Here is a 72,089-nt window from a genome sequence, read left to right on the forward strand (position 1 = left end):
CCCTGATTCCATAGTAGTGAAGTTTGGGCAGGAGCTTTTCATGATGAACTTTGTCAAAGGCTTTTGAGAAATTTAGCATTCCCATGTGAGTAGTTACATCCCTTTCAAGACTAGAAGCTAGGTCATCAACAGTCTGCAAAAGCTGTGTTTCGATATATTTTTTCAACCGAAAAACATGCTGAGTTTCTACCAGGACATTATGAGCTTCAAAGTGCTTCATGACATGAGAATGAACAATAAGTTCGAGCAATTTGCAAATGATGCTGGTGAGAGATACCAGTATGTAGTTTTCTGGTTGACTTTTATCCCCTTTTTTGAATATGCCACAGAAGTTAGATTGTGTCCACAGGTCTGGTAAAGAGCTGGTGTCGATTGACTCTTTAAGGAGAGGTTTAATGCGTCTAATAAATGTTCACCATCTAACCTGGGTAACGTGTGTTGCTAGGTTTCTATGATAAAGTAAAGAATTACTGACTTCTTAGAAGTGTCAGCATTAGTTACAATCAACACACCAGTACAGTGAATACACAGTCATACCAATGAGATGGTTAAGTGCTTTCTGTTCCCGTTTAACTTGCTGCTGTTGCAGCAGTTTCCAGAAGATCAATCTTAACTTTGCGGGATGCCAGCACAAAAAAAATAATGTAGCCAAATCAAAGCAGAGAGTAATTTATCTGCATTGGACTGTCACTGTAGGGAGGTGCTTTTTGTTTCCCTTCAAGATATTGCAGACATTTCTGATTCAGGTCCTTCAAAAAAACTTCTCTCAATAAAGGCTCTTCTGCCTCCTCCTCAGCCCGATTTCCTTCCTGTCCTTCCATGTGCTGGAACTGTTCTAGGCACACACACCCTGATGCAGGACATAGATGGGAGAGATGCAGGGCAGACACCTGGCAGATAAAATTTAATGCAGAGAAATAGGAAGTGGTATACCTTGGAAGGAAGAATGAGGAGTGGCAACATAAACTAAATGGTGACATTTTCAAGGGTCTGTAGGAATGGAATCTGGGGTGGGATTGAGATAGCGGTGAGGGGGAGAGGGAGAGGGGGAGCGTATCACATCCACAAATCTTTGAAGGTAGCAGGACAAATAAATAAAGCTATCAATAAAGCATATGGAGCCTCTTGGTTTATTACTAAAGGCATAGAGTACACATACATAGAGATTATGGTAATTATTTCTAAATCACTGGTTAAGCCCAGGTAGAGTACTGATCTGTGTCCAGTTCTGGGTACCTCAATTTAGAAAGGATGTCAGGGCCTTGAAGTACCTGGGCAGGGTTCCCAATCCTGCCAGTATTAATGGCTTGTATCTCAAACACTGTCTCCAGCAACCCAAGAGAAACTTTCTCTGGAGGTGACCAACCTTGTGTTGCACATGATTTAATTCAGGCAGAGGGCAGGACAAGCATTTTTAAATTTAAAATCATTAAGTTTTAAGGGAGGCAAATGACGTAGTGGGATTATTGCTGGGCTAGTAATCCAAAGACCCAGGGTAATGCTCCTGGGTACCCGGGTTTGAATTGCACCATGGCAGATGGTAGAATTTGAGTTCAATAAAAATCTGGAATTAAAAGTATAACGATGACCATGTTGATTGTTGTAAAAACCCATCTGGTTCACTAATGTCCTTTAGGGAAGGAAATCTGTCGTCCTTACCTGACCTGGCCTACATGTGACTCCAGACCCACAGCAATGTGGCTGACTCTTACATGCCCTCTGAACAAGGGCAATTAGGGATGGGCAATTAAGTTGGAAGTGGAGGTTGTGCGTAGCTGGGAGTGGAGGGTGTGCATGGCTGGGAGTTATTTTTTATTGATTCATGGGATGTGGGCTTCGCTGGCTGGGCCAGCATTTATTGCCCATCCCTAGTTGCCCTTGAGAAGGTGGTGGTGAGCTGCCTTCTTGAATCGCTGCAGTCCATGTGGTGTAGGTACACCCACAGTGCTGTTAGGGAGGGAGTTCCAGGATTTTGACCCAGCAACAGTGAAGGAACGGTAATATATTTCCAAGTCAGGATGGTGAGTGACTTAGAGCGGAACTTGCAGGAGGTGGTGTTCCCATCTATCTGCTGTCCTTGTCCTTCTAGATGGTAACGGTTGTGGGTTTGGAAGGTGCTCTTGAAGAAGCCTTGGTGAATTCCTGCAGTGCATCTTGTAGATGGTGCACACTGTCGCTACTGTGCATCGGTGGTGAGGGGAATGAATGTTTGTGGATGTGGTGCCAGTTAAGCAGGCTGATTTGTCCTGGATGATGTCAAGCTTCTTCAGTGTCATGGGAGCTGCAGTCATCCAGGCAGGTGGGGAGTATCCCATCACACTCCTGACTTGTGCCTTGTAAATGATGGACAGGCTTTGGCGAGTCAGGAAGTGGGTTACTCGTCGCATTATTCCTAGCCTCTGATCTGCTCTTGTAGTCACAGCATTTATATGGCTAGTCCGGTTCAGTTTCTGGTCAATGGTAACCCCCACAATGTTGATAGTGGGGATTCAGTGATGGTAATGCCATTGAACATCAAGGGGCGATGGTTACATTCTCTCTTGTTGGAGGTGGCCATTGCCTGACACTTGTGTGGTGCAAATTTTACTTGCCACTTGTCAGCCCAAGCCTGGATATTGTCCAGGTCTTGCTGCATTTGGACATGGACTGCTTTAGTACCTGAGGAGTCGCGAATGATGCTGAACATCGTGTAATCATCAGTGAACATCCCCATTTCTGACCTTATGATGGAAGTGAGGTCATTGGTGAAGCAGCTGAAGATGGTTGGGCTGAGGACACTACCCTGAGGAACTCCTGCATTGATGTCCTGGAGCTGAGAGGACTGACCTCCAACAACCTCAACCATCTTCCTTTGTGCTAGGTATGACTTCAACAAGTGGAGAATTTTCCCCCTGATTTCCGTTTTGCTAGGGCTCCTTGATGCCACACTTGGTCAAATGCTGCCTTGATTATCTTTTGCACTGATGTGTGGGCTCCTCCATCATTGAGGATGGGGATATTTGTGGAGCCTCCTCCTCCAGTGAGTTGTTTAATTGTCCACAACCATTCAAGACTAGATGTGGCAGGACTGCAGAGCTTAGATCTGATCCATTGGTTGTTGAATCGCTTAGCCCTGTCTATCACTTGCTGCTTATGCTGTTTGGTACGTAAGTAGTCCTGTGTTATAGCTTCACCAGGTTGACACCTCATTTTTAGGCCAGCCCTCCTATATTCTGCACACTTGCCACCCTCAGTGCTTCCTCCAAGTGGCGGAAAACGTGCAGGAGTACTGATTCATTAGCTGAGGGAGGACGGTACGTGGTAATCAGCAGGAGGTTTCCTTGCCCATGTTTGAGACTTCATGGGGTCCAGAGTCTATGTTGAGGACTCCCAGGCAAATACCTCCCAACTGTATACCACTGTGCTGCCACCTCTGCTGGGCCTGTCCTGTCGATGGGACAGGACATACCCAGGGGTGGTGATGGTTGTGTCTGAGACACTATCTGTAAGGTATGATTCCATGAGGATGACTATATCAGGCTGTTGCTTGATGAGTCTGTGAGACAGCTCTCCCACTTTTGGCACTAGCCCCCAGATGTTAGTAAGGAGGACTTTGCAGTGTCGACAGGGCTGAGATTGCCATTTACGTTTTCAGTGCCTAGGTCAATGCCGGGTAGTCCATCCGGTTTTTTCCCTTTTTAGTGACTTTGTAGCGGTTTGTTACAACTGAGTGGCTTAGGCCATTTAAGAGTCAATCACATTGCTGTGGGTCTGGAGCCACATGTAGGCCAGACCAAGTAAGGGCGACAGATTTCCTTCTCTAAAGGGCATTAGATGGGTTTTTACAACAATCAACAATGGTTCTTTGGTCATTGTTAGACTCTTAATTCCATATTTTTATTGAATTCAAATTCCACCATCTGCCATGGCAGGATTTGAACCCTGGTCCCCAGACCATTACCCTGGATCTTTGGGTTACTAGCCCACTGATAATACTACTACGCCATCACTTCCCCTGGAGGGTGTGAGTGGTTGGGAGTGGAGGGTGTGAGTTACTGGGAGTGGAGGGTGTGCGTGACTGGGAGTGGAGGGTGTACGTGACTGGGATTGGAGGGTGTGTGTGATTGGGAGTGGAGGGTATGAGTGACTGGGATTGGAGGGTGTGCATGCCTGGAAGTGAAGGGTGTGCAAGACTGGGAGTGGAGGGTGCGGGTGGCTGAGAGTGGAGGGTGTGAGTGGCTGCTCCAAGTGGCTGAAAAAGGTGTTGGCCAAGGAAACAATTGCCATCAGAATTAGAAAGAAGCTTTCTGATCCGAGATGTAGCCAGATGAAATATTGGAGAAGTTTTTAACCAAACTCCCTGGATGGGAATCCCATGGGACTGGGCCGGTTTTGTATCCCGTCCAATACTAATCTCTACTGACTTCAAAGGAGAGTCAAATGGGACAGGATATAAAACTAGTGCTGCACCCTATCCCAACTATTTCCAAACTGATGGGCTAGGTTAAAATTGACCTTGTTCAGTATTAGATGAAAATTGGTTGTTTGAACTTGGATCACCACAGAAGTCAGTTGTAAATGATAAACAAAAACAAAATTACCTGGAAAAACTCAGCATCGGTGGAGAAGAAAAGAGTTGACGTTTCGAGTCCTCACGACCCTTCAACAGAACTGAGTATAGTTAGGAGAGGGGTGAAGGGGTTTAAGGTCAGAGGGGGGAGAGAGAAGTTGAGGGGGCGGGGTGGTTGTAGGGACAAGCAAGCAGAGATAGGAGCAGATAATCAAAAGATGTCACAGACAAAAGGATCAAAGAGGTGTTGAAGGTGGTGATATTATCTAAGAAAATTTGCTAATTAAGAATGGATGGCAGGACACTCAAGGTACAGCTCTAGTGGGGGTGGGGTGGAAAGACTGACAAGGTATTAGTTGTAGATTTAAAAATAATGGAAATAGGTGGGAAAAGAAAAATCTATATAAATTATTGAAAAAAACAAAAGGGAGGGGGAAGAAACGGGGTGGGGATGGAGGGAGGGAGTTTAAGATCTAAAGTTGTTGAATTCAATATTCAGCCCGGAAGGCTGTAAAGTGCCTAGTCGGAAGATGAGGTGCTGTTCCTCCAGTTTGCGTTGGGCTTCACTGGAACAATGCAGCAAGCCAAGGACAGACATGTGGGCAAGAGAACAGGGTGGAGTGTTAAAATGGCAAGCGACAGGGAGGTTTGGGTCTTTCTTGCGGACAGACCGCAGGTGTTCTGCAAAGCGGTCGCCCAGTTTGCGTTTGGTCTCTCCAATGTAGAGGAGACCGCATTGGGAGCAACGAATGCAGTAGACTAAGTTAGGGGAAATGCAAGTGAAATGCTGCTTTACTTGAAAGGAGTGTTTGGGCCCTTGGACGGTGAGGAGAGAGGAAGTGAAGGGGCAGGTGTTGCATCTTCTGCATGGGCATGGGGAGGTGCCATAGGTGGGGCTTGAGGAGTAGGGGGTGATGGAGGAATGGACCAGGGTGTCCCGGAGGGAACGATCCCTATGGAATGCCGCCAGGGGGGGTGAAGGGAAGATGTGTTTGGTGGTGGCATCATGCTGGAGTTGGCGGAAATGGCGGATGATGATCCTTTGAATGCGAAGGCTGGTGGGGTGATAAGTGAGGACAAGGGGGACCCTATCATGTTTCTGGGAGGGAGGAGAAGGCGTGAGGGCGGATGCGCGGGAGATGGGCTGGACATGGTTGAGGGCCCTGTCAACTACCGTGGTGGAAAACCTCGGTTAAGGAAGAAGGAGGACATGTCAGAGGAACTGTTTTTGAAGGTAGCGTCATCAGAACAGATGCGACGGAGGCGAAGGAACTGAGAGAATGGGATGGAGTCCTTACAGGAAGCGGGGTGTGAAGAGCTGTAGTCGAGGTAGTTGTGGGAGTCGGTAGGCTTGTAATGGATATTGGTGGACAGTCTATCATCAGAAATTGAGACAGAGAGGTCGAGGAAGGGAAGGGAAGTGTCAGAGATGGACCATGTGAAAATGATGGAGGGGTGGAGATTGGAAGCAAAATTAATAAATTTTTCCAGGTCCAGACGAGAGCATGAAGCCGCACCGAAGTAATCATCGATGTACCGGAGAAAGAGTTGTGGGAGGGGGCCGGAGTAGGACTGGAACAAGGAATGTTCCACATACCCCATAAAGAGACAGGCATAGCTGGCATGCGAACTGACAGAATTGTTTAAAGATACACCCTATTAAAATATTGCGTGAGATTTTGACTCATTCAAAATCCCCCCACTCACACAGAGTTAAAATTGGGTCCATTATCTAAAATGCCAGCCTCTGTGTCTTTGTGGCACTGTGTTTTAAGAATATATATATCATGAATGTTGCACTTTTGTGAATTACAATTCTTTGGAAAAACATTCCTCGGATGCACCACAGTACTGCTGGGAATGAATTTTCAGCTTTGACACTGCAGACTGAGAGTTCCCAATCTCGGGCAAGCCATTAAGGGAGCTATTGCACAAGGTACTGTAGTAACTGAAGATATAGCCTCTCCAGTTGTCTATCAGGGGTCATGCGATATTCTGGGAGGCTCCAACCAATGAGCCCTAAGTGTGACCAATATTGGGGGGAGGTGCTTCCTAATGAAAGTCCTGATCGAGCATGTAGCACCTGAAAAACTCTGTAATAAAGTTTATCTGTTTCTTGTTGAAACCTGTCTGCTCCGTTAAGCCATTACATTTGGCGATGAGGGTAAAATAGCTCTGATGCTGCTTTCTGTGAGTACATTGAAACTTAAGAAAAAGAAAAGACTACTCACCAGACATGCCGCACTTCTGCAGAATCGATCCTTATGATGCGACTATGGAAGACTGGAGTCAGTATATAGAGCGCCTCAGGTTTTATTTCATAGTGAACGAGATTACTACAGAGGAAAAGCAGAAAGCCATCCTTTTGAGTGTATGTGGCGGTAAGACACACAATCTCATTCGCAACTTGACAGACCCGAGCGCACCCAATTCTAAGTCCTGTAATGAATTAGTGGACCTCGTGAAAACACACTTCCAGCTGAAGCCACTCATAATAATGCAGCATTTTAAATTTAATTCCGGAGTTAGGGCCCCGGGAGAGTCCATCTCAACCCATGTAGCGAACCTTAAGCAGTTGACAGAACACTGCGACTTCGGGGACACATTAAATGATATGCTGCGGGATCAATTAGTTTGTGGAGTTAAGGATGATGCCATACAGTGTCGTTTACTCACTGAGGTCGCCATCAACTTTAAGCACGGCCCAGAAATCTCCCTCACCATGGAAAGTGCTTTGTAACACATACAGCATGGTGCCGTTCTTTGTGTGGGGCGGGAACCCACCGCCAAGCGTGGGGTGAAAATCAGAGACACAGCATCAAAGTGAGAGGTAACGTCCTCTGTTAGAAACATGAAAAGGCCTAGCAGAAACACTTCAGCAGCGACTCCAAGATTAATTTGTTATGGATGTGAAGGTGACCATGGACTGGACACCTGTAAATTCAAAGAGGCAGAATGCCATTACTGCTGTAAGAAAGGTTGCATAATAAGGCAATGCAGGGCAAAGTCGAAACAGTCCATAAAGTAGCAAACCAACATGATTGAATTAAAAATTACAGCAGAACCTGAAGCTGCCGACACCGACATTTATTCCCTGTATAACGTGACCACTGTAAAAACTGAACCTATCACTGTCACAATCCAAGTTAATGTGAAGCCCCTAATAATGGAGGTGGACACGGGTGCCTCAGCTACAGTGGTGGGAGAGCACATTTTCAAATACCTTAATGAAAGTAGACAACCAATAAACCTGGAGCAGAAAGCCGCTAAATTAAAGACATACATTGGAGAATCTATTCAGCTAAGGGCATTGCCACAGTGCTTGTGTCTTACAGGCAACAGACAGCCCAGCTGTCTGTGATAATAGTGCAAGGATAAGGACTCAGTCTTTAGGCCAAGGCTGGTTACAGAAGATCAGGCTTGACTGGTCTGAGATATTTCACCCGAAAGTAGGATGAGTTCCTGAACTGCTAAGGAAATACGACACGGTATTTTGGGATGAATTAAGGAAGTTAAAAGGTGAGCAGGCCAAGATACATGTGGATCTTCAAGCGACACCATGTTTCTTTAAGGCCAGACCTGTGCCTTATGCGCTGAAGGAGAAGGTGGATACAGAACTGTGCTGGTTATAAAAGCTGGGCATCATCCAACCTGTCCAATTCTCGGAATGGGCCGCACCCATAGTTCCAGTGGTGAAGCCTGACCAAACCATATGCATTTGTGGGCATCATAAATTGACTGTAAATAAGGCAGCAAAACTAGACAAGTGCCCCATTCCAAGGACAGACAACTTATATACAAAGCTGGGTGGAGGCAAGTCCTATACAAAATTGGATATGAGCCACGCCTACCAACAATTAGAACTGGATAGCACGTTGAGAGAATACGTGACTATTAACACATACAAGGGTCTTTATCAGTACACTCATCTACGCTTTAGAGTCTTGTCTGCATGCGCTATCTTCCAGAGAACAATGGAGAGTCTTTTGCAAGGACTCCCCTAGTGGTAGAATACCTAGATGAGGTTCTGATCACAGGGTCAATGAAAAATGAACACTTGGGCAACTTGAAGGAGGTGCTAAGAAGGTTCATGGAAGCAAGTGTGTGGTTAAAGAAGGAAAAATGCATATTTCAAGCACCAGAGGTTACTTACCTGGGTCATGGGGTGGATGTCAGGGTTTTGCATCTGGTAGAAGGGAAAGTTCGGGCAATAAAAGATGCACCCTTACCATCCAATGTAACCAAACTCAAATATGATCAACTACTATAGCTGCTTCTTGCCTAACTTATCAACTATATTGGCATGATGACACTTGTTAAAAAAGAATTCACAACAGGAAGAAGTCTTTGTGAAAGTAAAGAAACTGTTGTATTCTTTATGTTTATTGGTACACTATAACCCATCAAAAGAATTGATATTAACATGTGATATTTCTCCTTAAGGTGTGGGCGCTGTGTTATCACATAGAATGGAAAATGGCACAGAAAGGTCCATTGGCTGTGTCTTGAGAACCCTCTCCACAGCTGAGAAGGGTTACTCCCAGCTAGAAAAAGGTTTATCGGTGGTATCCGGAGTGAAGAAGTTCCACCAGTATCTGCATGGACCACATCTCACCATTTGTGTCAGACCATAAACCATTAATGGGTTTATTCAGTGAGGATAAGGCTATTCCACCATTAGCCTCAGCAAGAAAACAACACTGGGCTCTGATATTATCTGCGTCTGAGTATACTTTTATATACCGTCCTCACTTACACATTGCAAATGCAGACGCACTCAGTCATCTCCCATTACCAGGTAGCATTGTACATCCTCCCAGTTCCACAAGAAGTTGTGCTATTATTAAATTTCTTGGACTCTTCACTTATGTGTGCAAAGCAAATTAGAAATTGGATGAACAGAGATCTAATATTGTCAAAAGTCAGAGGCTTTATTTTGCGAGGATGGTCAAATTCGCCTGTATCGGCAGATTTGAGACCATTCCATGACAGAAACACAGAGTTAAGCTGTCAAGATGGAATTTTGTTGTGGGGATCAAGAGTTGTCGTCCCATCACAAGGTAGAGAACCACTCTTAACAGAGCTTCATAGTGCACATCCAGGCATATCGAAGATGAAGATGCTTGCGCGCAGCTATGTCTGGTGGCCAGGCATAGACAGTGACATTGAAAGCATGGTGAAGTACTGTCTCCACTGCCAGCAACAACTGAAATTGCTCATTTCAGCTCCACTGCATCCATGGGAGTGGCCTGGTCGACCATATTGATTATGTAAGACCATTCTTAGGTACTATGTTTTTGTTGATTGTAGATGTACATTCTAAACGGGTGGATGTATACAAAGTCAAATCGCCAACATCGAGCGCAACTATCGAGAAGCTGTGTCAATGTTTTAGCACACATGACCTACCTGAAGTCATCGTTTCTGATAACAGTACATCCTTTACCAGCACAGAGTTTCAGAATTCATGAACCTGAATGGAATCAGACATATTAAAACAGCCCCTTACCATCTATCATCGAATGGTTTAGCTGAGAGAGCTGTACAAAATTTCAAGTCTGGTTTGAAAAGATTATCAGAAGATGCTCTAGAATCTCAACTTTCCCGCTTTCTTCTCAGTTATCATACAAAGCTACATTCGACTACGGGTTCAACACCGTCTGAATTATTGATGAAATGCTGCCTACATACATGGTTAAGCCTGGTGTTTCCAAATTTAGAGGGGAAGGCAGAGTGGAATCAGAGTAATCAAAATTGAACCATGATATACACAGCAAAGCTCACACATTCAGTGTAGGTGACAAGGTAATTGTGCAAAATTTTGGAAGCGGACCTTGTTGGGTTCCTGGAACCATTGTATCAGAGACTGGTCCATTATCTTTCCTAGTACAAGTGGAAGATAGAATCGTTCGTAAGCAAGTAGGTCAATTACATGCTAGAGAGACATTCCAACAACCGACTATTCTGCCTGTGATAAACATCAGACCATCAATTTCTGAGGTGATGGGTCCACCTAGAATAGATGTGCCCGATGTCTCTGTAGAGTTGCCAAACCCAGAACTGCCATTTTATAATGATGTGTCTCATGCTGCAGATCCTGTCAATCTGGTTGAGGATTCTCAAATGGTAGAGCTATGCTGCTCTAGGCTTATGAGGAGAGCATCTCAGAGACTTGATCTTTAATAGCCTGAAGTTGCCTATATGTATATGTTGTTGGATATTCAAATGTTGCCCTGTAAGTAGAAATTGTAAAAAAGTAAAGGGGGGGAAATGTCGTAACTGTGGGTATAACCTCTCCTGCTGTCTATCAGGGGTCACGTGATGTTCTGGCAGGCTCCAACCAATGAGCCTTAAGTGCAGGCAATCCAGGGGGTGGGGCTTCCTGACGAGAGTCCTGATCGAGCATGTAGCACCTGAAAAAATTCTCTGTAATAAAGTTTATCTGTTTCTTGTTGAAACCTGTCTGCTCTGCTGAGTCATTATAGGTACGCTGGTTTCTCAGAGGAGAGTAACTGTTACTTTTAATAGCTGTGAACAAACTATCTCTGAATTGAGGAACAAAGCAAAGGATGGGGGAACTAAAATTAACTTTCAAAGAAGGACAAAGTTAAAAGAAAAAGCTCCAAGATCCTAGCTCTTCAAGAGCTATCACATTTAACAAAGCATTTGATCAGCTCTATTTAGACTTATCCATGTAGCCTTCTCTCCTGTTCCCAATTGGGTATTTCTTGACTGAGTTTCAAAAAAATGTTAATTTTCAGTAAGAAATAAGAAATAAGTACTGCTTCAGTAAGAAATCTTCCACCTGTGATACCTAAAGCTTGTTTAAGGCTTGTTTATTTTGTTTTTGTGATCTCCAATCTAGTGACAAGCAATGCAGTGATTGGTGGAGCAACTTCGCACTCGTAACATTCAGTTGTGTTCAACTTGAATTGGCCTGAAAAACAAATTCGTGTTACTTCTGCGTGGCCTAATTTAATTCTTTAAAGTGAAAATGTGTCGAAACAGAAAAGGATTGCAAAGTAAGGCAAGAAGTGGCAAATGAAAAGTCACACAAATCCTGCAGTGCTTGCTGGGTTCCAATTATGTAACCCTAACATGCAAAGCTCTGAATGGCAATACAAATTAGAAATATCTATCCAAATTCATTATTTTGTTGTCCTTTGAGTTGTACAGGCATATTTTATGTAAATAAATATAAACTGTAGTCTAGTTTTCCAGCCACCCACCTGACAAATATTTGCTGGAGCTGGGATGGGCTGGATGGGCAATTGAGTTGGGATCATGCTTTGCAGTGGCCCACCCATTGTTCCACCCCACTGGATTCTCACAGGAAATTACACAGAGGGCAGGATTTTCGGGTCGTTGGGCGGGCGTGGCGGGCGAGCCCAGGAAACAGCCCGCCACCCACGATCGGCCGCTGACTGCGATTCCTCGCTGGCTGGCCAATTAACGGCCAGTTAGCGTGAAAGGCGTGCAGAGAAGCTCAGTGCTGCCGGGGTGGGGGCAGGAGGAGGGCGAGCGCAAACGTCTGCGCATGCGCCGGGGAACGTGCACTGAAAGCTCCCTGAAGGCAGGGAGCTGCCTCAAGGAGCTGAAGAATATTAAAATCCAAAATAAAGATTTTCAAAATCGGAAAAAAAATGTCCCCACGTAGGACTCACTCACATGAACACAAACATAATAAAAAATATGTCAAAACATTTTTATTTTCTTTAAATTAATGTCAGAAACCTCATCCCACCCGTAGATGAGATTTCCTCAAAAATGCAAAGGTTGCCTGGCCGATTCGCCCGCCCGCCTGCCAACCGTAATGTTGAACGGGCAGCATAAAATAGCACTTAATCAATACTTTAATGGCCTAAATAGGCCTCTTAATTGTCGGCGGGCGCATTGCCGACTCTCGTGCGTGCCCACCAACTGAAATATCGAGGGATGACTTCGGGACTCTGCCCATAATGAGCCCTGCAATCATCCATATGGGGACAGACAGTTTGTCAAGACATTCAAATTATAAGAAATATGTTATCAGACCTATTTTTCATAATTTATGTCACAGGACTGGATGTATTAGATGTTCAGTATTGCCATGGAATAAATGACTGAGGACAGTTAGAATATCACAGGCCCGAAAACCTATGCAATCAATCACTGATCCAACAATTTCGTGCCCAAGAAATGGGTAAAGATAGGACAAATTCTGCTCCACTTCTTTAACAACTGAGACTTTTTGGGTTACTTAAATTGCAAAAAGACTTGGGGCAGAATATTGTGCTTGTTGGGTGGGCGCGTGCCCGACCCGAACTGGTGTAACATGACGCGGGCGAGCGTCCCAATGTCATTGCGCATTCGCGCGATATTTCGGTCAGCAGGCGCGCACGGAAGTTGGGAGTGCGCCCGCCAACATTTAAGTGGCCTATTAAGGCCCTTAAGGAACTAATTGACTTGATTATTTTTGCTGCCCATCCATCCATTGGCGGGTGGGCAATTTTGGTGAAACCTTATCCACGTGTGCGATGAGGTTTCGTCCAGTGATTTAAAAAAAAAACTTTTTGCACTCATATTTTACATGCCCCTGCTTGTGTGACAGAGTCACATGAGGGGACATGTTTTCATTATTGATAAAAAAAAAATCTTCAGCTCCCTGAGGCAGCTCTGTGCCTCAGGGAGGTTTTACTGTATGCACCTGCTCGCACTCCTCCCACACCCACCCCGGCAGTGCTGAGCGCTGCAGCGCGCAATTCACACTGGCCAGCCAGCACGAAATCCATGTCGGGGCCCGATGGTGGGTGGCGGTCGGCTTCATGCCTGCTCCCAGGCTTGCCTGCTGTGCCTGCCCAATGATGGTAAAATTCTGCCCTTGAAGTTCAGAACCCTTTAAGTCAGGCAAGTGCCAATATTGATCTGCTTAATTTGTTCATTGATGCAGATGGGGTAAGCCATTGGCTGTGTCACTTCTGAGGTCCCTGATCCACCATTATGTTCATTATGAGGTATTCAAATTACTCTTCCAGGAAATTTTGGAGTACGTTAGCTATCGCAATGTAGAGTCAATTAGGTAGAGTCAACATATCGTCATTTTGTTCATCATTTCAAGCATGCTGGGTTGTTCGATTGCTGCGACCCCCTACTATCTTAAGAAAATATTTCAGGATTGCACTTCTATTCATCTACTATTCATCAAAAGACACTAGGTGGTCAGTGGGAAGCTAATATTGTGAATCATCTGTACCCAACAGGAAGAACATACATGCAGAGCTGGATTTAGTTTTTCTGAATTTCAGTGGAATGTTTGGATGGCATTATTCCCCACTGGCTATTTCTAAAGCAACGCATTTTTGCACATTATTGTTAAAGCATTTTAAATTTCATCCTTCATCAGAAATTGTGGGAACATATGTATTTCTGCTGAATTTATTTTCAATTGAGTACAGTGTTTCTCAAACATGGCAACAAAATTACTGTAAAAATGTATTGACTGCCTTTTATTGTTTTACTTACTAGTTCCGCTACCCACTCACAATCCCAGGAGCTCTCCATCATGTTCCATAGTTTGATCTTCAAAAGTCTTGTAGCTTCTTTTAATTATTTTTGCCTTTTATAATATTAAATCAAGCGATATACTGTTGACTAGAACCAAATTGCTTTCACCCATGTCCCAGCTGCTAATCAGGTCTGGTGCACTGTTGTGCGTTAGATGTAATATAATCCTTGGTTTACAACCTGTTACCAACAATACAAATCAAATATCAGGACCTATCTTGATAATATTTGACTATGGGGCTGATAATACGATGGTAGGTGGCTCGTCTTCTTCAGTTGACTCTGTTTTGTTAAAGGTACATTGCTGTATCTCTTAGAAACTTCCTCTTTGGTCTTGTCGATGTACTTCAACTTTTTTCATCGATTATAGTTGTTACAGCATCCAAGTGTTGGTATTTGTGTGGCCACACTTCTCTATTTGCAGTTTCTTGAGAAGGTTGAGAAGAGGGTTTGGAGGAATCTTTTTATACCAATGTATAACAGTCTATCCATTCCTCATGCCAAACTATGCCTTCCCTCCCCAGCAGCCTAAATTGACCTTGGATGGAAAAATCTGGTGGGATAGGTTCTACTAATAGTCAGTACAACTTTAATCAATTCTCACAATATATGGTGCTGCTGTGTTTGGTGTGTTTTGCCTAGATGCTTCCACTTAGTCAAAGCACATACTCTTTCTATTCCTTCTAATTCTTCACCCATATGGCTATACTGGGTGTTAAGGTTCTTGTTTAGGGATGGAGTTGATTCATTTCAACCTTTTCCTGGGTACAAAGGTAGCTCTGTAGGGAGTGGCTGGTGATGATGATACTGCCTGAATTTGATTGGTGACTCAGCTCTAATGATTTTGAGTAAGGGGGCAGGTTGCTGAGATGTGTCATTAATCTAAGAGGCATTTTCATCATTTATGCCAACTCTTGGCATTCGCTGCTGTTGCTGAGCACTTCCTCAGCATGACCACAGGGACATGGGTTCAAGATTAGATGAAACAAGGTACAGGTAGTTTGGCCTTGAAATTCCACTGGTTTTTTACTGCAACTGACAGGAGATTGGCGGAACCCACAAGTACCTGGTTGTACTCGGACTCTAATGTTCCTTGGTATAATTTCCATCCTTACAAGATGAATGCATGCTGGAGGCAAAGCAAGGTTGCTGATTTCTGGGTCAGGACAAGAACTGTAATGATGGCTGGTATGTTGAATGTCTGGAGGTGTACCAGTCTATATGTTGACTCCACTGAAAATTACTGAAATATTGTTTTTTTTTATTCATTCACAGGATGTGGGCTTCGCGGCAGGGCCAACATTTATTGCCCATCCCTAGTTGCCCTTGAGAAGGTGGTGGTGATCTTCTTGAACCACTGAAGTCCATGTGGTGTAGGCACACCCACAGTGCTGTTAGGAAGGGAGTCCCAAGATTTTGACCCAGTGACAGTGAAGAAACAGCGATATATTTCCAAGTCAGGATGGTGAGTGACTTGGAGGGGAACTTGCAGGTGGTGGTGTTCCCATCCAACTGCTGCCCTTGTCCTTCTAGATGGTAGTGGTTGTGGGTTTGGGAGGTGCTGATTAAGGAGCCTCTGGAATGAGGTAGGGGAGCAAAGATGTTCAGCTAAGATCTTGCGATCAGTGGCGAAATGAAGGCATGTGCTGCTGACTGGTTTAAAACTACATTCTTACCTTTCCCATAGGCGGCAGTGGGAACTTGCCCCCTGGCTGCAGCATGGATCCATTGCCAAGGTGGAGTAGGGAGGCCTGGTGGCATGGCTCAATGCCAGCGAAGGCAAGCCCCTTGAGGTCCGCCTTCAGCCCAATGATAGGTACAATAAGTCCCCATTTTAAGTCATTCCAATTTACTGTCGGTCAGTTAATGTGGTCGATATTCATGTTCAGCATCGGAAGTTTTGTTTTGTTTCGCACTGGGTCTGATGTAGGGTCACGTGACATGATCGGCACCATTTTAGGCACTGGGAGGGGTTGGTGCTCAAGGTGCAAGAGTGTTTTACACTTCTCATAATTTAAGGGGCTGCATCTGAGGCTGGTAGAATAGATCAGCTCCAAATAGATCAATGTACATAACAATGTTCGCACAGCGCAAACGTTCCAAGTGCTGTGGAGGAGCGTTTAAACTAGAGTGGCAGGGGTATGGGAACCTGAGCGGGGAGACACAAGAGAGGGAAACAAAGATAGGAATGAAAGACCGAAAAGTAGAAAGCAAAAATGAAAGGCAGAGGAAATAAGGGTTAGCGGCAAATAGGGCCATAGCACCAAAAAAAATGTAAAAAATGTTAAAAAGACAAGTCTAAAGGCCCTACATCTGAATGCACGGAGCATTCACAATAAGGTAGATGAATTAACAGCGCAAATAGATGTAAATGGGCACTATATGATTGTGATTGCGGAGACTTGGCTACAGGGTGACCAAGGCTGGGAACTGAATACCCACGGGTACTCAATATTTAGGACGGACAGGCAAATAGGAAAAGGAGGTGGCGTGGCGATGTTAGTTAAGGATGAAATCAGTCTGATAGTGAGAGGGAATATTGTTCAGAAAATCTCGCTGTAGAATCAGTCCGGGTGGAGCTAAGAAGCCACAAGGGGCAGAAAATATTAGTGGGAGTTATCTAAGGGCTTCAAACAGTAGTGATAAGGTAGGGGACAGCATTAAACAGGAAATTAGAGATACATGTATCAAGGGTGCTACAATAATCATGGGTGACTTTAATCTACATATAGACTGGGCAAATCAAATTTGCAATAATACTGTGGCAGATTAGTTCCTAGAGTGTGTACAAGATGGTTTTTTAGACCAGTATGTCGAGTAACTGATTCAGGCACAGGCTATCCTAGATTTGGTATTGTGCAATGAAAACGGGTTAATTAATAATCTTATTGCGCAGGGTCCTTTAGGGAACAGTGACCATAAAATGATAGAATTCTTCATTAGGATGGAAAGTAGTCCAAACTGAAACTAGGGTCCTAAGTCTAACCAAAGGAAACTGTGAGGTATGAGGTGTGAGTTGGCTAAGATAGACCAGGTGGAATTTTCCCAAATTTGCACAAACAACTTCCCAGAAATTCTAGGGAACTGATGGTCTAGTGAAAAGGAGGAATTGAAGGAAATTAGTATCACTAAACAATAGTGTTAGAGAAATTAATGGAACTGAAAGCTGATAAATCCCCAGGGCCTGATAACCTACATCCCAGGGTATTAAAGGAGGTGGCTATGGAAATAGGGGATGCGTTGGTTATCATCTTCCAAAATTCTGTAGATTCTGGAACAGTCCCAGCAGATTGGAGGGTGGCACGTGTAACCCCACTATTTAAAAAATGAGGGAGGGCGAAAACAACGAATTGCAGACCGTTTAGCCTAATATCAGTAGTAGGGAAAATGCTAGAAAATGCTAAAGGATGTGAGAACAGGACACTTAGAAAATATCAGTGGAATTAGACAAATTCAACATGGATTTATGAAAGAGAAATCATGTTTGACAAACCTACTGGAGTTTTTGAGGATGTAACTGGCAGAATGGATAAGGGAAAACCAGTGGATGTGATGTATTTGGATTTTCAGAGAGCTTTTCATAAAGTCCCATGTAAAAGAGGTTAGTGTGCGAAATTAAAGCACATGGGATTGGGGGTAATATATTGGGATGGATTGATAATTGGTTAGCATGACGGAAACAGAGGGTAGGAATAAATGGGTCTTTTTCAGAGTGGCAGGAGGTGACTAGTGGGCTACCGCAGGGATCAGTGCTTGGGCCCAAGCCATTCACAATATATATCAATAATTTGAATGAGGGAACCAAATGTAATATTTCCAAGTTTGCTGACGACATGAAACTTGGTAGGAATGGGAGTGGTGAGGAGGGTGTTAAGAGACTTCAAGGTGATTTGGAGAGGTTGAGTGAGTGGGCAAATGCAGTATAACATGGATAAGTGTGAAGTTATCCACTTTGGTAGGAGAAATGGAATGGCAGAGTATTATTTAAATGGTGATTGATTGGGAAATGTTGATGTACAAAGGGACCTGGGTGTCCTTGTACACCAATCACTGAAAACAAGCGTATAGGTACAGCAAGCAGTTAAGAAGGCAAATGGTATGTTGGCCTTCATTGCAAGAGGACTTGAGTACAGGAGCAAGGATGTCTTACTGCAGCTGTACAGGGCCTTAGTGAGACCACAGCTGGAGTATTGTGTGCAGTTTTGGTCTCCTTACCTAAGAAAGGATATACTTGCCATAGAGGGAGTCAGCAAAAGTTTACCAGACTGATTCCTGGGATGGCAGCGTTGTCATATGAGGAGAGATTGAGCTGACTAGGCCTGTATTCACTGGAGTTTAGAAGAATCAGTGGGGATCTCATTGAAACTAAAGAATTTGGACAGGGATGGACAGATTGGATACAGGGATGATGTTTCCTCTGGCTGGGGGGTCTAGAACAAGGGGTCACAGTCTCTGGATATGGGGTAGACCATTTAAGGCTGAGATGAGGAGAAACTTCTTCACTTAAAGGGTGATGAACCTGTGGAATTCTCTACCAAGAAGGAAATTTCTAGGCTCTAAATGCATCAATCGGTATGGGGAGTGAGTGGCTGTATGGAGTTACAGTAGAGGATCAGCCATGATCACATTGAATGGCGGAGCAGGTTTGAAGGGCCAAGTACACTACTCCTGCTCCTGTTTTCATTTACATGCTTATGGGTGCCGGCGGCTGGTGTGTCCAGCAGGCAGACACCAGAGGCGGTCTCTATTGAGCCTATTATCTCAAATGTGCTTCATCGAAGCATCTTTCAAATCCTCAAGTTTTACCACATGTTTTACAGCCTATAAACTTTTGAAGGCATAAGCCATCTACAAGGCACAAGTCAGGAGTGTGATGGAATACTCTCCCCTTGCCTGGATGAGTGCAGCTTCAACAACATTCAAGAAACTCCACACCATCCAGGACAAAGCAGCCCACTTTTTTTGGCACCCCTTCCACAAACATTCACCCCCTCCACCACCGACGCACAGTAGCAGCAGTGTGTATCATCTACAAGGTGCACTGCAGCAACTTACCAAAGCTCGTTAGACAGCACCTTCCAAACCCATGACCGCTACCATCTAGAAGGACAAGGGCAGCAGATGTATGGGAACACCACAACCTGCAATTTCCCCTCCAAGCCACTCACCATCTCGACTTGGAAATATATTGCGTTTCCTTCACTGTCGCTGGGTCAAAATACTGGAGCTCCCTCCCTAATAGCACAGTGGGTGCACCTACACCATATGGACTGCAGCGGTTCAAGAAAGCAGCTCACCACCACCTTCTCAAGGGCGATTAGGGATGGGCAATAAATGCTGGTCTAGCCAGCGATGCCCACGTCCCATAAATTAATTTTAAAAATTTCACTGTTGCTATGTCGGAAAACATTCAACACAATTTGTACCATAGAATTCCTTATACCCACCCACGAGGACAGATGAAGCATTGGCTCAGTGTCTCGCCCAAAAAGATGGCACCTCTGACAGTGCAGCACTCCACCAATACTTCACCAGAATGTCAGCCTAGATTATGTGCCCATGCCCTGGGGTGGAATTTGAATCTACGAGCTTCAGGCGAGAATGGGACCATTGCTGACAAACATCAGCACTAGAAAAACGTCATCAGGTGCAGTCACAAGGAATTCCACCCAAGTAATCTTGGTGTCTTGAGGTTGTAACTGCTCTCTCCATAAAGTGGAAAAGGAGCAGCAGCACCTGAACAGCACTGCCTCAGAAAGCTCAGGTTGTCTTTTCAGGGGGTGGCAAACATCTGCAATCACCCAGAAGAAGGTGAGAAGAGGAAGTGAAGGACGAGGAAGATGATGATGGTAATGCTGCCAGAGATGATCTTATTAGAGGAAGGTTCACTTATAATGCACCAGTGGGCCCGTGTCACAAGAGTAATAGTTATTTTAACGAAAGAACCGAAACTTACTAGCACGACATTTTCTCAAACAGCCCTCTGCATACCTTTGTGCCACTGCAAAGTATTATTCTTCCTTTCCTTTCATGGTGCAATCCCAGAGCTTTCAGCAGAAATAGAGGCAGGCAGCTCAGACCTCTGCTCTCACTGCTGAGATGTCCTTTGGCTTATAAGAGCCTGTGAGGGCCAAAGTCTGTTCCGCCTGTACCTGGACAGGAACAGACTCAGCCACTGGACAATAAGGAAACATGTGGGATCCTGACCAAGGGGCAAGGGGCAACAGGTGAGAAGTAGAAGCACTTTGAGTAGAGCCTCCCCTTCCATGTCCCTTTTTGCCATCATCCCTCTTATAGCCCAGGCACATTTCACTGTAACCACTGTGCTGGAGAGCACTTTGGTACAGATCAGTGGGGCACTGTAAGGCCACCACTGGAGTATCTGCTATCCTATCTCAGCTGGCAGACATGTTGACATCCAGAGTCTGATCAGTGGTGTTTTAGGGAAGCATGCACTAATGTGATGGATCATTTGATGTTCCATTGCACTAACGCTCTATCCATGGAAGAAGACATCATCTCAAATGGTCTGTGATATCAACCAACTCACGTGTGAGGTGGACTCCTCCATTCTCTGTGCAACCACGGTGATTGTGTTTGGAAGACAAGTTAATGCATTGCATATTCTTTGCTGCTGCTCATGGAGTCTCCTCTACATTGATGGCCTCTGGGGTCCAGCATCTGTGTCCAGCTGAGTAGAGCTCGTATAGGGCTGTGCCCTCCAACCTGTACTCCCCGCTGCTCTCCCTGTCTCCACCAGATGCTCTTCCTCACTTGTAAAGTGTGAGTCACTAGGTGAAAATCCAACTCTCAGTCCATAAGGTGCTACTGAAGTGTGAGTATTGGAGCTGGAGCATGGTCTACATGAGTTCTGTGACAGTGCACCCTTGGAAGGGTTCAGTTACTCGTCCATGACCTCCAGAAACTCCTGCAGCTCGGGTAAAGCCCCCCCCCACCCCCTGTCAGAGATAAAAGAGTTGAATAAGTACTGAAAAGGTAAGAATGTTGTGAGTGATCATTGTGAAGATGATCACATTTCACTCGCTGTTGAAATCAAGTCAACATGGCTGAATGACATATGAGTGAAGCACTGGTATTTCATTGGGTCACCAGGTGTTTTGGACCTCTCATCCCAGATTTTCACTAAGTGCGGTAACGGGCGTGAACAATGGCGTTTTACCCGCCAGCCACAATAGTGGGTTTTCTTACTGTATTGTCCGCTTCATACCTCATTAATTATGCAGCCACAGGAAACAGGCCATCTTGCTGGCGAGCAGCCCCTGAATCACCCGCCATGCTGTTACCTCACTGTTTCCTCCACTGCAGCCGCCCACACAGTTCTCAATACTTGTCGCCCTGCTCCAGTGAAGACATGTCCCTGAAAGCCAAGAAGAGTTCAGTGACCCGCCACTAGAAAGCCTTTTGGAGGCCCGCCGTGATGTCCTCCACCTCCGCTCTGGCTGCAGGAGGTCCAGCAATCTCACCACTCCAGCTTGGGAGACGGTGGCTGTGGTGATCAGTGTCAACACTGCACAGAAGAGGTTGGCCATCCAGTGCAGAAAGAGGATGAATGATCTCATCTATGCCGCCAGGGCATGGCAACCATCTCATCACTCTAAACTCTCACACTCACAAGCATATCACACATTCACTAGCTTATCACTTATTGCCAGCTCAAGGGACATCACCACTCACTCACTCCTTCACACACACCCTCACATCTCCATTTGGCCTCATCTCCTCTGGAGACTGCCTTCTCAGCCCTCACCATCTTGAGGCAATTTGCACAGATCAATGTGCCCCCCACACAAACCCTGGGACACCCACATCCCCAGTACAGCCCTGCAGCCTCTTCCCTTGCCTGAGACCACTTCTCCCCTTCCCCAACCAAGCTCTAGCCCTGCAACCATTGAAGAGCCACCCCTGCCTTACGGCTGGTCCGGTAGGTAGAGACCTGCCTGTGAGCCCCCCTGAAAGTGATGAGGTGCTGCCTGCGAAGCCTGGCACTGATGACTGTGAGTGCTGCCCAAAGTAAGGTAGGCAAACAAACCTCAAAGTCCTGAGCGAAGTGCAGCTCACCAGGTACACGTTGCTTATGTACAGTTGTGAAACACATGCACAGATGACCCAATGTGGGGGGATGATTCCAGCGAGCAGGGCTTATAATGAGATGCTAAAGTATTGAAATTAGGTTCCCAATGTGCAGCAGTGGGAAACGTGGCCCATTATTGATGGGTGGAGCAGATGATCGCAAACTGGTTTCATGACAGCATAAAACTGATTTTTGGCTTTCTTGATATATTGTCTGCTCACGCCCCCCCATGATGCCCGGCGCCAGTCTCCCCATCTCTGTTGGTTGTGCACAGTGAAACTTCAATGGTCTGCAGTGCCTCCTCTGCTGCAATTGTTAATTGTGAGATGGCTGGAGGCTTACCTCCGGTTCTTTCCTTCTCCTTGGTGTTTTATGCTCTCATCTCTCCACCATAGGAAAGAACAGATCTATGAATGAGCATTCATCTAATAGATGCCATGTATTTGGTGAGGGAGAGTATCAGGAAAAGGCAAGAAATTGCCTAAGGATGAGGATATATGAGGATGTGAGGAAATGCATTGATGGGATGAATTTGGTGTATATGTAAGGTGGAAGATGATAGCATAGTGATAATGTCAGTGGATTAGGAATCCAGAAGCTTGGGTTAATGCTCTATGGGCAAGGGTTCAAATCCCACCACAGCAGCTGGTGGAATTTTAAATTCAATTAATACATCTGGAAATAAAGCTAGCCTCAGTAATGGTGACCATGGATAGAATTGCCCCAGGTCTGCACTAAGTGCAGTAGTGGGCAGGTAAAATGATGTTTTATCCACTGGCTGCAATGGTGGCTTTTCACACCATATTGTCCCACCGTATTAATTATACATTCCTGGGAAACACACCATTTCCATGGCGGTTGGGCTCCCATTTGCCCGCCATGCCATCACCTCACCGGTTCAGCATGCTGGGCGCCATATTTAAAGTTCAGCCTCTCGGTGCTTCCAGCCCACGACTGCTGCAAGGAAGACATGGCTCCAAAAGGCAAAAAGACTGCAGTCCCCACGTTTAGTGACGCGTCCCTTGAGTGCCTTCTGGACACAGTGGAGGCACGCCTTGATGTCCTTTATCTCCGCTCTGGCCTCAGGAAGGGCAACAGCAACACCAATCCAGCATGGGAGGCAGTGGCAGCAGTGGTCAGAGCCAATGCCCTGCGAAAGAGGGCAACCATTCAGTGCCACAACAGGATGAATGGTCTCACCCGTTCTGCTAGGGTAAGTCACTCTTCTCATCACTTTCCACTCATACACACACAAACCCATCACACATCCACAGGGATCTCACACCTCAAGAGACAACACCATTAACTCTCACACACATCCTCACATCTCCATCAGGCTCATATCTTCTCGAGCTCACATCCTCATCCTGTCCATGGCTCCGCTCACCACACAAATATTCCATGCAGTGCCATGCATCCCGCTCATACTCTCTCCATCTGTTCCATGCAGGAGAAGCCTGCTCACATCAGCAGGAATGGGTCCCAGGGAGGGTGGGTGGGGGGGGGTGCGGTGTGGAATTGCCCACATTACTGGTGAGGATGTGGACCATGCCTGTGGCGACAGTGAGGCAAACACCCTCATGGGGATCCTGCACCACATCATCCCTCTCTCAATGCAACTGTGAGTGCTCTCTCTCCAGCTTTTGACTCTGCTGCCATGCACTAATTATCTCTCCTTTAGTTCACAGGGAGCTCTGCCAAGCAGCCGACACCCTCAGCCAGCCAGTCCCTCAGCTCCACCCAGGTCCTCACCTCTAGCCAAGCGGACACCTCCTCCATTGAAGAGCTGGAAATAAGCAACCTAGAAGAACCATCACAGTGCTTACCCACACCCTCCTCCAGCACAGAGACACACACCTCGGTGGGGCCTAGATCTACAGCAGGCTCAGGTTCACAATCTGGTGGTTATTACATGGACACATGCCCGCAGCAAGAAGAGGCAGGTTCAGCCGGGCTTCCCGGCACTCGGAGGACAGCTGGGGAAGAGGCATCTGTGAGGGATGATAAGCCTCTGGATTTGGCCTTTCAACTCACCTTGGAGAGTCAGCAGAAGGCGTGGGAACATCACACAGAGCTGTTGGAAGCCCTCAATAGAGTGGCACATGGGCTGTAGGAGTGCGTCCGCCTGCTCTCTGATGAAGTGATGCTCACATGTGTGTGTATGGAGGTCTCCATGGTGAGAATGGTGCATACCATGGAGACCCTAGTCCAGCAGAACATGGAGATGTGTGCAGACCTGCAATCCATCATGGGAACCATGGGTGAGCTCCTGCAGTGGCAAAGCGAGAGGGAAACAGGACATCTTGACGTCCCTCCAGGTGCTCGTTCCCTTCAAGGAGTCAGGCTGGGGCCCTCGGGCACCCGAAGGGAGGAGAAGCGGCAGCTGGACACCCTGGGTCATCCACTCAGGAATCTCAGAGACTGTCCGCTCCCTCTGATTCCCCTTTGCCTGTGAGCCCCTCAACCCTGTCCTCTGTCACCACAGAGGGAACAGCTGGCCCATGAGTGATTCTGAGGTAGACGTGCGTGTGTGGCAGGGCCTTTCAGAGCCTCGTGCAAGCACTCTCCCACGCACATGGATCCTTCATGTATCACACTCATCTCAACGTCCTGAGCATTTTCAATGCTGCCTGCTGGGGTTCGCTTTCAATTGACCATCTGAGCTGACCTACATCCCTGCCCATCCACTGACCACACTCCCGTGCAGCACCTGATCTCGCCCAAGACTCTCGTTTCACTTTTGATTTGGATATCATGGTGCTAATTCGGTTTTACTTTTCCTCCCTGTCCTTTACCCTCCCCCAGTCACCCCATCACAGTTGACCCCTCGACATCATTTTCCATCTCCCCTCTATGACCTACGAGCCACAACTTTTTTCCTTCAGGGATGTCCAGGTGAATGTACACTTTCCCTTCCTTCCCGAAAATCCCACCTCCATCCACAGTAACCTCCCCGACCTCCTCCTTCCCACTCCCAGGGTCCGTATCTGCCTCTGAGTCCCCACCAACCCCCCTCGCCGTCCCTTCTACCAATACCATCGAACCCTCACCCTCCCACCCTACCGCCTCACTCTGGCAAGGTCATTCTCATCATTCCCTCACACCACTCCCACCCTCAGCTCGCTTCCCAGGAGGCATCCATGGACACATCAGACTCCTCCCTCGCATGTTCACCTGGCCATTCCCCCCTCCGGATCCCTTCCCCCCCCGGAACCCCTTCCCCCTCCGGACCCCTTCCCCCACTTAGTCCTCCAAACCCCGCTTAGTCCCCCCACCCCGACTCTCAACCTCACACCCTTACTTCTTCCGCCACCCTTAGTCCTTCCCCTCTCCACACTCCTTCCTCCAGCCTTACTTCTTCCTCCACCCTTACACCCTCCCCTCTCCGCAATCCTTCCTCCCCCTGGACTCCCTCCCCTCCCTGCACTCCTTCCCCCCCCGAACTCCTTCCCTTACACCTTCGACCCCCTTACACCTACCTCCCCAGTTGCCATTTTCTGCCCGATTACCCCCTCCTCCCCCTATACTCCCTCTGCCCCTCTCAACTTCCCCTGATACCTTCATTCTCCCCTCTCAACCTCATAGCTCCTGGCATCTTCATTCCCCCACTGCAACCTCACCCCCCTGACACCTTCATTCCCCCCTCCCAAACTTGCCCCCGACACCTTCATTCCCCCCCAACCTCACCCTCTGACACCTTCATTCCCCCCCTCCCAACCTCCCCCTGACATCTCTTCCTCTCCCACCCCCTCCACCATCATCTGTTGCGAGCATCAATGGTTACTTTCCAACTTCCGTGTGCTGCTTCACAGCAGAGCCATGTCCATGAGAATCTTTCATTTCTGCCATAGGTTTTCTCCTCCTATTACTGCCATATGTCCCTTCGGTTCCTCATAGCCCCCAGCAACATGTCAAGGGAGGCACGAGTCAAACAGGACATAGCCTTGAATTCCTCAACATCATTTATTCCTTGCAGGAAGGATGTTTCCCCTGGCTGGGGAGTTTGGAACCAGGGGACACATTCTCAGAATAAGGGACAGGCCTTTTAGGACTGAGATGAGGAGAAATTTCTTCACTCAGAGAGCGGCGAATCTTTGGAATTCTCTGCTCCAGAGGGCTGTGAAGGTTCAGTCGTTGAGTATGTTTAAGACTGAGATTGATAGGTTTCTACATTTTAAAGACATCAAGAGATACGGGAATAGTGCAGGAAAATGTTGTTGAAGTATCAACCATGACCTCATTGAATGGCAGAGCGGGCTCGAAGGGTTGAATGACCTACTTGTGCTCCTATTTCTTATATTTTTATGTTCTTATTAAGTCCTCCCTCTTTTGCCCAGAAGTACGAGGATAATGAGGTGGCTCCATTTAAAAGCCACTGACAGACACAATGGACTGAATAATATGGGGGGACAGATGGGCGGCTCACCTCCCCCCCCCCCCCCACAAAAGCAAAGTCGACGTGGAGCAGACCCAGTTCACACCAGCCCACTCTGCAGCCATAACGCGTTGCAGGCAGGCTTAACAAGGGCCAAGTAGGACTTCTAGCCCTCACTGGAGAGGAAGTCCTGTCCTCTGGATCTGATCTGATTGGCTGCTGATTTTGGTGCCTGCCCATTCCCTGTATTATGGGGTGATCTCGGGGGTGGGTGGGAAGGTGGTGAGGTGGGCACCCACCCTATTTTATGTGCCCTGCTGGAAAAACACCAAGCGGGGGTATGTAAAATGCAGCCCAATAAGCTTCCAGGTTTCCCATAATATCGGACCCCGCTAATCGTCTGCTCCTGATATCTCCCAGTTAATATCGGGGCATTAACTCTGCTTCTCCCTTCACAGTGCTGCCCGTCCTGCTAAACATTTATAGCATTTTCTGTTCTAATTTATGGTGGATTCTTGCAGGTTTGTGATGGTCTGATGGGGTTAATTAAGAATATAAAACTAATTTTCTTTAGAATCTCTTCCATTGTTACAAAGGAGGAGGCTTTTATCCTATCAATTTGCGTTGAAATTGAATTTAGATCCTAGAAGTGAGAAACAACATAGCTGAACTATTGCTCTTCTCCCCCCTTTATCTTTAATTAACCAGTTTGAAATCTCTTTGAGAGCAAGATTTACAAGGAGATTTTGACAGAAATCGCCAGATGCTAACTTTGTCTTATGAATAAAGCCTAATGTAGGTCTTAAGTACTGTATCTGTTCTTTGGAGAATTGCTGGCTAGTAAAATACAGTATCTCTTTTCATTTATATTCAAATCTGGGTCAGTTGTTTAATTCATGAGGATAGTCCTCAGGTCCCAGTCTTGTGTAAAACGGCTTCTTCCAAAGGTATTTACATCAGTGGAAAGGGAACCTTAGTCATTAATAAACTTCCTAAAAGTCATTAAGTAAGCAGTTGAATTGAATACAATAGGAACTGATGTAAGCTGTTCAATATTTATGAAATACAGCTTTGCGCTGAAGCATTGATGATAATAAATACAATACGTATGTTTAATTAGGTCACGTAGATAAAATTTATGCATTAAAATGGATGTGATTAAGTTATAAAAATGTTAAGACATCAGATCAAGCACTGATATATTAAAGCAGAAAGCTATACTGACATGAAGACTCAGAAGCTGAAATAATGCAAACATTGTTTAGGTCAGTTGTTGAGGAATATCAGTGATGGTAATGGATTGTTTTTCATTTAAAGTACCCAGTTTCCACATCGATCACATAGTTACAGTACAAGTTACCAGCAAAATAAAATTTCTTCTCCAACAATGTGGGCCTTATCCTCAATCTCAGTGGAGGGCTTCAACTTCACCTGTTCCAGAAGCTGTAGTTTCTTCTCACCTATATCCCTGCTCCACCCCAGCTCCAACCAAGCTCATCTCCATTACGAGACCCACCTCATGCACATTCAATCTGAATCCAACTCCAGACCACACAATTACCTTTCCTCAGCTCAATGTCAATGCCATTGTCAACAGTTCTCTTTCCTAAGGAAATGTTCCTTCATTCTTCAGCATTACGCAATTGCTCAAAATCTTCCCTTGTTTTTTTTAATTCACGGGATGTGGGCTTCGCTGGCTGGGCCAGCATTTATTGTCCATCCCTAGTTGCCCTTGAGAAGTTGGTTTTCAGCTGCCTTCTTGAACCACTGCAGTCCATGTGGTGCGGGTACACCCACAGTGCAGTTAGGAAGGGAGTTCCAAGATTTTGACCCAGTGACAGTGAAGGAACGGCGATACATTTCCAAGTCAGGCTGGTGAGTGGCTTGGAGAGGAACTTCCAGGGTGGTGTTCCCATCTATCTGCTGCCCATGTCCTTATAAATGGTAGTGGTTGTGGGTTTGTAAGGTGCTGTCTAAGGAGCCTTGGTGAATTCCTGCAGTGCATATTGCAGATGGTACACACTGTTTTTACTGTGTGTCGGTGGTGGAGGGAGTGAATGTTTGTGGATGTGGTGCCAATTAAGCTGGCTGCTTTGTCCTGGATGGTGTCAAGCTTCTTGACTGTTGTGGGAGCTGCACTCATCCAGGCAAATGGGGATTATTCCATCACACTCCTGACTTGTGCCTTGTAGATGGTGGACAGGCTTTAGGGAGTCAGGAGGTGGGTTACTTGTCGCATTATCCCTGTTCTTGTAGCCACAGTATTTATATGGCTATTCCAGTTCAGTTTCTAGTCAATGGTAATCCCCAGGATGTTGATAGTGGGGGATTCAGTGATGGTAATGCCATTGAACATCAAGGGGTGATGGTTAGATTCTCTCTTGTTGAAGATGGTCATTGCCTGACACTTGTGTGGTGCGAATGTTACTTGCCACTTGTCAGCCCAAGCCTGGATATTGTCCAGGTCTTGCAGCATTTGGATATAGACTGCTTTAGTGTCTGAGGAGTCACGAATGGTGCTGAACATTGTGCAATCATCAGCGAACATCCCCACTTCTGACCTTATGATGAAGGGAAGGTCATTGGTGAAGCAGCTGAAGATGGTTGGGCCAAGAATACTAGGCTGAGGAACTCCTGCAGTGATGTCCTGGAGCTGAGATAACTGACCTCCAACAACCACAACCATCTTCCTTTGTGTTAGGTATGACTCCAACCAGTGCAGAGTTTTCACCCTGATTCCCAATGACTCAAATTTTGCTAGGGCTCCTTGATGCCACACTCAGTCAAATGTTGCTTTGATGTCGAGGGCAGTCACTCTCACCTCACCTCGGGAGTTCAGCCCTTTTGTCCATGTTTGAACCAAGGCTGTAATGAGGTCAGGAGCTGAGTGGCCGTGGCAGAACCCAAACATACCTGGGCAATTTTCCACATTGCTGGGTAGATGCCAGTTTTGTAGCTGTACTAGAACATCTTGGCTAGGGGTGCAGCCAGTTCTGGAGCACAAGTCTTCAGTACTATTGCTGAAATTTTCTTAATATTGCCGGAATAATCCCAGGAATGAAAGGCTTAACATATGAGGAACGTTTGAGGACTCTGGGTCTATACTCGACGGAGTTTAGAAGGATGAGGGGGGATCTGATTGAAACTTACAGAATACTGAAAAGCCTGGATAGAGTGGACGTGGGGAAGATGTTTCCATTAGTAGGAGAGACTAGGACCCGAGGACACAGCCTCAGAGTAAAGGGAAGACCTTTTAGAACAGAGATGAGGAGAAACTTCTTTAGCCAGAGAGTGGTGAATCTGTGGAAATAATTGCCACAGAAGGCTGTGGAGGCCAGGTCATTGAGTGTATTTAAGACCGAGATAGATAGGTTCTTGATTGGTAAGGGGATCAAAGGTTATGGGGAGAAGGTGGGAGAATGGGGTTGAGAAACTTATCAGCCGTGATTGAATTGCGGATCAGACTCAATGGGCCGAATGGCCTAATTTCTGGTCCTATGTCTTATGGTCTTATGGTCTTGTTGTCAGGGCCCATAGCCTTTGAAGTATCCAGTGCCTTCAGCTGTTCTTGATATTACATGGAGTGAATTGAATTGGTTGAAGACTAACACCTGTGATGCTGGGGACCTCTGGAGGAGGCAGAGATGGATCACCCACTCGGCACTTCTGGCTGAATATTGTGGCAAATGCTTCAGCCCTATCTTTCGCACTGATGTGCTGGGCTCCTCCATCATTGAGAATGGGGATATTTGTGGAGCTGCCTCCTACAGTGAATTACAGAATACAGTTAATTATCCAACACCGTTCACGACTGGATGTGGCAGGACTGCAGAGCTTAGATCTGATCTGTTGGTTGTGGGATCACTTAGCTCTGTATATCACCGGCTGCTTATGCTGTTTGGCACGCAAGTAGTCCTATGTTATAGCTTCACCAGGTTGACACCTCATTTTTAGGTATGCCTGGTGTTGCTCCTGGCATGCCCTCCCTCACTCTTCATTGAACCAGGGTTGATCCCCTGGCTTGATGGTAATGATATGGGGGATATGCCTGTCCATGAGGTTACAGATTGTGTTGGAGTACAATTTTGCTGCTGCTGATGGCCCATAGCACCTCATGGATGCCCAGCCTTGAGTTACTAGATCTGTGTGGTGGTCAATCCTACCAATACTGTCATGGACAGATGCACCTCCGGCAGGCAGTTTGGTGAGGATGAGGTCAAGTATGTTTTTCCCTCTTTCTGGTTCCCTCACCACCTGCCGCTGACTCAGTCTAGCAGCTATGTCCTTTAGGTCTTGGCCAGCTGAGTCAGTAGTGGTGCTACTGAGCTACTCTTGGTGATGGACATTGAAGTCCCCCACCCAGAGTACATTCTGTGCCCTTGCCACCCTTGGTGCTTCCTTCAAGTGGTGTTCAACATGGAGGAGCATTGATTCATCAGCTGAGGGAGGGTGGTACGTGGTAATCAGCAAGAGGTTTCCTTGCCTATGTTTGACCTGATGCCATGAGACTTCATGAGGTCTACAGTCAATGTTGAGAGCTCCCAGGTCAACTCCCTCCTGACTGTATACCACTGTGCCGCCACCTCTGCTGTGCCTGTCCTGCCGATGGGACAGGCCAATGGTGATGGTGGTGTCTGGGACATTATCTGTAAGGTACGATTCCATGAGGATGACTATGTCAGACTGTTTCTTGACTCGTCTGTGAGAAAGCTCTCCCAAGAACTAGCTCCCAGATGTTAGTAAGGAGGACTTTGCAGGGTCGACAGGCCTGAGATTGCTGTTGTTCTTTCTGATGCCAAGGTCAATGCATGGTGGTCCATCCGGTTTCATTCCTTTGTGACTTTGTAGTGGTTTGTTACAAATGAGTGGCTTACTAGTCCATTTCAGAGGGCCTTTAAGAGTCAACCACATTGCTGTGGGTCTGAAGTCACATGTAGGCCAGACCAGGTAAGGACGACAGATTTCCATCTCTGAAGAACGTTAGTGACCGTCATAATATTTTCTTAGCCCTCTTGATCCCCGCTATGTGTTTTGCACGGTTTGTCACTCCATCCTCTTCTACTCAGGCTTCCGTGTGGTCCAACACAATGAAATAGTTAAACTCTTACATGTTCCATGTAACAATGTGACTAGCATATTTTTTATATATTTTTAATCTCATCGTTGCAACATTACCTTTTGAATGTGCCAGAGTTCTATTCTGGGTCCTGTCCTATTCCTTCCTGTTTACATCTTATCACTTGGTTGCATTATTTATAGGCATGGTGTTAACTTTCATTTGTAACCTGATGACACAAGGTGCACCTCCAACACATATTCCTTCATTACTGCTACTGTGCTGTCTTATATATTGTCTAATTTTAAGCTATGGATGAACAAGAACCTCTTGCAACTTAACAACTGTAGTCCTGAAGGCATTTCGCTTGGTGCCCATCAATAACCTCACCTTCCAACCCCTAACTCAATGCCCATTCCAATATTCATACCATCTGATTCAGACACTGCACAACCTTGGGTCTTGCTTGACACTGAACTGAGTTGCAATCACAAAATTCAAACCATTAGCAAGGTGGCATATTTCTACTTCCATTAGGTCATTCATCTCCGCCCTACCTTACTACCACTGCTGCTGAAATCCCTGATTCACATCTTTCTCCACTTCAGGGTCACCTTCTTCATTTCTGACCTTGCCAACCTTCCATGGGCCACCATATTAACCCGAAATTCCACCATTTGTATCTAGCCTGGCGCAGTAATCATTCCTGGAATTTCTGACATCCGTCGGCTCTTCATTGAATTAAAATCCAAATCCTTATTTATAAATTCCCATATGACTTTCTCCAGCTCTGTGTTCCAGCACACTAACTCACTCATCTAACACTGGCTTTCTTTACATCGCCCCTTCTTTGTTGTAGAAGTTTCCACAATTTGTGTCTTACCATCTGGCACTCTCTTCCTGAAGTCCTCCACCAAGCTCCCCATCTTCAAAAACCATTTCAAGATAAATCTTCCACCATGCCTTCAGTTGCTTCCTCTAATTCTTCATCTAATACATACTGTATGTCTATATATAGAGTGCAAAACTTGCAACAGTAAATATGTTATCTATACTGGCTAAACTAGGAGGGTTCTTTTGCCATGAACCTTTGTTTCCTAATCTTATAACCCATTTGGTTCACTAATATCCTTCAGGGAAAGAAATTTGCCATCATTACCCAGTTTTGCCTACATGTGACTCCAGATTCACAGCAATTTGGTTGACTCTTAACTGCTATGAAGGTGGCTCACCACCAACTTCTCAAGGGCAATTAGGGATGGGCTATAAATCCAAGCCTTATCAGCAATACCCACATCCCATGAGTTAATTAAAAAAAAAACTAGTAAATGAAAGAGATATTCATCACATCGGTTTGGATTAGATTCAAACTAAGGTTCCTGAGGTAAAAGACCCATGTCTAACTCACTGCAACATCAAATTCCTTCTAATTATAATCTAATGGGAATTGAAAATGCAAGAGGAAAGCAATTATTCTCATTAAATTCTTTTTAACAAGGGATACAAATATATAGGTACAACCTTAGTATGAATTAAAAACTTGGCAACCTCCAGTCCTTAAGTACCTCAATAATCCTATCATGTAAATGTACTACCATGCATTAAAAAATACAATAACATTTCTTGGTAATGCTCCCCTTAGGGCCATTTGATATTGATTTTAATTTCTCCCAGAAATTTCTCAGATGAAACTAGCTTTTCACAGTTTTAAGTGTCAAAAGCTATAATTTCATCTCAGGAGGTTTGGTCTCAGTGGAGCTCGTACACTCATTATTTAGCTTTTAGTCAACACAGAATCGACAAATAAAAGTTGTTTGTGCTGGGATCTCACCATTGTTCCTAATGACCACCCCTGGCAATGTTTATCATTACCCACTAACCTTTTGTTAAGGTCACAATGCCAAGCAACAGTTAGCTCAAGGGTTGATCACAGGATTTCTGCAACAACACAGAACAATGGGACCCTGATCTATGCCTGAAGTTTCTGTAATAGCAGAAAGGACAAGCCTTTCGACTGGTACCGTAGAGGTGCTGATATAGCATATGAGTAGCATGGAGGAGATCCTCTTTTCTCCATCAGGGACAACAGGTGCTCAGGAAAATCTTTTAGCAGCAATCTAGAATGAAGAACATTTAAATACCATACGCATTGTTCCCAGGACTTGGCAAACAGGGTGCATTAAATACACAGGTCTACTAGGGTCATGTCGAGGGAACCATACAAACACAGGAGCTGCTTGAAGTGCAAGGTAAAAATGGTACAGCACTGTCTTTAGGGCATCTGGGATCTGAGCAGACAAGGCAACATTTGTGTATTTCCTTAACAAATCAGATTGAAGGATTGGACAAGTAACAGCACAATCTTATAAAACCAAATATGTTCACCTGGCTTTAAGACATTGTTACAGTCCCTTGTTTATTTTTTCCTTCTCTTCTGCTGTTTCTGTTTTTCCTTTTTCTCTTCTGTGTCTCTGTCTCTTTCTGCTTTTCATAGAATTATAGGAGGATACAGCTTTGAAGAAGGCCATTTGGCTCATCACTTTAAACGACCTATCCAATTAGTCTCACTTCCCTGCTCTTATCCCATAGCCCTGCAAATTTTCCTCCTTCAGGTATTTATCCAATTTCCTTTCAAAAGTTGTTATTGAACATGCGTCCACCACCCCATCAGGCAGTACACTGAGACCATAACAATTCACAGTGTAATTTTTTCTCTTCATGTCACATCAGGTCCTTTTGCCAATTATCTTAAATCTGTGTCCTTTGGTTAGCACCCCTTCTGCCGCTGGAAAAAGTTTTTTCCTTTACTCTATCAAAATCCTTCAAATCTCCCCTTAACACTCTCTGCTCTAAGGGAAACAACATTGCTTTCTGTAGTATTTCCAATTATCTGAAGTCTTTCATCCCTAGTAAATCGCATCTACAACCTATCAAAGACCTCAACATTCTTCTTAAAGTGTGGTGCCCAGAATTGGCCACAAAAATCCAGCTGGGGCCTAACCAATGGCTTATAAATGTTGAGCATAACCTCCTTGCTTTTGTGCTCCCATACCTATAAAGCCAAGCATCCTATTTGTCTTGTTAACAGCTTTCTCAACTTGTCCTGCCATCTTCAAAAATTTGTATATGGACACCACCAGCCTCCCACACCACCCACCCCTTTAAAATTGTACTAATTAGTTCACATTGCCTCTCCTTTGTCTTCCTAATTTCCTGTTCTTATTTACCTCTTTGTGTTTTTCTTGTTTTCCTGCCTATTCTTGTATTTTGCTTCTTTATCTCTTCCTACTCCATTTATTTTTTTTCACTGGAGGGTGTCCTTGACCTACAGATAATAAAGAAAACAACAGGCTAAAGTTGCTGGAGCCTGATGTAGGCTACATGAGCCTGAGACTTTTAGGGCTTTCCAATGAATTCAATTTGGAGAAACAACAGGTTAGTACAATTCCTTTTAGAGAAAGATGACGTTGTAAAGGCTGGATACACTAACTTTACTGCAGTTTTGTGAGTAACCTAATTCAGTAACTTGAATGAACTAGGATGGAAGAGATTGTAAAACACAAGATAATCATCAGTAATTAGAGTCTAAAATGTAACCCAATAGCAATTGTTTGTTTCCATGCTATCTTCCAATTTACTAAATGAGATCTTTTGTCCATGTCATACGGTTTATCTTCTATCCCTCCTCTACAACAAACTGTGATAATGATGCCATAGCAGGACAACAAACAGCACCCACTGTTATTTAGACTTGCCCCTTTAATATTGACAATATTTGATGCCGCAAACTGCTTGAAGTTCAAGGTGAAAATGGTATAGCACTATCTTTAAGGCATCTGGGACCTGAGCAGACAGGGCAACATTTGTGTAAAACCTTAACAAATCAGATTGAAGGATTTGGAAAGTAAAAGCACAAGGACTGAAATGCAAGTTTAAGTGAAGGGAAGAAATATTGAATTTAGGGAGAGAAAAAATACTGAATGATTTTAATTTTTAAATAAATCTCCACCAGCAATTAAAACCTGAAGGAATGAGATCCTACATATGTAATTGTGCATTTTCAATGTTAGAGAGGTTGACTAGCTATAATTAAGAACTAGCACATTGGTGAATCACAGAATCACAGTGCAGAAGAGGCCTTTTGGCCCATCGGGTCTGCACCGACACGTGAGAAACACCTGACAAACCTACCTAATCCCATTTACCAGCACTTGGCCCATAGCCTTGAATGTTATGACGTGCCAAGTGCTCATCCAGGTACTTTTTAAAGGATGTGAGGCAACCCGCCTCCACCACCCTCCAAGGCAGTGCATTCCAGACCGTCACCAGCCTCTGGTTAAAAAAGTTTTTCCTCACATCCCCCCTAAACCTCCTACCCCTCACCTTGAACTTATGTCCCCTCGTAACTGACCCTTCAACTAAGGGGAACTGCTGCTCCCTATCCACCCTGTCTATGACCCTCATAATCTTGTACACCTCGATCAGGTCGCCCCTCAGCCTTCTCTGCTCCAACGAAAACAACCCAAGTCTATCCAACCTCTCTTCACAACTTAAATGTTTCATCCCAGGCAACATCCTGGTGATGCTTTTTGGAAATCCAAGTATGCTACTGGTTACCCTAGTAGTTACATCCCTAAAAATCTCAAATAAATTTGTCAAACAGGATATCCCTTTAGTAAAACCATGTTGACTTGTTCTAATCATAACGTGCTTTTCTAAATGCATTGTTAAGACTTCCTTAATAATAGATTCCAGCATTTTTCCAACAGCTAATGTTATGCTAACTGGCCTGTAGTTCCCTGTTTTCTCTCTTTCTCCTTTCTTGAAAAGTGATGTAACATTTGCCAACTTCCAATCTGTTGGGAACATTCCCGAATCTAAGGAATTTTGGAAAATCATAGCTAACACATCCACCATCTCTGCAGCTATCTCCTTTAGAACCCCAGGGTGCAGGTCATCAGGCCCTGGGGATTTGTCACATTTTAGGAAAGAATACTTAAACTTGAAATAACATTTTCAAACTTTCTGTGGTGAGCTTATTTATATCATCTGAAATCACACTGCTCAATGTATGTAAATGGGGAGCCAGACAGTATGATGCCATGTTTCTGAACCTAATGCACCAGCAGCACACCTCTGACAACTTTTCTATTTTTATGTTTAATCGTGCATGTCCTCACATGAAGTTGCTGTGACATTTATGTAAAAATAATGCTGAGCGCCATTAGCCTCACTGCTATTTTGAGAGCAAAGTTTGGACCATTACGACTTTCCAGATTTTCAGAAAGATATATGTATTCTCCCTTAAAATCTCAGGAGTCATTTTAGGGCTTCTCAAAACATCTGAAACATAGCAGCTTTAATAATAATAATAGCAGGGAAGTTATGCTGAACCTTTATAATCATCTGGTTAGAGCATCACATCCAGTTCTGGTCAGCACACTTTAGGAAGGATGTGAGGGTCCTTGAGAGGTGAAGAGGAGATTTACGAGAATGGTTCCAGGGATGAGGGATTTTAGCTACAAGGTTAGGTTGGAGAAGCTAGAGTTGTTCTCCTTGGAGCAAAGGATGTTGAAGGATGATGGAGGTGTACAAGTTTATGACAGATTTAGGTAGGTAGACAAAGAAAAGCTGTTCTCATTAGTTGATGGTACAAGGGACATAGAGAGCAAGAGATGTAGGGGGATGTGAAGAAGAGTGTGGTAATGACCTGGAACTCACTGCCTGTGTGGATGGTGGAAGCAGAGATGATGTATGATTTCAAAAGGAAATTGGATGGAAACATGAGGGAAATAAACTTGAAAGACTACTGGGGTAGAGTGGGGGAATGGACATGGACTTGATGGGCTGAATGGCCACTTTCTGTGCATTATGGCTCTATGATGCTAACATAGTAAAACATTTCAAGGTGCTAATGGGCAAAATATGATACTGAGACAAATAAGGATACATTAGGACAAGTAACCAAAAGCTTGGTTACAGAAGTAAGTTTTAAAGAATGTCTTAAAGAAGGAGGGAGAATTAAAGAAGTTTATGGAGGGACTATCAGAGCTTAGGGCCCAGGCACCTCTAGGCATGGTTGCCATTGGTTGCGCAGTTAAAATTGGGAATATGCAAGAGGTCAGGATTGGAGGTGGATTGTAGGGCTGGAGGAGGTTACAAAGCTAAGGATATGCATGGCAATGGAGGAATTTGAGCAATAGGATGAGAGTTGGGATGTGGACATCAGTGGCAAGAACTGCAATTATTGGTCATCTCGAACTGTCCTTGAGAAGATGGTAGTGAACAGTCTTCTCAAACCATTGCAGTTCAGGTGGTGTAGGTTCGGCCATAGTGCTGTTATACAAGGAGTTTCAGGATTTTAACCCAGCAACAATGAAGGAATGGCAATTAATTTCCAAGTCAGGAAGGTGTGTGTCTTGGGAGACAACTTGCAGGTGGTGGTGTTCCCAAGCATCTATAGCCCATATTCTTCTTGGACGTAATGATCACAGGTTTGGAAGGTTCTCTTGAAGGAAGTGTTTCATGTGGTATTTAAAATGATTACTGCCCTAAAACCTTTATTTACAAAAGATGACATCAGAGGTCATGAGTATGGTAAGCTACAGTGCACAAGGGCATTTTTCCAAACACGGATCTGCCATGAGTGCCTTGAGAGGAGGTGCCATTGCCCTCAGCCTGCCCCTACTTAGCCAATTCAGGCCCTACATGCACTTCCAAAGTTACCAGCAGTGTGTCACCCCCTAGCCACGCAAGGATGGGCAGCTAACTAATCTCACCCAGCCATTGCTCCTACATCTCATCATCTGATATATAAGGCCATGCTATAAAGCCCTGTGCACATTCCACTGCGTCAACTTGGCCCTGTGCTCCATTTGCCTCTCCATGAGGATTGCCACTATCCTAATGGAGGAGGCCATTCTACATGCACAACAAAACCCACTGACATGAGTATTTCTGTCTTCGTGGAAGGTGTGCTGGAATAAAGTGAAGCAGTGTCCGGAGGTGGTGTTACATCCTCTGAGCTTTCCAATGGACTCGGAGCCCTCGTATCTTCCTTGTCTACTGCTGGAGCTGCTGGAGAAACATCATTTAAATGAAGCAGCTGCTCCTTTAGCCACATCCTGGTACCTCCCCTTGCTGGGGAGTTTCCAGTGATGTTAAAGACCTATATAGGCACCACAGCCCACACATGGTTAAGAGAATGATGGGCACAACCATAGCTTTACTCACTCTCCACAGCTTGCACAGATGCCTGACACTCAGTGGCAGGCTGACCTGATTGGTACTTAATGCAGCGGGCCTTCCCGAAAAGAGGCGATGTGGGGCTCTCCTCAGCTCTCCAGCTGGCAGCTGAGAATCTCTTTGCCCCCATTTTAGTACTCCCCGTCATGTCACCTCTGACACATCTGGAAGTGGGGTCAAAGATTAATGAGATGGTGGAATGACCTCCTGTCCCATTTTCCCCCCATTTCCTCATGGTATGCCGGTTTAGCTGTATGCTGGCAGGAAAATAACAAGGCACTTATATCCCTAAAACAATCCAAATGCCTTAGACAGTCCTCATAATTTAATTTCTCCACCCTTGGAACTGCATTCTTTGCTCACAACTGCATCCTTCCGGGATCAAAAAGATATCCACCAGTTTAGACTTGACAACATTTAAGTTGCACCCTTAGCATAGAAAATCATGGCCAGATGTTCCACAGGAGCATATTCAGACAAAAACTGACTCCAAAAAAGGAAGATATTGAGAGATGTGGCCGAATGTTTTTACGGAGGTTCTTAAGAAGAGAAGCAGGACTCTGGATAGAGACTCTCTATGTTATAGATTCAAGTTTAGGCAGGAATAGTGTTAAAGACAGTAATCAAAAATTTCTGGTGAGTTTTGTGTAGTCGAGGGAGATGCAACAGAAGAGTATGAAAAGTTTAATATCTGAAATGCTGCCATTTGAAAAAGGACACAATCTAAGCCTCTGACCTGAGACACTTCAGGGAACATTGGCAAGTGTGATATGTTACACAATAACCTGCTGAGTATCTCTATTGTTATAATTGGTAGTGGTTGGGATGGCAAGCTGTTTCCCACCTTCATAACACCACTCCCTTTAATACTTATTTATAGCAGTGAGGCTGCTTTGAATTCACCTGACAGATTCAATGATCAAAGCAACTGCGCACAAGGAAGATCGCACACCTCCAGCTGCTCAAATTCCATCTCTATAATTGTTCCTAGCTGATTTGGGATAAAAGTCATACAGGCCAACACTGGCCTTTACAGGTAGACTGACATCCAGTATTGTGAAGGGCAGCCATTTTACATACACTGTTGTATTTTCTTCCCCTGGAGGATGAAACACAGCTTCATTTATACTGTAGAAATGTCTTAACAATATAAGAGTTACCCTTCGCAAACTCTTTTCCTCCTCAGCACCATGATGATTGATTTCGAAAACCTAGAGCAGGAAAGTGCCATTGTTGGAGGTAGTGAACACTTGGAGTTTGATTTGCAAGCTGCAGGATAGCTCCCTGGAGAGTAACTCGATGGATTTTGAAAAAGCTTGCTTTCGTGTCTCCAGGTTGTGTTATCTAGCTATTTATTGTCTTGGGAAATCACATCAGTAAGCACTCTGCAAGATTCACAGTAACAGGAGGGTTCAGCTGGATATTGACTCTGCCACCATACAGCCCTCAGCAGTCCCACCAGCCGTAGAAAATCTTACAAATGGAAAGAACACGATTCACAGTACAAATGAAAAGACTGTTAGCATTAGACCATAACCCTCTCATGCACTGTTGGTGTGTAGAGCTTTTTCGGTTTGGAATTGCATATTTAGATTACTAGACTATGGGTGGAATTCCCTTGTGGGCCCAGCAGTAGTGCTATCTGGGCCCCACAGAGAAAGTTTAGAGCTCCCCAGCCTTTGACTCCCAGTGCACACCCCTGCATTCCTAGCTTCTAGATTTTGTTGTGAATATCAAGTTCATATTTAATATGCTTTAGAACATAACTTCTGGTTATAAGAATTAAAGTGTTAAATGTAAGGTAAATAGAAAAGCCTGGTTAAGAAACTGATGTAAAGACAAATCCAACAAGTCAAGGTTTAATTAACCAGCGTTTACCTGGCAAGGTCAGAGGTAGAGGTGTGAAGACATTGAACCAGTGGATGACCCATTTTATGCTTGTAAAGGAGCCAGAGGTTTACTGTTACTTCAATAAAAGATTTAAATTGTTTATGTAGTTCCTAGATGAAAAGAAGTTGAAAGCTGGTTGTAAATTAGAGAATTCCTTAACAGGGCCAGCATTTCTGGGAGAGCAGATGGTGAAACTCCATCAGAGATGTGCATACTGGTCACACAATTGAAGGTGAAATTATTAGTTTACATTCCAATTTGAGAACATCCCAAAGCATGCCACGTTGTCATAGAGATGGGTTGTAGGGGTTAGAAAGTTCCTTTGTTTAACTTACCTGGGTGTTTCTCACAGAATGCAGTTACAGTTTTGGTTTGGTGCTGACTGCAGCTCACTGAGTTGAGAGAGCCAAAGGAAATATCACAGAATCACAGAATTTTAACGACACAGAAGGAGGCCATTCGGCCCATCATGTCTACACCTGCTCTCCAAATGAGCATTATGATCTAGTGCCATTGCCCTGTCTTTTCCCCATACCCCTTCACATTATTTGAATAGAAACAATCACCTAATGCCCTCTTGAATGCCTCAATTGAACCTGCCTCCACCACACTTCCAGACAGTACATCCAAGACCCGAACCACTCGTTGTGTGAAAAGATTTTTTCTCACATTATCAGGTTGTCAGGTCTACATCTTAAGCAGAGAAAATACTAAAGTTATCATTCACTGTGCAGAATGCAGATGAGGCTCGAGCTCAGTTTGGAACTCATGAGGGGAAAAGAATCTGGAAGATTTCCCCAGCTCAAAGGTAGGGGAAGAAATCTACTGTGGTCCTCACAGAGCCATGTGGCAGAAAGCTATCAGCAAGTTGGCTTGGAAGGCTGTGAGAAGGCAGCTGGGTATCTGATGGCAACCAGAACAAGGGGCCGAGGCGTCTACAGTGATGAGGTCTTAAAGAAAAGTTGATGGTCGCTTAGCAAAAAAGCTAATGGAAGGACCCCCATGAAATCTTACCTTGGAGAATAGTTGGAACACTGAGGGGAGTTAAAGTGAATTTCAGAGGACTGTGTTATACCTTTGGGTTGGTCCCTAAATAAGTGAATGAACCTTCAAGATTCTTGTAACGTATAAGGGAACTCTTGGCAGGAAGTAAAACAAAGAATTGTGTTTATAGTATGAGCAGTTATAAACTATAGTGTTAAGCTAATAGTGCTTGCTTTGCTTAAGTCTTTTCATATACAGTAAAGTTTGTTTTTGTATAAAAACGTGAAATCTTGTGGCATAGTTCCGTCACAGGTTGTTTGGGTTTCTCTTTAAATGGTAACAGTCCCTAAAACTATCGTAACAATTACAAGACCTCAAAACCCATCCTACAACATTCTAGAGTGCCAAGGACCGTTCATTCAGTTTCTCCTGATGAACTCCTGCCATCTGACATTCTACCTCTGCTGGTGGCAGCTGACCGCGATGGGACCGAAGAGTTAAAATCACCTGGCCTTTCGCTACTGAGGTCAGGGGGTTTGGCACTGGACTCGACCAGATTCAGCCCGATTCTTGCTTAGAGTTAAAATTGGCGCTTCTGTGTCTCGTATTATTGCTTTCAATTCTCTCATTATGTCTCCTTTTTTTTTTCTGCCCTTATCACTTCTCCTCAAACTATTTTCTGAATCCCACCATAGCACCTTACTGTTCCTGTACATATGTATGTGTGTGGCTGCTGTGGCTTCCCCACCCTTCCACTTCCCCTTCCCTTCCTCCTTTCCTTAGTCTGATCTTTCTTAAATGCTATTCATTTGTGATATCTTCCAGTTCTGAGAAAAGGTTTAGATCTGAAGCATCAACTGATTTGTGTTTTCTCGAGGGATGCTGCTTAACTGACTGAATGCATCCAGAGGTTCTGTTTTTGCAAACGATTCTTAATGTTGGAGTTTGCTTTTATCAGTTCCCTTGTTTTCAGATTTATTACAGCTCGACTAATGCAGGTGATGTTTTGTCTTTTTGCTGAGCTAGTTTCTTTTTACTGGCCAAATAAATTTTGTACCAAAAAATTCAATTCCAGTGAAACAGTGCTGAATGGAAATCTGTGGTCTTAAAATTAGATTTTTAAATTATGGCCCATTCATATCTTACAGAAGCAGCTAAACAAAAATAATCCTGTTTACCTTGGCAGCTCATGCTCAGTTTACAATGTGGAATCGATTCCAGAGTGTCAGCAACAAAACAAAAAGTGCACCGAAATAAACACGCAAACATGAGTTTTGTTTCCTGCTGCAGACCTCCTGCCAGAGCAAGGTTCATACTACCCAGCAAGGTGAAAACTTTCTGTCCTTAGAAAGTTTTCTGCTGAGGATAAAGCAGCAGCATGAGTTGGTAATATGCCTCGATCCCCCTCCTCCTCCCACCACGGAAATGTGACTCTGGATTCTCTCCCATAATTGGTGCCACTAGGGGTTTCCTCAATGCCTTCTAAGGAGTTTCTGTGGACATGGAGGGGACCTCTGAAGCTGATCATAGCGAAGATGGACTGCCAGAAGTGGGGGCACCTCACATAGCGGATCATCTGCATTTGTGGGCTGACCTCAACAAAGTGCTCCTCCTAGACTTTGGACAGGGAAATTCTTTGGAGCCACTCCCTCCTCCACCTTCACCGTCAGAAGTACGGATAACCCTAGAGGAGCAGTTCTGAGGAAATTTGTGGCCTTTCAGCGTAGTCTTAGAAAGACAAACCTCTCGACTTTGGCAGAAAGCTGTTGAAGTAGGCTTTGCATCCACATTTCTTCATTCCCAGTGACCCTGGGGAATTTACCCAGCTTGGCCTTCTTTGCATAATATTGCCGAGCTCCCAGCAAAATTCTTGCTTCACCGAGTCTACAGCGGGGAAGAATAGCTGAGGGTGGGAGCAGTTGCTCCAGGGCAAAGAGGAAGATCAAATTGATTTTGCTTAAACTTTTTAAAAAGAAAAGTGGAAAATTATGACGTGCAAGAACTCAATCCATTATGGAGTCTTTTAAATGTTAAATTCCCTTTTGCTTATCATAGTAAGATTGGATGCTGGGAATGAGCTGCTTTTATGCATCACTTCCAGCAGCAAACCCCAGAAGTGACTGCGGTCAGCAGGGAGATGGCTGGCACAGGCTCTGGTTGATTGGCCAACCAGCTGTGCCTAAAGTTGGACAAGAAGGGACAAACACACATGAAATATTTGTCAAGAAAGAAACGGTTAAGTCAGTGAACCTGAAAGTGGCAGAGTTTGTCAGGAGCTGCAAAAACTGAGAACATATAATTATTCTCCTAGAGTGGGCAGCCATCGTGATGACTAAGTGGGTGGAGAATGAAAAGAAGAGGGGGGTAAAACTCAACATGAACCTCCTAAAGACATAATGAGCAGAATCTTCCCCTCTCACCATCAGTGGGATTTGTGACAGGCGCGGGGATAGGTGGGGGGAGTAAAAGATATGGCAGCAAGCAAAAAATGGGTTTCCCAACATCGGGAAATCAGGTTGGGATCTTCTCCTCCCGACGCTCGTAGTGACTTGATGGTAGCTTGGGTTTGCCGCTGAAGCTCAGTTGCCTCTCCTGCATGCTCATTGGAAGCACAGCGGACCAGAATCATGCGCGCCCGTCAAATCCTCTGCCCCGCCGGTGGGAATTTACGCCGTTCTGTTACCCCGACTCATTCGTGGCATGCACCCGGCGAGGAGGAATTTTAAAACATTTACCTTACAGTCAATGCTGTTGGAGCTGGAGCTGGAGCTGGCTGCAGGTATGGGGCACGCAGAAGACATGAAAGGGGGAGCCCTGGAGGAGACGAGGGGGGGTTGGGTGCAAGACACAAAGCGGGAGTGTGCCCAGAGGAGAAGAAGTGGGGGGGTGTCAAATGAGAAGTGGGGTTAATGTTGGTGGGGGGGGCAGATGAGAAGAAGGGGAGGGGCCGGATGAGAAGTGGGGATGGATGAGAAGTGGGGGGGAAGGTGCGAATGAGAATGGTGGGGTGGGTGAGAAGGGGGGGCCGATGGGAGGAAGGGGGTGCCGGATGAGAAGGGGGGTTGCAAATGAGAAAGTAGGGCTGGATGAGAAGGGGGGTGTGTGTGGGTGGAGTGGGGGGGGGGGAAGGAAGGCATGAAGGGGAATGGGAAGGAGGGAGGTTTGGGCCGAGTCCAGAGTGTTTCAGAGGGAAAGGTCAGTCGTGTTAAAGTTGGAATCCTGGGGGGAGAACTGGGGGTGCTGGTGAAAGGAGGGGACATTGACTGTGAGAGGGGGAAGTGGGATGAGGGAGGTTGGAACGGTTGGGGTCCGGGTATGGCAGGTAGAGTTCACATCTAGGGGGTCATTGAGAGGTTTTGGGATCGTGGTACGGATTACTGGAGTGAGGAGGATCAAAGTCCTCTGGAGCTCTGAGGCCTGGAGGGCCTGCTTTGGGCCTCATGCTGAGGGGCAGGTGCATCCTCCTTGGCCTGAGTAGCTGGAATTGATGGGGGTCACAGGCAGAGGGGAATAGGAATGCCTAGTTACCCTTGGAGATTCCTGGGTAGATGCTCCTCCTCCCTTTGGGTGCCTGAAGGCCCCTCCCTGACTCCTTGAGGAGAAGGGGCACCTGGAATGAGGTCGAGGTGTCCTGTCCCCCTCTTGTGTAACCACTGTGAAAACTCATTGGCACGGTAGAGTGCAGGTCTGAGCACATCTCCGCCAGAAACTGCGTGTTCTGCTGGACCAGGTTCTCCATGGTGTCCACCGCTCTCCCCATGGAGATCTTGATGTGCCCACATGTTGGAATCATGACATCAGAGGGAACATTAATGGACTCCTCCATCTTGCATGCCACTCTGTTAAGGGCCTCTGACACCTCTGCCTGATGTTCCCCTGCGTCTTGCTGATACTGCAGCATCCTCTCTATGGCCACTTCCAGAGGCTCATCATCTGACTCAGATGTAGCAGAGGCCTCTTCTCCAGTAGTCCTCCCAGTGCCAGAGACCTTGGCTGTCACTGCCTCTTCCTGCTGTGGACATGTGTCTGTGAGGTGGCCACCAGAGTGTGAGCCTGAACCTAAACTAGATAAATGACCCACCGAGGTGTGTGTCTCTGGGCTGGTGGAAGGCGCAGGTGAATGCTATGACAGCTGTACAGGTGTGAAGTCAGCCTTGTCCTCTTCCAAGGTCTCATGCGGGTTGGGGCTGATTTCGGACGCAGTGGCTGGCCTCGCCCTTTTCCTGCTGCGACCTAGAATGGGGAGAGAGGACAGAATGAGTGACTGCCTTGGCTGGCTCAAACTTGGCACTCATCAGTCACCTTGACTTTCCGAGGTTGTCTGGATTATGCATGCTTCCTCACTAGATGTTTGGGAAAGGCCGACCTTACTGTATGCACAGGCATGTCCTGCCCCACCAGCTTGGAAGTCTGCTGTTCGAATGGAGCAAGGGGCCTGATCTCAGCAATCCCCCCCTCCCATTTTCTCTCTCTCCCTCCTTTCGTGGGCTGCCTTCTCCTGCATAAAGACAGATACATTAATTGTGAGCATGTATGATGAAAGAGCAGGTTGCAGACTGCTAATTCTGTGGCTGCTAACTGACCTCGTGACTTCCCAAAACCCGACCACCATGTGCAATGCATAAGTAAGGAGTGTGATGGAATACTCTCTACTTGCCTGGATATGAATGCAGCTCCAACAACACTCAGGGAGCTTGACACCATCCAGGACAAAGCAGCCCGCTTAATTGGTACCCCATCCACAAACATTCACCCCCTCCACCACCAACACACAGTAGCAGCAGTGTGTACCATCTACAAGATGCACTGCAGAAACTCACCAATGGTCCTTAGACAGCACCCTCCAACTCTGCAAGCTGTACCAACTGGAAAGACAGTGGCCACAGATGCATGGGAGCAGCAGTACCTGCAAGCTGCCCTGCACTCCACCCCATTCACTCTGGCTGGATCCTACAGTTCCCTCATTAACAGCACAGCATACGGACTGCAGGGGTTCAATAAGGCAGCAGCAGACCACCACCTTGTCAATGACATTTAGTGATGGGCAAGAGAAATGTTGGCCTTTCCAGTGACTTTGGAACTCTCTGCCTCAGAACGCAGTGGTCACTGAATATTTTTAAGGCAGAGGTAAATAGATTCTTGCAAGGGAATCAAAGGTTACCAGGGGCAGATGGGAATGTGGAACTCGAAAGACAAACAGATCAACCATGATCTTATTGAATGGTGGAGCAGGCTCGAGGGGCTGAATGGCCTACTTCTGCACCTATTTCGTATGTTATATGTTCGTATGGTGATGTGGTTTTGGAGGGTAGAAGGTTCACTTGCCCTAGTGGCGCGGATTAGATTGTTGACCCATTTCCTGCACTGCAGGGCAGTCGTCCTCTGTACCCCATGGGCACAGACCACTCTGGCGACCTCCTCCCAGGCTGCAGTCATCAGCTGAGATGGCCTCCTGCGGCTTTCCCTGGGGAAGAGGCCTTTCCTGTACTGCCTTGTGGAGATGCTCCAAGGATGCATTGCTGAAGTGGGGAGACACAGCTTGTTGCCTTCTGCTCATCTGTCTTCTCGTTAATGAAGGTCTCCTGGACATGATAGTGGGGTGCCCAACCTCCTGCCCGCCCCGTCCCGAGACTCGATGCGAAACGCGCACATTCATAACCAATGAGGTGGGGAGCAGACAATTGCGCGTGACAGCCTGACCCATTCCACAGCAGGAATTACTGCGACTTTCTGATCCCGCCATGGGAGAGGAAGATTCTGTCCAACACTATTCATATTACTATGGGAAGCAGCGTAGAAAAGTGAAAGAAAACTATTAAATGATCATTGATATTTAAGCGATGGAAATGTTGGATAAATTTACATAGCTGAGTAGAAGATCTGATAGAGGACGTGAGAAAGGTTTGAAATGGCTTATTGGACTGTTCGAAGCATTTTAGCTAGACCATATTGTAGAGGGTCACAGACGTATCATGGATGTACAGAAGAGATTCGATACAACCGGTGTCCATCACATTGATTTTAACTCATGGGCAGGAAGCAATGTGAACTGGTGGTTTTCGTACCTGAGACTCACCATGGGAGGTCTTGGCAATTTTAATGGCAGGACCACACTTACATCTTGCTTGCTGGATGGACAGAAAGGGGCAGCTGGCCATCTTCAAGCTGTCCTTAATCGCAGGATCTGAAAGACCACCCGGTTGGGCCAAGGTAAGTGGCAGGGGGATGAGAGAGTTTCGTAGGGGTAAGTAGGGCTGTGTCAGCTGGGGCTAGCAGAAACCCAGACTTTCTTTGTAAGGTTGAAAGTAGAATTCCTGCTCCAACTGAAGAAAGTTTTTGATTTATTCTGCAGGTCCTCATCTTTTTTCTTTAAAATTTCTACTGTGCAGGACACTTCACTTGGTAGGCAGGTGCAAAATGCCATTGGGATCCTAATGTCATAATTAGAGCCTAATTAGCACGTGTTCATGAGGCAATTGCCTGATTCTCAGCCAACTAAAAAATAGTGTGTGGTTTAAACTACAGCCAGCACGAATCAAGTAGCAATGAGGTGGAAAATATTCCCAGACAATTTTAATCACCTCACCAGCCAATTCCTGCCAGAAAGGGAGAGTTAGAAATTCCCCATACCATTTCTCCATCTTGCTAAGAACTCGACCTTGGTTGAAAGGCATACTGCAAAAGCTGGATACTGTTAGAACCTGCAGTGCATGGACTGATTTCTGGGGTATAATGAGAAATGACCTATATCCAGTAACAGAGTGTCATGTTCAATCAAGGCATCTCATATTATGAACTTTCAGTCAATACTTTTAAAAATTGGACACAAAAAGGTTGTTAAGATGTCTGCCGCAAACCATGTGACTTTTGGCATTTGGACTACAGATAGTATCAAGTATCCAGTGAATACCTAATTAAACATGGACATAGGTGAGGGTACCTCACAGCCATTTGTGGAATTCGCACATCACATTGTTTAAAGATGGACCAACACCAAAGAGCATGGAGTTTCCAGACTGCCTGTCTCAATGTTTCATACAGGACATCAGGGAAGATTGAAACTCAATGACCATCATTAACTTCCCATTGTATCACAATGGCCTCCTCCATTTAAACCAGACTGGGTAGGCTTCAGAAGTGTTAATGTGATCATGTGATCACTAGCAGTTAATTGATCAAAACTGGATTCAGGGACTGCACCCTTATTACCCCAGGACCCAGAAGATCATCAGAGCCATCAGTGATCAGCCAGTCTGAACACCAGACTTTGCAAGTCATCAAGCAGCCCAAGTGCTTAACCTGTTCCAGTTTCAAAGATCACCTGAGAACCAACCTCTCAGATATTTGACTACAAGAAACCTCGCTACCAGCCATGAACCTTTTGCATTACAAGACCCTCACTTCAACTTTAAATCATCGAATCCATTCAAGAAACCCCAGCTTACCACGTGGGAGACTGGAAATCATAAACTAGAGACTGAGTTAACTGTAATCTGTAAAAGTGCACTGTCTTTATCTGTATCCAATCTTTGTGTGTGCGTGTGTGTGTTTGTGCATGTGCATGTGCATGCGTATAACGTTGCATTAATTTGGGGATGTGTGTGAGAATATATAACCTTCTTTACTTTAAACTCACAAAAACCTGCTGCTGAATTATTTAATTGGAATACACACACCAAGGGTAAGAAAATCCATACCTCTTTCCATAGAAAATATACTGATTACAGCAATAAGAGAGCAATACATTATGTCCTTGACAAGAGCATGTTACAAAACAGAACACTGGGCCTGGCATGTTGCATTAATTTAAAAATCAGTTGTGCAATGGACCTCAGTTGTTAAAAAGACTGGGTGAAAGGCCAACGCTGGTATACAGAAAAGGTGATATAAAGCATACAACAGCAATGGTTGGGTGAACACAATGGCAAGATCCTGCAGTGTGACTTGTTCATGATTTTCGTCAGTTGCATACCTAATTGGCATTGAACCAACACCAAGCAAAGCTACTAAGAAGTTTCCATTAGTTCATATGTTGCAGAATTTCTTCCCTTCTAAGGGCATATGCCACTTACTAAACTCAGATAACTGCAGGTTGGCAGGAGCCATAACTTAGAGACTCCTAAAGGATGGGATAAAGCTGCAGTTCCACTTACCAAAATCATTCACGTTATCAGCATGGAGTTCCCAGATTTGTCAGTCTACCCATTAAAGCATTTGTTGCAAGTATTATCAGAGGCAGTGTGAGAAGAAATCTAGTTCCCATTAATGACCACAAGATATAGGAGCAGAAGTAGGCCATTTGGTCCATCGAGTCTGCTCTGCCATTCAATGAGATCATGGCTGATCTGATAATCCTCAACACCACTTTCCTGCCTTTTCCCCATAACCCTTGATTCTCTTACTGATTAAAAATCTGTCTATCTCAACCTTGAATATACTCAACGACCCAGCCTATACAGCCCTCTGCGGTAAAGAATTCCACAAATTGACTATCCTCTGAGAGAAGAAATTCCTCCTCACCTCTGTTTTAAATGGGCACCCCATTACTCTGAGATTATGCCCTCTGGTGCTAGACTCTTCCACAAGGGGAAAAAACCTCTCAGCATCTACCCTGTCAAGCCCCCTAAGAATCATATATATTTCAATAAGGTCACCTCTCATTCTTCTAAACTCCAATAAGTACAGGCCTAACCTACTCAACCTCTCCTTATAAGAAAATCCCTCCATTCCCGGGATCAAACTAGTGAACTTTCTCTGGACTACCTCCAATGCCAGTATATCTTTCCTTAGATAAAGGGACCAAAACTGTTCACAGTATTCTTGGTGTGGTCTAACTAGTGTCTTGTATAGCTTTAGCAAGACTTCCCTATTTTTATACTCCATTCCTTTTGAAATAAAGGCTAACATTCCATTTGCCTTACCTATTACCTGTTGAACTTGTATGTTAACTTTTTGCGATTCATGCATGAGGACCCCCAAATCCTTCTGTGCTGCAGCTTTCTTTAGTCTTTCTCCATTTAAATAATATTCAGCTCCTCTATTCTTCCTGCCAAAGTGCATAACCTCACATTTTCCCACATTATAATGCATCTGCCACTATTTTTCCCACTCACTTAACCTGTCTATATCCTCTGTAGACTCTTCGTGTCATTCTCACCACTTGCCTTCCCACTTATTTTTATGTAATCCGCAAGCTTGGCGATAGTACATTCATTTCCCTCATCCAAGTCATTAATATATATTGTAAATAATTGTGGCCCCAGTGCTGATCCCTGTGGCACTCCACTAGTTACAGGTTGCCATCCTGAAAATGCCCCCTTATCTCACCTCTCTGACTTCTATTAGTTAGCCAGTCCACTATCCATGCTAATATACTACCCCCAACACCAAGGGCTCTTATCTTATTAAGTAATCTCATATGTGGTACCTTATTGAACGCCTTTTGGAAATCCAAATATATCACATCTATTAGTTCCCCTTTATCTATCTTGCTTGTTATCTCCTCAAAGAATTCTAATAAATTTGTCAGGCATGACTTCCCCATCATGAATCCATGCTGACTCTGCTTGATTAGATTATGCATTTCTAAATGCTCTGTTATTAAATCCTTTATAATAGATTTCAACATTTTCCCAATGATGGATGTTAAGCTAACTGGCCTATAGTTACCTGTTTTTCGTCTCCCTTCTTTTTTGACTAAGGGTTACATTGGCAGTTTTCTAATTCTCTGGGACTTTTCCAGAATCTAAGAACTCTTGGAAGTTTACTACCAGTGCATCCACTATCTCTGCAGCTATTTCCTTTAATATCCTGTCATGAAGCTATTAATGTATATAATGTTTTGGAAAATATTTTTCTTTTAAAATAGAGGTTAAGTCTGTGGGTGTGTCTTAATTGGATTAAAGACAGCTAGTCTGGGCGCTTTGATGTATACTAGTTTTGATATGTAAGAGAGATAGAGTGCATTTGCATTTTTTGAATGGAGCATTCAAGAAGTGGGGTGAAAACTGATGCCTATCTAGCAGCTACCAAGCAATATGTTTATATTACTAATAAAATTGGTACTATGAAGTGGTTTTATTGTTAGCTAGGTTTAGTTCAGAGGCTGTTGATACAATGAGAATTAATCAGCAGTGGTAGGTTAGCGCTTTAGCAGTTTTCGCGTGTGCAGAGCAGAGGCAATGTGAGATCAAAAGGCAGCTGCAAGCCTCCAACTGGCTCCCAGGAACCAAAGTGAAAAGAACCTCATTTTGAATTCATAAGATGAAAATACTAGTGTGTGGTTAAGTCTATGGGTTGCTGTTGCCTTAATGGAGATTAGTTTGGGAATTTGTTATAAGTTATGATAGTAATTTGAAGCCATGTGTATGTATATTTTAACCTGTGTAAATTAGTAAAATGTTTCATTTAGTTTAATGTGAAGCCTCGAGGACTGGTGGACTGATTTCTGAATTTAGAGTCACATCTCAAACATAACACTTAAAATGATAGGTTATGACAGTTGTTTAAAGTTTCCCTCAGGGATTTTTAAATAACTCCACTTTGCATTGGTCATAACAATCCTAGGATGGAACCTATCAGGTCCAGATGACTTATCACCTTTAGTCCATTAGTTTTCCCAGTACTTGTTCCCTAGTGATAGTTAGTGTATTTATTTCCTCACTCCCCCTTTGCCCCATGATTATTTAGTATTTTTGGTATGCTATTAGTGTATTCTACCGTGAATACTGATGCAAAGTACTTATTCAACTCCTCTGCCATTTCCTGGTTCCCCATTATTATTTCCCCAGTCTCATTCTCTAGGGAGCCTAAGTTGACTTTGGCCTCTCTCTTCCTTTTTTATATATTTAAAGAAGCTCTTACTATCCATTTTTTACCCTTAACATTTATTTCCTCCCTCTTTATTATTTTTTCGGTCATCTTCTGTTGGTTTTTAAAACTTTCCTCTGGCTTACCACTAATCTTTGCCACATTGTATGTTTTTTCTTTCACTTTGATACTATCCTTAAGTTCCTTAGTTAACCATGGTTGGTTTATCCTCTTCCTACAATCCTTCTTCCTCACTGGGATATATCTTTGTTGTGAGTCATGAACTATTTTCTTAAACGTCTGCCATTGTTCATCAACTGTCTTTTCTGCTAAACTGCTTTCCCAGGCCACTCCAACCAACTCTGCCCTCATTTCATTGTAATTACCCTTACTTAAGTTTAGGCCTAAACTGCTCAACTCTCCTCATTAGACAAGCCCTCATTAGAATCAATCTAGTAAACCTCCTCTGAACTGCCTCCAGTGCAACTACATCCTTCCTCAAGTAAGGGGATCAAAACTGTGCACAGTACTCCAGGTGCGGTTTCACTAATGCCTTGTAAAGTTGCAACAATACTTCGCTATTCTTATACTCTATTCCTTTAGCAATAAATGCCAAAATTCCACTTGCCTTCCTTATTACCTGCTGTATCTGCTTACTAGCTTTCAGCGATTCATGCACGAGGACATCCAGATCCCTCTGCGCTGAAGCATTCTGAAGTTTCTCTCCATTTAAATAATAAGTTGCCTTTTTATTCTTCCAACCAAAATGGATAACCTCACACTTATCCACGTTGAACTCCATCTGCCAAATTTTGGCCCATTCACCTAACTTGCCCATATCCATTTGTAAATTTCTTATTTCTTCATTGCAACTTAGTTTCCCACCTATTTTGGTGTCATTTGCATATTTAGCTATAGCACCTTCTATCTCTGAATCCAAGCCATTAATATAGATTGTAAATAGTTGGGGCCCAAGGACCGAACCCTGTGGCACCCCACTAGTTACAGCTTGCCATCCAGAAAAAGACCGATTTATCCCAGCTCTCTGCTTTCTGTTGGTTAGCCAATCCTCTATCCAAGCTAATATATTATCCCTAACTCCATGTGATCTTACCTTGTGTATTAATCTTTTGTGAGGCACCTTATCAAAGGCCTTCTGGAAGTCCAGATATATTACATCTACAGGATCCCCATTATCCACTTTGCTTGTCACATTTTCAAAGAACTCTAGCAAATTAGTCAAACACGATTTACTCTTCATAAAACCATGCTGACTCTGATGGATTGCATTTTGACTTTCAAAAAGCCCCATTACTACTTCCTTAATAATGGATCCCAACAATTTCCCAACGACAGACGTTAAAGTAACTGGTCTATAGTTTCCTACTTTCTGCCTCCCCCCTTTTTGAATAAGGGCGTTATATTAGCATTTTCCAATCCACTGGAACCTTTCCAGAATCCAGGGAATTTTGGAATATTACAGCCAATGCATCCACTATCTCCATTGCCACTTCCTCTAAGACCCTGGGATGTAGGCCATCAGGTCCTGGGGACTTGTCACCCTTTAATCCCAATAGTTTGCTCAGTGTTTTTTCTCTAGTGATGGTGATTGTTCCTCCTTCTCTATACCTTCTGCACTACCTGTTACCATTGGGGTGGTGCTAGTGTCCTCCACCGTGAAAACTGAGGCAAAATATTGATTAAGCATCTCTGCTATTTCTGCGTTCCCCACTATTAACTCCTCAGTCTCATCTTCCAAGGGACCAACATTCACTTTAGCTACTCTCTTTCCTTTTATATACTTGTAGAAGCTTTTGCTATCGGTTTTACATTTTGCACTAGTTTTCTTTCATAATTTACCTTTGCTCTTTTTATTATTTTTTTAGTAACCCTTTGTTGATCTTTAAAAGTTTCCCAATCTTCCAGCCTGGCACTAACCTTTGCAATTTGGTATGCCTTAGTTTTTGTCTTTGTTCTCTTTAACTTCCTTGCTTAGCCATGGATGCTTTTTCCACCTCTTACCATCTTTCTTCCTCTTTGGAATATATTTTACTTGGGAGGAATTGAATATCTCCTTAAATATCTGCCACTGTTCATCAACTGTCCTACCTTGTAGTCTTCCTGCCCAGTTCAATAGGGCCAAATCTGCCCTCTTGCCTATGTAGTTACCTTTGTTTAACACCAGATCACGAGTGTGGGACTCAAGTTTCTCGCTCTCATACTGAACTTGAAATTCTAGCATGCTATGATCACTCTTCCCTAGAGGATCCTTTACTATGAGATCATTAATTAATCCCATCTCGTTACACAAAACCAAATCCAGAATAGCCTGCTCCCTGGTTGGTTCCACAACATATTGCTCCAAGAAACAATCTCTAATACACTCTATGAACTCTCCCTCGAGGCTACCCTTGCCAATTTGATTAGTCCAGTCTATATGCATATTAAAATCAACCAAGATTATTGCTGTGCCTTTCTTACATGCTCCCAGTGTTGCCTGGTTTATACTGTACCCTACTGCTGAACTACTGTTTGGGGACCTATAGATTGGGAAATTGGAGTTGAGGCCGAAATAAGATCAGCCATGATCGTATTGAATGGTGGAGTAGGCTCGAGGGGCTGAATTACCCACTCCTGCTCCTAGTTCTTACGTAGATTACTCCCACCAGGGACTTCTTTCCCTTGCTATTTCTTATTTCTACCCAGACCAACTCTACGTCTTGCTTTACAGTGCCTATATCATTCCTCACTATAGCACTGATCTCTCCCTTTACTAACAAAGCTACAACACCCCCTTTTCCTTCCTGCCTATCCTTCCAAAACACTGAGTACCTTGGATATTCAGCTCCCAAACCTGTTCTCCCTGTAACCACATCTCAGTAATCGCCACCAACTCATAACTATTTATCTCTATTTGTGCTGTTAACTCATTAGTTTTATTCGGAATGCTAGGCGCATTCAGATACAAAGCCTTTAAGTTTGACCTATTGTCAATTTTCCCTACTCTTATATGATTCTTTGGCGCAATATGGCATTCACACACTCTGTCCCTTCCTTTCATTTTTGATGGCAATCAGCCTCGTCACTAACCTGCACTCTTACCCTCTCCTTAAACTTTGATTTTTTATATTTCCAGCCCTTGCCCTTATCCAACAGGTTCGAGATTCTTGCTCCGTGTGTGGACGAGAGTGGGGACTGTAGGGAAGACGAGCAAACTGATCATAGCACCGTGGTACAGGGAGCCATTCAAAGGCAGATTCCAGAACTGCATGCAATACTCTAGCTATGGCCTAACCAGCATTTTATACAGCTCCAGCATAACCTCCCTGCTCTTATATTCTATGCCTCGGCTAATAAAGGTAAGTATCCCATATGCCTTCTTAGCCACCTTATCTACCTGTCCCACTACCTTAAGGGACTGGTGGACATGCACACCTCTGACCCTCGGTACTTCCCAGGGTCCTACCATTCATTGTGTATTCCCGTGCCTTGTTTGTCCTGCCCAAGCGCATCACCTCACACTTAACCGGATTAAATTCTATTTGCCACTGATCAGCCCATCTGACTAGTCCTTCTATATCCTCCTATAATCTAAGGCTATCCTACTCACTATTTACCATCCCACCAATTTTCATGTCATACGCGAACTTATTGATCAACCCTCCTACATTCAAGTTTAAATCGTTTATATATACCACAAACAGCAAGGGACCCAACACTCATCCCTGTGGTACTCCACTGGACACAGGCATCCAGTCACAAAAACACCCCTCGACCACCAACCTGTGCTTCCTGCCACTCAGCCAATTCTGGATCCAATTTGCCAAATTGCCTTGGATCCCATGGGTTCTTACCTTCATTATCCGTCTCCCATGCAGGACCTTATCAAAAGCCTCGCTGAAGTCCAAGTAGACTACGTCAAATGCATTGCCCTCATCTGCACACCTGGTCACCTCTTTGAAAAGTTCAGTTAAATTGGTCAGACATGACCTCCCCTTAACAAAACCATGCTGACTGTCCTTGATTAATCTCTGCCTCTCCAAGTGAAGATTAATTCTGTCCATCAGAATTGCTTCCAATAGTTTCCCCACCACTGAGATTAGATTGACTGGCCTGTAGTTCCCTGGTTTATCCCTTCCTCCCTTCTTGAATAATGGTACCACATTGGCTGTCCTCCAGTCCTCTGGCACCTCTCCTGTGGCCAGAGAAGTATTGAAAATTATTGCCAGCGCCCATGCTACCTCCTCTCTTGCCTCACTCAACAGCCTGGGATACATTTCATCCGGGCCTGGAGATTTATCTACTTTTAAGCCTGCCAGACCACTTAGAACCTCCTTCCTTTCTATGCTAATTTCTTCAATTATATCACGGTCCTTCTGCCTGATTTCCATACCCATGTCGTCCCCCTCACTTGTGAACACCGACACAAAGCATTCATTTAGAACCTTACCTATGTCTTCCGGCTCCACACACAAATTATCAATATTGTCCTTAATGGGCCCTACTCTTTCCCTAGTTATCCTCTTACTCTTAATGTACTTGTAAGATAACTTTGGATTTTCCTTTATTTTACCTGCCAATGTTTCTCATGCCCCCTCTTTGCTCTCCCATTTTCCTTTTAAAGATCCCCCCTACACATTCTATATTCCTCTTGGGCTTCTGCTGTTTTGAACCCTCGGTATTTGCCATGAGCTTCCCTTTTGCTCTTTATCCAATCCTGTATATCCCTCGACATCCAGGGTTCCCTAGATTTGTTGGTCCCACCCTTTACCTTTACTTGAATATGTTGGCCCTGTATTCTCCTTATTTCCTTCTTGAACGAGTCCCTCTGCTCTGACGCAGGTTTACCTAAAAGTAGCTACTCCCAAGATGTGTGACCTTAAGCCAGGCTTTACCTATATGAAAGAGCTTGTGTAAATGGTTAAGCCAAGATAAAGCTTTATTTTGAAGAGTGTCATTTTAGCAATAAGTGCATTGACGCACATACACTGGGAATTTCTTTGGGGGCTGTCTCGATCAACCTCTGTATCTTCATATAAGGTTAATCTGTGTGAGTAGTGTTTTTGCCCATCTTATACTGAAGTTATGGATGATCATCAGAAACACCCCACTCACATAAGAAATTCCTAATGATGTAGACCATCCTGCATAAATGTTGTTCCAAATGTAAAAGCCCTCTCTCATGAAAATTATAACTTTAAAAATTGAATTCTCAAGGTGTGAACATTATTGGCAAGGTTAGCATTTCTTGTCTCTCCCTAGTTGCCCTTGAGAAAGAGGTGGTACACCTTCTTCTTGAGCCTCTGCAGTCCGGTTGGTGAAGGATCTCCCGTTTTATCTTGAACACATCGTTGTTTGTGGGATCTTGCTGTGCACAAGTTGGCTGCCATGGTTCCTATATTACAACAATGACCATAATTCACAAAAGTAGGGATTTGGTAGTAAAGAGACTTGGAACATTCTGAGGTTATGAAAGATATATAAACGCATTTTTAATTCTTTCAATGCGGTTAGGTAGGGAGTCCCGGGACAGTGACATAGAAGGGGCCGATCAAAATTGTGGGAGTACCTTCACCATATCGACTGCAGCGGTTCGAGAAGGGGCCTCACACCTCCTTCTCAAGGGCAACTAGGGGTACTACTTTGAGAATGAATTAAAAAATATTATTATTTTCCTGAGAGGGGGCAAATTTGCACTTAAACTGAGTTTCAATTTTACAGAGAGCTATGTAATGTATACATAAGTTAATATGGTATTTTTACTTACTAAACTAAGAAAATTATTCACTCCCCAGTCTACCAGCCAGAACCAAAATGCTTTAAAAACATTATCATCTGATAATAGGCAACTGCTAATGATCCCTCCAAAGCAATTAATAGTGGTTACGAGGTTAATGGGGAACATTTACTTTAAAAAACTTGCTTACACTAGTAAGATGAAATGATGAAAATGAATTAATGCTGGAAACCAAACACTGAAGGGGTGTTCATTTATTAAATACAGGTTGCATGGAACCCATAGATTTCCTGTAGGAAATTCAACTAATACTCTATATATTAGTCACACTCCACTAAACCAACACACATGATTCATCAATTACATTGCTGCCTCCAGGAAATGATTGAAAACGAAGACACTTCTCACAGAAAAAATGCCCTAGTATTATCTTCAGTGCTAAGCCGTTTTGCGTTGTGTTAAGCATTGTGCGGGCACCACTGGCTGTTGACCTGTGGATCTCCCAAAGCTTGTGGGAACTTTCTGATGATAGGTCATTACCTGAAGTGTTAACTATGTGCCTTTCTCCAAAATTTCTTCTCAGCAGTTTATATTTTTATTCTGAAGCAAACTGGCTAGATTCACTTTTTGCCATGAGGCCTTTCTCAACAAGTTTACATTTTTTAAAATTAATTTTGCAGGATGTGGGTTTCGCTGGCTGGGCCAGCGTTTATTGTCCATCCCTAGTTGCCCTTGAGAAGGTGGTGGTGAGCTGCCTTCTTGAACTGCTGCAGTCCCTGTGATGTAGGTACACCCATAGTGCTGTAAGGGAGGGAGTTCCAGGATTTTGACCCAGTGACAGTGAAGGAACGACGATATATTTTCAAGTCAGGATGGTGAGTGGCTTGGAGGGGAGCTCCCAGGTGGTGGTATTCCCATGTGTCTGCTGCCCTTGTCCTTCTAGATGGTAGTGGTTGTGGGTTTGGAAAGTGCTTACCAAGGAGGCTTGGTAAGTCCTTCATTGCACCTTGTAGATGGTACAAATGCTGCTACTGTGCGTCGGTGGTGGAGGGAGTGAATGTTTGTGGATGGGGTGCCAATCAAGCAGGCTGCTTTGTCCTGGGTGGTGTCAAGCTTCTTGAGTGTTGTGAGAGCTACACTCATCCAGGCAAGTGGGGAGTATTCCATCATAGTCCTGACTTGTGCCTTGTAGATGGTGGATTTGCTTTGGGGTGTCAGGAGGTGAGTTACTCACCACAGGACTCCTAGTCTCTGACATGCTCTTGTAGCCACAGTATTTACATGGCCAGTCCAGTTCAGTTTCTGGACTAGACCTGATGCCTCTTCCAAGTGGCTATTCTCATACATGAGCACATAGAATAACTACTGACAAATCCTTGGACTGTGATGCACCAAATCTCAACTGAAACCTGTCCCCCACCTAATATGAACAGGCCCGTGCACCTTTCAGTTAGAGTAATTGGATGGCAATTAGAAGTACAAGCCCCAATTGATTTCTTTTATAACTTTCTCCCCATCCCTCTCTTCTGAATGTGTTGGGGATTTCCATGGGCACTGGGCACCCATGGTGCCTTGCCCAATTTGGCTATGATTGAATATGTGTCTTGACAATGAGTGTTAGTAGGCCATCCTACCCTTGGAAATTCACAGCTGTCCCAGCTGTGTACTTACTTCACATCAACAGCTTTGCAATTTGGAAGCCAATTGCATACTAATTAACTTCTTCAGTGAAGCATTAAATATTAGTTTGGGAGAAGGGGGAGGAAGAAATCAATATTGCTCTTGTCTGCTCTAAGTTGTACTTCACTTAGCTACACAGATCAATGTTCAAGGTAGTTGTGCAGAAACCTATAGTCTGAATTGAAAAATAGGATAAAAGAAAGCCATTCAGCTCCTTGAGCCTGTTCTGCCATGTGTCTCAGTGTTATTAACCTGCCTTATCTTCTTATGCCCCTATCTAGCTAAATTCTATACATTTCAGTCTTGAAAAATTTTAATGGGCTCACGACCCATACCTTTTTGACAATGAGAGTCACAGATTTTCCATTGTCCATTGTATTGCTGAAAATAGCTCCCGAAGCTTTTCATCCTGCACTCAATACAACAGGATCACAAGAATACTAATGCTGGGATTTTCCCTGTAATCGGCAAAGTCCGATATTGGTCGGTAAAATCGGCATTTTACCCGCCGACGGCAATGTCGGAACTTCACCCTGTATCGTGTGGAACATTGAAAAAATTCAGAGGCATGGGTTTTACGTTAGATCACTGGCAGGGTGGCCTCAGATTCACACTCCCCGCTGTGATCTGAGCTTCAGTAATCCGGGTGTCATATTTAAAGGCCTTCCCTGTCCAGAGCGAACACTCTCCGTGGGATAGGAAACTGCTGGGAACTGATGGCTGCCCCTGAATATAGCTATGCCTCCCTCGAGCGCCTGCTGAAGGCAGTGGACGCACGCCGCGATGCCCTGTAATACCCCCACTCTGGGTGAAGACCAGCAAGCAAGGTCACCAATCCAGTAGGGTGGACATTGGCAGCGGTGGTCAGCGGCAACACACTCCAAAAGACGGCAGTCACCCAGTGCCGAAAGAGGATGAATGATCTTCTTCATTCTGCCAGGGTAAGTTGCTCTTCTCATTACTCTCAACTCACACACTCATAAACCCATCACACATCCACAGGGATCTCACTCATTGCCAGCTCAAGGGACATCACACTCACTCTCTCACACACACCTTCATCTGCCTTTTGGATCGTGTCCTCAACCATCCATGGTACCACTCACCACCCAATCATGCCAGGCATCCTTCTCATTTGGCCTGGCAGGTGACCTGCTTACGCTTTCTCCTTCTGTCTTCATGCAGGACAGGTTGGCACACAATGGTGTCAAGCTTCCTAAGTGTTGTGGGAGCTGGAATATTCCCCACTTGTCTGAATGAGTACAGCTCCCACAACACACAAGAAGCTTGACACCGTCTAGGACAAAGCAGCCCGCTTGATTGGCACCCCTTCCACAAACATTCACTCCCTCCACCACTGACGCACAGTAGCAGCAGTGTGTACCATCTACAAGATGCATTGCAGGAATTCACCAAAGCTCCCTAGACAGCACCTTCCAAACCCACAACTACTAACAATAGCAGCAGATAGATGGGAACACCACCACCGGAGAAGTGCCCCTCCAAGTCACTAACCATCTGACTTGGAAATATATCGCCATTCCTTCACTGTCACTGGGTCAAAATCCTGGAACTCCCTCCCCAACAGCACTGTGGGTGTACCTACATCACATGGAAGGCAGCTCACCATCACCTTCTCAAGGACAATTAGGGATGGGCAATAAATACTGGCCCAGCCAGCGAAGCCAACATCCCGTTAATGAATAAAAAAAACAACAAAAGGGAGAGGTCCCAAACTGGTGGAGGAATGCCTGACCTCAAGGTCCTGACAGGCTTTGAAAACAGAGCCATCCAGCTGGCTGGCAAGGATGTGGACCGGTCCTGTGCTGACGGTGAGCTCGGCGGTTCTCAACCAAGTGATGATCCAACAGTGCAAGATCCATCAGATAACCATGCTGTGACTGATGTGTCCTGTTTCACAGGCCACTGCCATGCACTAATTATCTCCCTTTTCTTTCGCAGGCACATGTAGGAATCAGCCAAGGAGGCCCACAAGCTAGGTCCACTACCCCAGTCTTCAACGTCACGGAAGAGGAATCCACAGACACCGACACTGAAGTCCCATCACAGTGCTCACCCACACCCTCCACCAGTGCAGGGACACACACCTCGGTGGGATCTAGTTTTAGAGCAGCCTCGGGGGCAAAATCTGGTGAGCACATTGCACTTTCAGATCCACAGCAGGCAGCAGCAGGGACTTGCCAGGGTGCCGACACTTCGAGGTCTGCTGGAGGCCAGAACGTTGCTGAATCTGAGTCAGAAGAGGAGCCTCTGGACTCGGTTATACTTCAGTTGCTGGAGCTGCAAAGGCAAGCTCGGGAACATCAGGAAGGGATGCCCGCTGCACTCCTCAGATTGCAAGGCATGATGGGGGAATCTGTCCACATACAGACCAAGGGTGTTAGCGCCGGCATACCAGCATATGATGTCAACACTGGTAGGGTGGTAGCTGCTGTGGAGACCGTGGTCCAGGACATCGGTCCTGCACTGCTGCAGGAGCTGCACTATGTTGTTGAGGCACTTGCTGGCATCCATCAGTGTCAACGTGAGAGTGGAGCAGGGCACCTCGAGCTGACTCCAGCTGCCCCTTCCTTTCAAGGAGACAGCAAGGGGTCCTTGGGCACCCATAGGGAGGGGGATCAGCAGGTGTCCACCCAGGTGACACCCGGAGTGACTGGCCCATCTGAATCCCCCCTTCCTGTGACCCCAGCAGCTCCAGCTCTGCTGGCCGAGGAAGGTGCCACTGCCACACAAGTAGGCTGGGGCCCTCCAGGTCTCAGCCCTCCAGGGGACACCTGCCAAGGTCATCACAGGCAGGATGTAGCAGTCAGCAGGCTGCCTCCACCTCCGCTGTGAATGTCAAGGAAGCGCCAAGATGTAGAGGCAGGGTTATGAAGAGCAAGAAGGTGTAGGGGAGGCAGTGGCATAGTAGTATTGTCAGTGGGCTAGTAATCCAGAGACACAGGGTAATGCTCTGGGGGCCTGGGTTCGAATCCTGCCATGGCAGATTGTGGAATTTGAATTCAATAAGGTCTAATGATAACCATAAGACCATTGCTGATTGTTGTAAAAACCCATCTGGTTCACAAATGCGCTTTAGGGAAGGAAATCTGCCGTCCTTACCTACATCTGACTCCAGACCCACAGCAATGTGGTTGACTCTAAAATGGCCTAGGAAGCTCTCTGTTGTAACAATGGTTTGTTGAATCAAACCGCTACAAAGTCACAAAAAAGGAATGAAACTGGATAGACCAATCGACAATGGCAATCTCAGACCTGTTGACCCTGCAAAGTCCTCCTTACTAACATCTGGGGGCTAGTGTCAAAATTGGGAGAGCTGTCTCATAGACTAGTCAAGCAACAGCCTGACATAGTCATCCTCATCTGAAAGATAATGCCCCAGAAACCACCATCACCATCCCTGGGTATGTCCTGACCCAGCAGAGGTGGCAGCACAGTGGTATACTGTCAGGAGGGAGTTGCCCTGGGGGTCCACAACATCAACTCCGGGCCCCATGAAGTCTCATGGCATCAGATCAAATTTGGGCAAGGAAACCTCCTGCTGATTACCACGTACCGTCCTCCCTCAGCTGGTGAATCAGTGCTGTTCCATTTTGACCACTTGCAGGAAGCTCTGAGGGTGGGAAGGGTGCAGAATGTACTCTGGGTGGGGAACTTCAATGTCCATCACTAAGAGTAGCTCAGTAGCACCACTACTGGCCGAGTCCTAACTGACATAGCTGATAGACTGAGTCTGCAGTAGGTGATGAAGGAATCAACAAGAGCGAAAGATATATTTGACCTCATCCTCACCAACCTGCCTGCTGCGGATGCATCTGTCCATGAATAGTATCGGTAGGAGTGACCACGGCACAGTTGTTATGGAGATCATGTCACGCCTTCACATTGTGTTGCATGGCGCTACCACCCGTGCTAAGCGGGATAGATTTCGAACAGATCTAGCAGCTCAAGACTGGGCACCCATGAGGCGCTGTGGGCCATCAGTAGCAGCCTCATGGCCCGGCATATCCCCCACTCTATCATTACCATCAAGCCAGGGGATCAACCCTGGTTTAATGAAGAGTGCAGGAGGGCATGGCAGGAGCAGCACCAGGCACACCTAAAAATGAGGTGTCAACCTGATGAAGCTACAGCACAGGACAACCTGCGTGCCAAACAGTATAAGCAGCAAGTGATAGACAGAGCTAAGCAATCCCACAACCAATGGATCAGATCTAAGCTCTGCAGTCCTGCCACATCCAGTCATGGATGGTGGTGCACAGTTAAACAACTCACTGGAAGTGGAGGCTCCACAAATATCCCCATCCTCAATGATGGAGAAGCCATCAGTGTAAAAGGTAAGGCTGATGCATTTGTTACAATCTTCAGCCAGAAGTGCCGAGTGGATGATCTATCTCGGCCTCCTCTGGGGGTCCCCGGCATCACAGATGCCAGTCTTCAGCCAATTGGATTCACTCCATGTGATATCAAGAAATGGCTGAAGGCACTGGATACTGCAAAGGTTAAGGGCCCTGACCATGTTCCTGCAATAGTACTGAAGACTTGTGCTCCAGAGCTTGCCGCAACCCTAGCTAAGTTGCTCTAGTTCAGCTATAACACTGACATCTACCCGGCTATGTGGAAAATTGCCAAGGTATGTCCTGTACACAAAAAGCAGGACAAATCCAATGCGGCCAATTACCGCCCCACCAGTCTACTCTCGATCATCAGTAAAGTAATAGAAGAGGTCATCAACAGTGCTATCAAGTGGCACTTGCTTAGCAATAACCTGCTCACCTTCCACCAAGGCCGCTCAGCTCCTGACCTCATCACAGCCTTGGTTCAGACATGGACAAACAAGCTGAACTCCAGAGGTGAGGTGAGAGTAACTGCCCTTGACATCAAGGCTGCATTTGACCAAGTATGGCATCAAGGGGCCCTAGCAAAATTGGAGTCAATGGGAATCAGGGGGAAAACTCTCCGTTGATTGGAGTCATACTTAGCACAAAGGAAGATGGTTGTGGTTGTTGGAGGTCGGTCATCTCAGCTCCGGGACATCATTGCAGGAGTTCCTCAGGGTAGTGTTCTTGGCCCAACCGACTTCAGCTGCTTCATCAATGACCTTCCTTCCATCATAAGGTCAGAAGTGGGGATGTTCGCTGATGATTGCACATTGTTCAGCATCATTCGCGACTCCTCAAATACTGAAGCAGTCCATGTCAAAATGCAGCAAGACCTGGACAAAATCCAGGCTTGGGCTGACAAGTGGCAAGTAACATTTGCGCCACCCAAGTGTTAGACAATGAACATCTGCAACATGAGAGAATCCAACCATTGGCCCTTGATGTTCCATGGCATTACCATCACTGAAATCCCACTATCAACATCATGGGGGTTACCATTGACCAGAAACTGAACTGGACTAGCCATATAAATACTGTGGCTACAAGAGCAGATCAGAGGCTATGATGAGTAACTCACCTCCTGACTCCCCAAAGCCTGTTCACAATCTACAAGGCACAAGTCTGGAGTGCGATGGAATACTCCCCACTTGCCTGGGTGAGTGCAGCTCGCGCAACACTCAAGGAGCTTGCCACTGTTCAGGGCAAAGCAGCCCATTTGATTGGCACCACACCCACAAATATTCACTCCCTCCACCACAGTAGCAGCAGTGTGTACCATCTACAAGATGCACTTCAGGAATTCACTATGGCTCCTTCGAGAGCACCTTCCAAACCCACGACCATTACCATCTAGAAGGACAAGGGCAGCAGATAGATGGGAATACCACCACCTGGAAGTTCCCCTCCAAGTCACTCACCATCCTGACTTGGAAATATATCGCCGTTCCTTCACTGTTGCTGGGTCAAAATCCTGGAACTCCTTTCCTAACATCACCTTGGGTGTACCTACACCACATGGAATGCAGCAGTTCAAGAAGGCAGTTCGTTATCACTTTCTCAAGGGTAACTAGGGTTGGGCAATAAATGCTGGCCCAACCAGCGAAGCCCACATCCCGTGAATGAATAAAAAAAAAGTTGCAGAATGTGGGCATGGGTGTTAATCATTTGTACGTATTGTTGACTATTGTAAATAGCCTCCCAAGAATGTTCTCTTGTCTATGGCTCTTTGTTATGATGAGCAGTGTTTGTGTCAATCAGATGTGAACCCTTGGTCCCTGCACAAATTGAAGGCAAGTGTCATGGTCCAGAGCCTCTCCCCATGCAGTGTGTAACTTTCTGAGCATAGTGATTGTCCGGCTTCAAAGTCACTCTCCAGATCAGTGATGCCTGCACCTTGATGTGACTTGTATTTTCTGCAAGAAAATTGCACCCAAGCATCACAGGGTTCCATGATCTCTCTGTGCTCTCAACTCCTCTGATAGCACGTTTCAGGACTTGGTCACACTGCAGCTTAAGGAAGTGCAAGCAGAGAGGGAATAGGTGACCACGAGGCAGGAGAAGGGGACCAGGCAGCTAGTGAGGCAATCCCCCGAGTGCATCTCTCTTGCAAACTGTTTATCGGCCTTGGAAAGGGGTGAGAGTGATGGTTCCTCTGTGGAGGCCAACCAGAGTCAAAGCCATGGCACTGTGGGTGGTCTAGCCACTCAGGTGGGGAGGAGGAAATGTGGAAGGGCAATAGTGATAGGGGATTAGTTAGCGAGAGGAGTAGACAGGCACTTCTGTGGCTGTAGACGTGATTCCGGGGTGGTATGTTGCTTCCCGGGTGCTAGGGTCAAGGATGTCACGGAATGGCTACAGGGCATTCTGAAGGGGGAGGGTGAACAGCCAGAGGTCATGGTCCATGTTGGGATCAATGACATATGAAGAAAGAGAAATGAGGTCCTGCAAGCAACTTTAGGGAACTAGGTAGGAAATTGAAAAGCAGGACTTCAAAGGTAGTAACCTCCGGATTACTCTCGGCGACGCTGTAGTGAGTATAGGAACAGAAGGATAGAGCAGATGAATGCATGGCTGGAGAGATGGTGCAGGAAGGAGGGCTTTAGATTCCTGGGGCAATGGGACCATTTCTGGGAGGAGGTGGGACCTGTACAAGTTGGACGAGTTACATCTGAACAGGAATGAGACCAACATCCTCACGGGGAGGTTTGCTAATGCTGTTGGGGCGGATTTAAACTAAATTACCAGGAGGATAGGATCCTGAAAAGTAGTTCAGAGGGGACAGAAGCGGAGTTGGAATTAGAAGTTAAAACTAGTGAGTGAGTCTGGAAGGCAGAGGAAACAGAGGCTAGATAAGAAAGAAGTGAGTTTAGCAAGGCTAAATGGAACATATTTTAATGCAAGGAGCCTGGGGAATAAAATAGATGAGCTGAGGGCACAGACAGGCACGTGGGAGTATGATATCATAGCTGTGACCGAGACTTGGCTAAAAGGGCAGGATTGGCAGCTCAACATTCCTGGTTATAGGGTATTCAGATGAGATAGAGAGGGGGAATAGAAGAGGAGGGGAGTCGGGGGGGAGGGGTCGCAGTATTGATCAAGGAATCAATTACAGCAGTGAGGAGGGATGATATCTTGGAAGGATCATCAAATGAGGCCATATGGATAGAAGTAAAAAACACAAAAAGGGCAAACACGCTGTTGGGTGTGTACTATAGGTTCCCAAACAGTCAGGGAGAGATAGAGGATCAAATATGTAATCACATTTCAGAGAAGTGTAAGAATAATAAGGCAGCAATAGTAGGGGGTTTTAACTACCCAAATATTAACTGGGATAGGAGGGAGGGAGCAAAATTCTTAAGTTGCATCCAGGAGAACTTTTTTTTTAGCCAGTAAGTAGAAAGCCCAAAAAGGGAGGGGCAGTTCTGGACCTAATATTTGGAAATGAGCCCGGGCAGGTGGAAGGCATATCAGTAAGGGAACATTTTGGAGATAGTGACCATAACTCAGTTAGATTTAGGATAGTTATGGAAAGTGATAAGGTTAGACCAGGAATAAAAGTTCTAAACTGGGGAAAGGCTAATTTTACTGAGATGAGATACAATTTGGCCCAAATGGACTGGGAGCAGCTACTTGCAGATAAAACTGTGTCAGAGCAGTGGGAGGCATTCAAGGAGGAAATAGTGAGAGTACAGGGCAAATATGTTCCTGTAAAAACAAGGGGGGGTGGGGGAGGGGGAACCAAGTCCAGAGAACATTGGATGTCAAGGGATATACAGGTTAGGATTAAGATAAACAGAGAAGTTTATGGCAGATACCAAGGGCTCAACACAGCAGAGTCCCTAGAGGAGTATAAAAAATGCAGGGGGAACTTAGAAAGGAAATTAGGAAAGCTAAGAGAGTGCATGAGAAAGCACTAGTGGGTAGAATAAAGGAAAACCCAAAGGGTTTGTTTAAATATATAAAGAACAAGAGAATAATTAGGGAAAGAGTAGGACCAATTAGGGTCCATAGAGGTAATCTGTGTGTGTACCTGGAAGGCGTAGGTGCGGTCCCTCAATTAATACTTTGCGTTGACCTTCACAATGGAAAAGGATGATGCAGGTATAGACATCAGGGTGGAAGACTCTGTAATATTAGAGGAAATTAACATAGAGAGAGAGGCGGTACTAGCAGGTTTAGTGGCCTTAAAAGTGGATAAATCTGCAGGCCTGGATGAGATGTATCCCAGGCTGTTGAGGGAGACAAGGAAACAGATATCAGGGGTACTGGCAGTAATTTTCAAATCCTCTCTGGCCACAGGTGAAGCGCCAGAGGACTGCTAACGTCCCATTATTAAAAAAAGGAGGAAGGGGTAGCCCAGGAAATTAAAGGTCAGTCAGTCTAACCTCGGTGGTGGGAAAGTTACTAGAAAGAATTCTGAAGGACAGAATATATCTGCACTTGGAGAGACACGGATTAATCAGGGATAGTCAGCATGGATTTGTTAAGGGAAGGTCATGTTTGACAAACTTAATCAAATTTTTTGAGGAGGTAACCAGGAGTGCTGATGAGGGTAATGCATTTGATGTGGCCTACATGGACTTTAGCAAGGCTTTTGATAAGGTCCCCCATGGCAGACTGGTCAAGAAAGTAAGACCCCATGGGATCCAAGGCTAAGTGGCACATTTGATCCAGAATTGGCTGAGAGGCAGGAAGCAGAGGGTGATGGTAGAGGGATGTTTCTGTGACCAGAAACCTGTTTCCAGTGGGGTTCTGCAGGGCTCGGTGCTGGGGCCCTTGCTGTTTGTGGTGTACATAAATGATTTGGACTTAAATGTAGGGGATATGATCAAGAAGTCTACAGATGACACTGAAATTGGTCGGGTGGCACATTGTGAGGAGGATAACTGTAAACTGCAGAAGGATATCAATGGACTTGTCAGGTGGGCAGAGCAGTGACAAATGGAATTCAACCCGGAAAAGTGTGAGGTAATGCACTTGGGGAGGGCTAACAAAGCAAGGGATTATACTATGAAGGGTAGGACCCTGGAAAGTACTGAAAATCAGAGGGACCTTGGTGTGCATATCCACAGATCCCTGAAGGTAGCACGGAGGTAAATAAGGTGGCTAAGAAGGCATTTGGAATATTTTTCTTTATTAGCTGAGGCATTGAATACAAGAGCAGGGAGGTTATCTTGGAACTGTATAAAACGCTGGTTAGGCCACAATTGGAGTACTACGTACAGTTCTGGTCACCACATTATGGGAACAATGTGATTGCACTGGAGAGGGCGCAGAGGAGATTTACCAGGATGCTGCCTGGGCTGGAGGGTCTGAGCTATGAGGGAAGATTGGGTAGGCTGGGGTTTTTTTCCCTTGGAGCAGCGAAGGTCGAGAAGGGATCTGATAGAGATGTATAAGGCTTTGAAGGACATAGATAGGATGGATAGAAAGGCACTTTTTCCATTAATAGAGGGGCCCAAAACCAGGGGGCCTAGATTTAAGGTATGAGGTAGAAGGCTAAGAGGGGAGCTGAGGGGAAATTCTTTCTCCCAGAGGGCGGTGGGAGTTTGGAACTCACTCCCTGAAAGGGTGGTTGAGTCAGAAACTCTCATAACATTTAAGGAGTGTTTAGATATTCACTTGAGTTGCCTTATCCTCCAGGGCTATGGGCCAAGTGCTGGGAAATGGAATTAGTATAGTCAGATCTTTGTTGAATGGCGTGGACACGATGGGCTGAATGGCCTCCTTCTGTGCTGTAGACACTATGAGTCTATGACTGTATGAGGCAGGACTGTCCCTCCCCATCTTGACACCATTCCTGACAAGTGAAAGTGTGGTGCTGAAGGGAACAGGTGATGAAGCCTGCTAAAGGATTAAGTTGTCTTCAAGTCCATGTGGCTGCTATTTCTCAGCAGCATCTCGATGATATGAGCCTCGTCACAGAGTGTATTTGCGCTGTCCTCAGCCAGACAGGTGTCAGAAATTCCCAGAGGCAATGCGAAGATCTTAGGAGAGTCCTCACTGCATCTCATCATCATCCTCCTGGAATCTTGTGGCATGAGGCCTTTGCGAGCATGTCTGCCTCATCTGGCCAGTGCAATGGCCTCATCGCTTGCATCACCCTCATCCCCTACGACTTCCTCCTCATCGGAGTAGATGTGCAGCTCTTCCATCTCCTCATTATCTAGATCCTCCTCTCTTTTCATCACTAGGTTGCGTAGCATACAGCCAAGGACAATGATGTGTGACACCCGCTGGGGAGTGTACTGAAGTGCGTCACCAGATCTGTTGAGGCACTGGAACCTCATTTTCAGGATCCCTATGGTGTGCTCCACTAAACTTCAGGTTGTGATATGAGCCTCTCAGCAGCAGTCTGAGGTCACCGCACGGGCGTCATCAGCCATGTCCTTTGTGGTTAGCCCTTGTCCCCAAGGAATCAACCCTGCATCGTGTGTTGTCCCTGGAAGATGTAAGGGACCTGAGACCTGCTGAGGATGTACGAGTTGTGGATGTCGCTGGGGTATCTTGCACAACCATGCATGATCCGTTTGTTATGATCGCAGACCAGCTGAATATTGAGAGAGTGGAAGCCTTTGCGGTTCACAAACTGGACTGCCTGCTGCCAGGGAGATTTAAGAGTTCCATGAGTGCAGTCAATGGTACCCTGCACCTGTGGGAATCTGGAAATCTGAGCAAATCCCAGTGCTTTTGCTTCCTGGCTCGCCTGATCTCTGTTGAAATTGACAAAGGTGTGGCCTTGGCTCCTGGATACATTTGGGGGCGGAGACTTGTGAGATCCTGCACAGGTCTCCAGTGGAGCCCTGGAAGGAACCACTGCCGTAGAAATCGAGCGCGGAGGTCACCTTTACTGCCACTGGCAGTGGATGCCCTCCGAGTCCCCATGGCATCAAATGCTGCAGAAGGTGACATATGTGAGTTACCAGTTCCCTTGACATGCGCAGTCATCGGTGACACTGGTTCTCACTCATTTGCAGGTAGCACATGCACTGTCTATAGACCCTGGGTCTAGTGTGGCATCTATGAACAAAGGCTCTGTAGGGTTCATTTTTCAAAAAACAATGTTGTTCTTAGGTTGCCAGCATCTTTAGTTGTTCCTGAGGATATTAAAACTCTATCACTGTGGGACTCTATCATGTGTAGGCCAGTTGAGGGGTGGCAGGTTCCCTCCCCTGAAGGCCACTTGAGAAGCAGTTATGTTCATAGTTATTTTTCTTGTACCTGGTCACGCTTATTGAATTCAGTTTCACCACTTGTCACAGTAGGATTTGAACTCATGACAGCCCTGTCCCATGAGCCACAATAGGATGTATAATAGAAATACTTCTCTATGTGTATTTGAGGGACAATAGGAGGAATGGAAATGCTATGGCACCACAAGTTGCATATGGCATCTGGCTACAGGCACTGTCACTCCAGAGCAAAGAGGCAATGATTCTGTTACCTCTAGCTGACCCAGGAACAGAGCAAGAAGCTAATGCACTTCAGATCAGAGATGCCATCAATGAGTTATGCCACCTTGCTACAACCAGACTACAGCCACGCTGCCAGTGGCTATAAAGATAATCACCACCCTGAATTTACACATTATGGGACCATTCCAGGCTGCCTTTGGCAACACCGTAATATTAGTTAATCAGCTGTGCACAGATGCATTAAACAAGTCGTCATTGACTTGATTGTTTGCTAAAAGGGAGCTATTTCATCACCTTCCTCATGGCCGACG

The sequence above is a fragment of the Cetorhinus maximus genome, chromosome 1 (assembly GCF_964194155.1).
Source record: "Cetorhinus maximus chromosome 1, sCetMax3.hap1.1, whole genome shotgun sequence".
NCBI classification, from domain to species: Eukaryota; Metazoa; Chordata; class Chondrichthyes; order Lamniformes; family Cetorhinidae; genus Cetorhinus; species Cetorhinus maximus.